Source organism: Ambystoma mexicanum, chromosome 2q (genome assembly GCF_040938575.1).
Source record: "Ambystoma mexicanum isolate Mex_15411 chromosome 2q, UKY_AmexF1_1, whole genome shotgun sequence".
NCBI lineage: Eukaryota > Metazoa > Chordata > Amphibia > Caudata > Ambystomatidae > Ambystoma > Ambystoma mexicanum.
Window position 1 is genome coordinate 1,308,283,560 of NC_090924.1, and position 72,089 is coordinate 1,308,355,648.

Consider the following 72,089-nt stretch of genomic DNA (forward strand, 5'->3'; position numbering starts at 1 on the left):
AATCGTTGATTTGTAGGAGTTAATATACAGGGAAAGACTGACATCAGGATGGGCGACTGTGCGAGATACAAAGAATGACATATTGAAACATAGCTCTCAGGTGACCCTCACTTCAGCATCTGTTTTTAGAGAAAAAAGTCCAGTGTTCCTTTGTGTCTCTGCAAAACCGTAATGCATTCAGTTTCATAAAATGTTCTAGTTTGTCTTACCTGTCAGTGTCAGGAGGCTCTCATGACAACCAGGAGAGAGAGTGGGACAGGAGGGTGGACACAATCTAAAGGGCAGTGGGAAGTGGGCAGAGTAGGGAGCTAGACACATAGGGTGCATCAAACACAGGATTATGTTGCCTTCTATTTGGCCACCTCTAATTAAGGTGATTCATCAGGTGGAGAACACATCTATTTATGGCTAGTAAGGGCGGGAGATCTTGTTCTGGCAAAACTCAAATACTACAAAATGTAGGTGGACCGAGTCCTAAACCTTTTCTGAAAATTCATCTGGAAATCTTTGAGGTCACCCAAGAGTAAACATTGAGGGCCCTGTGATGGACAAGCTACAACCATCCTCCACAGGACCCTATAGCATGCTACACTGCTCTTCTGGTGCCTGGCAGGTCTCTGCATGGCACTGCGTCATCCTACGCTGGTTATCTGTTTCTATGGCTTTAGCGCTGGAAATAGAAAAAAGGTGAAAATGAAAATCATTATTGGAGTACTGCGTTTTGGGGGAGTGTGCTCTTCATGATATGATATGGCATTAACATGCCATGGGGCAAAGTGTTGTAAGCCATGGCACAAAGAGGTAAGCCATGGGGCAAAGTGTGGGTCAACCTAAGGTGACCCACACGATTTTGTGTGACACCAACTTTTTTGACCAGTTGCATGGAATATCTTGACTTTCACTCTTGTCATTCCTAACAGCTGGGATGCCTGACATTATTGACATCTTGCAAGGTCCAATCTTATTTTTAGTGTTTTGCAGGCAATATGTCTTCACTCAGAGCGATGATCGCGAATAGTAGAATTAGGCTTGTCGCTTCCTTAACAATAATACTCCAAGGTCTGCCCTGAAGTTACAATTCTTCCAATGATTGCAAGGCCCTATTATTTGATGTATAAGTAATAGTTTTTTGGTGTTTGTATTAAAAAAAAATCTTTCTTTTAATTTATTTCATTGTTGATTTTATAATAAAATGAGATGCCTATTCGATAACAATTTAAATGCCTCTGCACCTGCTTCTCCAACATGTTTGTGGGGGATCTTCAGGAGGTCTTAAGTCTCTAGAAAGAAATATTATAAATGAAATTGTATTCATAAATAATATTAAAAAAACTATATATAACCAATCATGCTACAAATCTCATCATACTCTAGGACACCACAATCATGATTGCTGTTCTCAAAATTATTTGTTGACTTGTGAGAATTCAACCTGATAATACTAGTGAAAACCATGGATATTGCATTATACATTCTTGGAGTCAAATAGCCTGGGCTGAAACCAAATACTGTCATTGATGTCATTTAAATAAGATAATGTTGAGAGCGTAGGATTTCCTACATTGTTAGATATTATTTCCCCAAAAAGCAATTGACTGTTTCGCTTGACAATTCTAGATAGAAAACACAAGTAATCCTGTATTCCTCAGTTGAAGGACATGCAGTATTTTTATTGAAGGATAAATCGAAGGTTGATCTAGAGTAGTCCTGCACAGTATAATTGTTTATCTTACTTTAAAATTTGAGATTCTTTTGTGCTTAAAGAAACCTGGATATGCTAGTCCAGCGTTTGTTGCAGTCACGCGGTTTACCTGAAATCCAAAATGGCCACTGCTTTGTTTATATATACTGTGACGGCGTTGTGTTACTGTAATACACAATGACGTAATTTCGTTTTTGCTGTGCTTCTCAATTAGTCGTCGAGGCTGGAGTTTGTTTTTATTGTTATTAATGAAATCTGGCTGAATAAATTGCTAGAAATGTTTACAGCCAGATTCGAATTTCAATTATTAATCTCTTTGACAGAAATTATGTAGAGGGTTTCTCCGAGGCTACAAGGTATATTATGATGTAATTTGAAAATCTGTAAATCAAATAAGTCAAACAAGTGTAGAAAATATAAAGGTTAATAAAGTGCAATACAAACTTTGTTTAAATCATACTTAGACCTTTCTTCAGTCAGAAATTGTCCACTATTATGTATCGTGTACAATTGATTGCACTCTACATCTACACATTTCTAAAAATTCCTTAAGTCAGCAAAATGATCCACGGCCTCCCATGTGTTCTAGTAATTATTCGAATAGTTCTGAACTTAAGTAGTTCAATGGTTTCCCATTCTTCTATAAGTCTGGCTAGCCATATTATAAGAAGGACCAGCGTTCATTTTCTCGGTTTAAGCCTGAGGCACAGCTGTCCATATAAAGTATCCATTTAGCTTCTTCTTGTCAAAGTTTGAGTACTTTGTATCCTCCTCTGTTCAAAGGTTTCATTATTGCAATTCCCATAAATTTAAGATTTTGGATGGTGATTCCTAGATGTTTTTCTTGCCAATGTATAGCAATAGGATATTTTTGATCTCCATTCTGGATTTCCTTAAAGTGTTCCAGTATTATAATTTTTAGTTTCCTTATTGTACTGCCAATATAAACATGTTTGCAATGGCATTGTATCCCATAGACCAGGTATTTGGTGTCGTAATTGATGAAACAATTTATATACTGAGTGTTGCCGGTCAGAAGTGTGATTGTTTTTGTTGTATCCATCATGTGTGGACACACTTTGCATTTGCCACATTTGTAGTTGCCATTGAGTGGTGATAGTGGCCAAAGTGTCTGTAATGTTCCATGTTGTTCTTTTTCTGGTTCTTAAAAGCTTGGACGTAAACTAGTTCTGGTGTTTTTGCTTTTCTGTAGGTTATTGTGGGTTTGTCCCCAGATCTTTTGCTATTGTGTCCAATTTCAGGATACGCCAATGTTTTTGTAGAATCTTTCTTAATTTGTAATGATCCGAACTGTATGTCATTATGACTCTCATTTTAGATGATGTTTGTTTACTTTCTTTAGGGTTGTCCATCAAAGGTTCTGTCCTATCTTTGATTGCTGATTTTTGCATGGCTATTTTGACTGTCTTTGCTGAATATCCTCTTTGTTTGAAATTGTTAATGCTTTTTTGCATATTGTTGGCAACGTTCATTTCCAAACTACAACTGAGCCGATTCTTTTGATACATTGTGGTCTTATTTCATCTTCCTGAATGTAGATTTCTGAATCCAGAAACTGTATTTTGCTTGTGCGATGTTCCATTGTGAAGTCTACATTGTAGTAATTTTTGTTGAGATAATCCAAGTCGTTTTTTAATTTCTTGAGGTCTCCATTCCAAATAAGAAGTACATTATGTATTTATCATCCTCAAAAAATGATGTTGTCTTCTTCTGTGAAAGCTGTGCGTCTCCAGGCATGTTCTATTTTGAAATTGCCCATGAATACTTTTCAGTGTGTGGGGCATGCTTTGCATCCATTGCAGTCCCCTGTTTCTGGCAATAGATTTGATTGTTGAAGATGAAGATATTGTGAAGAGTGAATTTCAACATTTCAATAACATTTTATTGTGTTCATAATACAAAACTCATCTTGTTTTTAGAAAATATTTTGTTGTTATTAGACCCTTGTCATGGTGTATGGAACTATACAGTGAGGTGACATCCATTGTCTCTAACCTGTAGATTGGACACCACTGGATTGCTTCAATTTGCTGTATAACATGTTTGGTGTCCTTAAGATATGATGATAGGGTGTATGCCAAGGGATTAAGGTAGTTGTCGATGTATTCAGATGTCCGCTCTGTTATAGAACCTATGCCATTTATGATTGTTCTGCAAGAGAGACAGTTCCTTAAATGTTTGTGTATTTTTGGCAAGAAGTAAATAGTTGCCATTGTGGGATGTTGTATGTTCATATACCTGTACTCATTGTCAGTTTCTGCTTAGTGTGTTCCAATTTGCAAGAATTTCTGAGAGAGGATTGAAATCTAGCTTCTGGCAACGAGTGTTGTTCAATTGCTGGTTTGCTTCTGAGATGTTATCCAATATGTTCATGAGGACAATTTTGCCTCCCTTGTCTACACTCTTAATGATGATGTTTTTGCTGGCTTTCAAGTCTTTTAGAGCTTGTCATTCCACAAATGTTAGATTGTGATTTTTTATTTTAGATGGCGAGGATAAGTAAATCCGCCTAAGGTCTTGTACAACTGCTTTGTTAACCAGGTCTAAGGCATTGTCCTCTGCCAATTGTGATACAAATTTAGATTTTGATTTGTGAAAACTTTCCTTAGTGTAATACATGTTTATGTCTTGTTCCCATACAAAGTGTTCCATGTTATAATCTTCGTCTATTCCTTCCAAATTGAGTGCATTTATTGTTTTTTCTGATATGTCCACCATTAGTTCTGATTCTATCGGTTTAGTTAAATGTGACTTGGAAAGGTTTGGAGCAGTTTCAATGTATTTTTTAAGTTTCAGACATTTTGTTGAGAGTCATTATAAGACATGTTGGAGGATCTAGCTCCTATAAAATAATTACTAGCTTTTCTTTGTGTCATTCCTCGTGATCTTGTTTTTACCCCATATGTCGTCTTCTCCTCTTTGCTTTCCCTGCTCTTTTGCCTCTTTTGCATTTTTGTTTTCGTCAATATAAATGACCCTTTTGTTACATTGCCTGTATTGAAAGTAGGCCTTTTGAAACTGCGTTTGTGTCATTTCAGTTCTTCTAAAAAAGAACAATTGAGCCGTACATTGAGTCTGATTCTACATCGCTGCTTCTATGGAATCTACTTCGGTTCATGCAGATGATTGTAGTTCTGTCCGTTTTGGAAATTGTTTACATACAGCATGAGGACTAGATTTCAAATAATTTTGTTTCTGAAAGGTGTAGACCCGTTTGTTCAATTAGTCTTGTTCATCTCTACTAAATGTGTTCTGCTTTTTAAATTCCTTTGTATAGTCTTTCAAGAATACATCCATAATTTGATAATTTTGTCAAGGTATTTATTGTATGTTTAATGTTGTAATTTGTTCTTTAACTTGTATTTCTGTAAAAGTGTGTTCATGAATTTTCATTGATTGATTACCCTTTCCTCATTTTCCTTTTAAGTTTGTGTTAGCATTTTTTCCCATTTCTTGAAAGCTGCATTATCCTCATCTTCAAATGTTGGAAATATGCAGATCCTTAATCCCCTTCCTACGTGTAGATACATTTTCAATGTTTTTATTTCCCACCATTTATACAGTTCCTTCTTTGATAGATTCTCCAATTTTTCAAATAGTTTTATAATTGAAGGTCTGTTGGAATCCATGACCATGATCCATGGAAAGTCTGTTTGGATCCATGACCCACCACAGTGCAAGCCTAGAAACCAAAGACAGTCCATTTTTGGTGAGAAAAACTCTTCTTTACCAGTGGCTTTATATATGCCAGATCAAAATGTGTTTGACTTATGTGGGTATCAGGGGATCCTTTCACATGGCCAAATGTGAAGACATCAGATCCAGAATCACGCTTAGCATATTAGAGTGTGCAGGAAGTTGGTTAGGGTACATTGTATGATTAGCCAGTGCTTTCATTACACTTCTCTCCACTCCCCAAAAAGGATGTGAATTAGCAACTCGATATTAAATCAAATCCATGACCCTACCCCTCCGGTATTGAATTGAATACTGCAGTCATGCAATGCAAAAGTCTCACCATTTACCATCTTGCATTTGGCAGTGCAACACTGAGAGACTAAAAGGAAGTCCATCCTCCATTTTAGAAAAGACAATGACACGTTCAATGCACTTTTAGTCTCCCAAGGCACTTTGCTATAGCACTAGGCACACCACCTGTCATGTATTCCATTAGGACACTGGCAGGTTTATGATGCAAATGTTAACTACATTTGAGAGGGAGGAAATATCAATGTGATCGTCATTAAACTTTATTTCGACCACAGTCATCAAAGTACAGAGACAATTAAATCACATAATTACAGCCATACATGCACACCGTAAATACACACGATAATATATCTTAATTCATAATAGAGTATCCAATCCGTGCGTTGGGGCGATGCTCATTTAATATATTTGGTCCCTCTATGCCAGGAATAAGAAAGATAAGTTGCTACGTCATAAATAGAGTCTGCTGTAGCCACTAACATGCAATGATCAAGTCCTAAAGATAAGGTGCATATATGGGTTGTCCGCAATCCTGGGCATACATTCTTTCTGTGCATATCTTTATACAAAAAGAAAAAAAGAAAATGTCAGAGATATGTGGATTATGTTTGAAATTGGAGAGGATACCCAGTGGAGAGGGTACATTTGCGGTAGTTAAGGTTCTAATTATTCTTATTGAGTATATCCATGTACCTATCCATGGGTATAGTTTTTTTTTATTGGTATTGGTTTTATGTCAATAGACCAAATGGTGCCAACACATGTTTCGTATGTCAAGCAAGATTCGTCGAGGCTTGATTTATGGCTGCTTCCTTGGTCCAGGCGGTGAAGAGGCATAGGGCCTCATTATGAGTCCGGCGGTAACCGAGGCGGTAAAACCGCCTGGTTACCGCCGGACTCATATTACCAATTCGCCTCTGTGATTCCCGGAATTACTGGGGCATTACAACCCCAGTTTTCCGGGAATCACGGAGGCGGAATGGGGATCATGGAAACACCGGCAGCATCTCGTAATGCTGCCGGTGTTTCCTGGTCCGCCTGCAGGCGGGCGGTGTTAAACCCACCAGGTCAAACCTGGCGGGAACATCACCTCCCGCCTGCAGGAGTTGGGATCAGGCGGTCCGGAAACAACGGTAGCAGCGGGTTTACCGCCACCATTATTTCCAGACCGCCTGATTTGTAATGAGGCCCAAAGATTCCTGCAAGTATTGGGCTTCTGGTTAGCCCCAGATGACGTACCATGAGTAGTTGTGAAATAAATAGAAATACTTCAACTGAAGCATATGTACCCTACACTGGTTATCCACTCTACTTTCAAGCTCTGATACTGGGGGTACCGGCTGATTACCTCATCGCACCCAGAAGCTACCACTGCCTGGGAATCTACATTGATCCTAGAAGATAGCACAGCTGACGTGGTTCAGCAGTCCTTATTCTGCACGCTCTTCATGGCATTGGTAAGTACAGGACCCTGGATACTACTCTCAAGCATCATATGACATGATAGCAGTCTTCTTCAGGCTGTTGCATAATAGGAGGACAGTATCTCTGGAGCCAGCTTGCATCTTTCTTGTGCCCCTTGTGCCAAGGGAGGAGCTGGTTAGGCAGATTCGGTGACCTTCTAGCCAATGACTCCGTCTATGCCTCCCCCTAATTTAGGCGACAAACACCTGTCCGCAAGACTGGTTGCACCTTGTTGCACGAGTTAAAGGCCCAATGAGAGCAAGAGTATGTAAACGGCACCTGGCGGAGTCCTAATATGCCCAGGAGGGTACCTGTACGTAAAATGCTAGAAATCAGGGTGAGAGATCCGAAGACAGCTGTCAAGTTTTGAAGCTATTTTATTTTGCCTCCAAAACGATTTTGCCCAGATGAATATATTTATATACAAGACTTTCGGTAAGCACGAAAGGTTGGTGGACAGACATTTCTTTTTTATGGGAAATACAGGTGAGTATCGTCCTCTTCTATTGCCGAGGAACAGTTTCCACAGTGATGCACGAGTATACAGTACAGGTAAGTGATGGCATAGGATTTTAATAGGGTGTGACCCAGGACTGTGGTAGGTCCGGGGGTACTAAACAAAATAGTGTACACAACACTATCTATAAACACATATACACAGGGTTTGTGCCACATAACATCGACACAGAGGTGTTTCGGCCAAGCTGGGCTGGGTGTGAGCCCGGGGTAGTGGTGGCCTTCATCAGGATGGTCACTCGATAGAGGTTCTGTCTGTAAAGGTGATTTGTAGGGGAAGGGATAGCTGCCAGGATCTTAGGTAATTAAGGATTCATTTAGGTATTAATAAATAATGGCTAATTAGTGCCTAAAAATACACTCGAGATGTATTACAATGGCATTGCTTTCCGTCTGCTGTGGTGCAGCGGGACGCTGTGCTTGGAGTCCTGTTATGGTTGCCGGACTCTTAGGAGCATGTCTGCAAGTGACATGGGAGGACTCGTATGAATACTTAATACAGCCTATGGTCTATGGGAGCTGTGAAAACAAAGGTAAGTATACCGTTATCTCCACATGTGGGGGAGACCGTATCTTCAAGCAAAACACATGGGCCAAAGTACATCCAGCCTGGGATACGTTTGTGTGGTACGTGTTGGACCCGGAATGAGGGACATTGGTGGTGTGGGTCTCTTGAGAGAGCGGTGACGTCGGTATAGCCTAAAGGTGAGAGGGCTATCATTTCAGTATCCTGTCGGTTGCAGGAATCAAGTGTGGATGCCATGATGAACTTTAGGCTACAAGAAGCCGTTTACTGTGATCCAAGTTTAAACGAGCGTGCGAGAGAGGATTAAACACGATTTTGCAGTGAGCGTGGAGTACAAGGCAGTGTACCGTGGCAGTGTTATGCTCGTGACTAGACAGTGCTTAGGATGCACTTCTGCTGGGTGAGGATGGAAGCCAGAAGCTACCCATACCATTGTTTCAGAACTATAACGTTTTTATATCATTTAGCAGGAATGGTGCTGCTGTGCGTGTTTTTATTAATGGTGACAAATACGACTGCGAGCCTCTACAGTGCGTGAATGAACTATAAAAAGACAGGTAGAGAGCGCTGGAGGTACCTAGGCTGTCTGTTCTCAAATGAAAAGATGCAGAAATAAGCATAATATGCAGCGTAACTTACTGATGCCTGTTTAGAGACGTCTGCGCTCCTCGCGGTAATGGATGCGCCGAGGAGTGCAGATGCCATTGGTTAAAGACACTAAACATCCAGGCTGTCCAGCCAATGGGGGGCCGGATGGGCACTGGGGTAAGTATGTAAACATTGGGTTGAGTAACGGCCGGGATTATTGGTGTGAAGGATTCGGCCAATGGTAAGAGGGCAAACCAAGGGTCAGACATAACCCGTATGTGTGTAACCCCAAGGAGAGGCAGCAGGTTCCTATCATGGATGACACAAGATATTGGCAGGACTGTAGTGGACCCGGGCCATAGGGGGTGTGGCAGGTAGTAAAATCGCAGCTGATTGCTGGTCAAAACAAAGAACTAATGGCTAAAAACACCCTAACGTGAGAGACATGTTAGAACACAATATTGTGTCAATCACGGACCTGAATCGTCACAAAACATGTTACATGTTACTAGGAGGTAGACAGGATACTATGTTGTGATAGCTCATCACATGTAAAGCATCAACACTCAGAGGTTGTGCGGTTCTTATATGAATGTTGTAGTCACACAACCTGTGGAAAAAACAAAACACCACAAAACACAAACAGCATAAGAAGTACATTTTTTGTGTGATCACTGTAAAAACCAGAATCTTGAGACACATACGATGCAACATAAAACAGAGGCTAAATGGCATACATGTTTATGTCACAGTATTTCAAACAGTGTCAGAGGGCGGACTGCAAAAAGTTGAAGGCCACTGGAGTGCATGTTGCAATGGGTGTTATAGGTATTAAGCCAGATCACGGAATGCCCCGTAATGGACAAATTATGTCACAGTGGGCAGTGGAACACATGGGGGTAGCTCAGTCCCAGAAGTGTTTCCACTCTACAGTGATATTAAGTCCAGTTTTTACTGTGTCCAGTCTGTGGACCCATTTTTGTTCGAGCCTAGTGAGCGCTACATTAATATCACCTCCTCTTCTTTGTTGTTGTAGTTGTTGTAAAATGATCCAAGTGAGTTGCTCGTTGGTGTGGCCTTTTTTGCTGTAATGCTTCACTAGTGGTTTATCCTGTATGGAGTTTTTGATGCAAGACCGATGCTCACTTATCCTTTGTTTAATGGGTCTAGTGGTTTTCCCAATGTAGATGAACTTGCATGGACATTTTATCACATAGATAATGTTCTTGCTCTCGCAATGGTATGGTTTTGCATTGTTCAGATGAAATGTTTGTGCATGAAGGTCTTGCTGGTCTTGGTGTAGCGACATGCAACACACTTTCCACATGAATAGTGTCCTACTATGGGCGGTAGGCCCCATAGCGTGTCTTGTGTTTTTCCGGTTCTAGAAACGTATGTACCAGCATATCTCTGAGGTTCCTGTTTTTCTTAAAAGCGAACAGAGGTTTTTTGTCCAGGGTGCCTTTGTTTTTTATCAGGTGCCAATGCTTGTTTATTGTGGTTTTCAACAAGTTACTGATGGGGTTGAACGTGGTGACACAGACCGTCCGGTCTATGGGTTCCTTGGTGCTGGTAGTCAAGCAGATAGTGCGGTCAGTGTTGGCTGCCCTTTTGCGGGCCATTTTTATGGATTTTTTGGGGTAGTCTCTTTCGCTTAGGCGCTTCTGGAGTTGTTGAGCATGATGTTTGAATTTATGTTTTTCTGTACAGTTCCTACGTACACGAAGAAATTGGCCGTACGGTAGGTTGTATTTCAGTCCTTGTGGATGGAAACTGGAGAAGTGGAGCGGGCTGTTTCTATCAGTGGGTTTCCGGTACAGTTCTGTTTTTAATGAGTCCCCAGAGCGGTAGATGTGGAGGTCCAGGAAATTCACTGATAGATAATCCCATTTGATGGTGAGTTTTATGTGGGAGTTTCTGTGGTTCAGCCATTCGTGGAACTCGAGCAAAAGCTCTTTGCTACCTTCCCATATTAGGAGAACATCGTCGATGTATCGGCGCCATAGCAAGATGTGAGCTTTGTAGGGGTTGTCATCGTTGTATATATTGTCATCCTCATGTTGAGCCATGTACAAGTTGGCTATGTCAGCCAATGAGAGCAAGGGCATTTAGTGACAGCATTATACAAGTCTTGCTAGAGCCATTTTTGGGTGGTGCAATTCTACAGGCAAGTGCGTATCCGCATTAGCATATGTGTATCGCAACAGCTACCAGCGGCTGCAGATTCTTTAGAGTAAAATGTACCTTTTCGCTCCTGACTGCCTTCTTTCCACTTTTCTCCACTTCGCTCCTGGGCCGCGGTTGTCCTCTTTCCCTTTTCATTGCAGCCCGAGAGCGAGGAATAAAGAAGACACGTGTGGATAGGTAAGTTTTTCTTTTTTAGGTGTATTTCAGCAATAGGAGCGTGTGGCAGGTGCACCACCAACCACTCAGCAGGTTTCTCTGAACACGGACTGTTAGATACTACCTGCGTCCAGGTGCTAATTGGTGGACTTAGATCGCAGATGCCTTTTCAGAATGATAAAGCACTTTGAGTGTTTGTCCGAAGAAGGTGCCACCAAGGCAAAGATCTACACTATTGGTGCAATTGAGCTCCTGTCGTAGTAATAATAATAATTTAGCATTTCTATGGAGCTACGAACCCTCAGGTATCTGAGTGCTGCACGGTGTGTGGTGTTCATTTATCGACCTCGCAAGGATGAAAGGCTGAGTTTAGCCCTGCCGGGATTCGCACCTGTGTCAGCAGGATCTGCACTGATGTCAAAGCGAGCGCTCTACTCGCTGTGCTATAGGACAGGATGTGGTAGTCCTGGTTTTGGAGGGCGACAGAGAAGGCCCAGTCGTGTCTGAATGAAAGGACATTTCCTGATCTGCAAGGCCTTCTCTGATGCTTCTTCCAGTGTCTAGGGGAATGCAGATGTACAGGGAGCTGGCAATGAAGGGGTGATGAGCAGGTGCGGAATATAGCTCCTGCGCATCCATACAGCAAATGTTGTGAAATGCACTTAGTTATGTAGGCCAGACCATTTTTACATTGTTATTCTTTAGGCCACGCCCATCAAGTCTTAGACCACGCCCATCATGCACATCAGGTCCCCAAATGAGGGCCCACCTCAATTTCTTACCCCACTTAAAGCACTGGGAATAACCATAATCCTGGGTAGTAGAAAATGGGTCTAAAGCAACCCACAAACCAAACTGGAATTATACCGAACATTGGGCTCAAACGCCTGTCATAAATATTATGAGTACTTTTCCGGGATGTTCCTTCCATTGGCTTTATGAAAATTGGCCCGGCAAATCTCTGCACACTGTAACTACTGCACTGTGCAAACCTAAGTTAGGGCTGACCTCTAGTGGCAGGAAATAGAAGCACAAAGCACAAATGATGTTACTTGTACATTTCACCTGTTTTTACAGGATGTTTACTTAGAAAGGTTTATCTCATTTTTAAGTGCACTCGTCAGGAAAGAGGCACACGAAATTAAATTGATGTGGCCAGGATAAAACACATTTGCCAAGTGGGGAAGTTATAATTAGAAATCTGGCGTTGCATAAAGCGAGTTTGCACAAGCACACACCAAAATGCTATCTGGACCTGTATTACAGAAACATTGTACTGGTGCAAGTGTAGTTGTTCATGCTATAAACACTGAACACTAAGCAGAATGATTTAGTAATTAACATCGATAAAAACAAATATTCTGCATTTAAGCAGATGAGTAACACATGATCCCAGCTTTGTATGGAGACTCAATTCCACCCCGATTGAAGTCGCGAGTGACTATCTATACCTGGGTTTTCCTATCAGACTGTAGCAAAATAACAGGTTCCTCAATGACTTTTATATGCCAAAAATCATGAGCAATTGGTTGATGTTAAAGAAATGTATATGTACAAACGGGGATCTAATGTTGAAGGTATAATTACAGTATACAGCACATCTCTTGTTCCCGGGATACTATATGGAGCAGATGTTTTATCTGTACCTGGCTAGAAACGGTGAAAAGGAACATTCTGAGGTCCATTCTGTAAGTGCCCCAGTCAGTACCATTGGAGACCCTCAGACTGGAATAAGGGGTACAAACTCTATAAAATCGATATGCTTGATTGCCAGGTGTAAATGATGGTGCTCTATGTTGTCCTCTGAGCAGGGGTCTCTAATGTCACTTGCAGCTGAGTTAAAAAAAAGTCTAAGCCCAATGATTTAATTATTGACCTTCAGTATACTAAGAAGTCATCTATCTGCAATTGGTATGACACGTAGGGAGGGCATGGATAATCCTAAGGGTATGGACCTTCTAAAAAAGAAAACTGCTGTATGGGATAAAGATATGTGCCAGACATGGTTAGCAAGGAACAAATGTACTCTCTCTATTCAGGTCAGAGTTTCACTTTTAAAAAACCTTGCACTTATCTAATGACATTTTCTAATTCACAAGTAAAGTGTTTTATAACCTACTGGCTGTCCCCAGCCACGCGTTGCTGTGTCTCAGTCTGCTTAAATGGAAAAGAAAGAAAAGAGAAAGCGCACGTTTCTAATATGTTTAATTTCACAATGCTTGTGGGTAGTTTTTAATGGCTCTGGTGCTTCTCCAAGTTGAGGCAGTTTAATTTTCCCGGAGGCGCAACACATTCCTTTCGCTTCTCAATTACATTTCAGAGCCTTGCAATAAGGACACACTTCAGTCATGATGCCGATGAGAACATGCCGGCTAAAACTATAATCATCAGCTGGGTTGTACCGGAATGCAAGGCGATTGTAATCGCGTGATTGCTGAGCACGGAATCGTGTTTGATGCTGATCTGTTGTTTCTTGTTGATGTCTTTCAGCCACTCTCAACCTGTCACATTCATTCTGTTGAGAACGAAGCAGATCTGTAGCTGCAGAACGCGATAGCCGTGCTCGCAACCGTGCATCCTGAAAACTGGCTGTACGTCACTCTGCTGCTTCCTCGGCACGTATTTGAGCCATTCTAAATCGGAAACATTGAAATGGAATCGTAAATTATTTAGTATAGCGTGTTTTGCTTTCACGTCCAACAGATGGTGCTGTTTTTCAATATAATATTTGGTATAGCGTGTTTTGCTTTTACGTCCAACAGATGGCGCTATTTTTCAGAAAAGGCATGTTTTTACCTGTCACAGGTGTGACATCTATGTATAGTATGTATATAAAAACACACGCCTATTCGAATGCAACGTTGTGTCAAAATTTCAAATCAATCGGTGAAGAACTTTCAGAGATTTAAGATTTTGAACAAACAAACATTTACATTTTTATTTATATAGATATAAGGTTAATATCCTCTCTACTTATGAACATCTAGACAGGTGGTGGGGTATTTCTCGTGATGTAAGGCGGTGTAGGCTGTGTAAACAGAAACTAGAGACCTCTCATCACTTACTCACTAGCTGCTCGAGAATGACGGATTACTAAAAGTAGGGCTATTCTGTGGAGCAAAAGCATCAATGGTTTGTTTTAAGTGATCAGTTCTGGAATAATATTTATTGTGCTAGGTCAATTGTTATCACAGCAGCGGCCTTCTATGTTTGGATAAAGGCTCAAAAGTTGATAGAGAGTGCAACGTAAGTACTGTGGAAGGCAACTATTTTTAGAGTTGAAAGGAATATAATATATACTATGGGTCTCATTACATGTCCGGCGGTAACCGAGACGGTAAAACCGCCTGGTTACCGCCGGACTCGTATTACCATTCCGCCTCCGTGATTCCTGGAATTACCGGGGCATTATAACCCCGGTGACCTGGGAATTCCGGAGGCGGAATGGTGTAAATCCCCATTCCCATCGAGTCCGTTAGGACTCAATGGGAAGGGGGATCATAAAACCCCAGCACCATCTCGTGATGGTGCCGGTGTTTCCTCGTCTGCCTGCTGGCGGGATATGTTAAACCCACCAGGTCAGACCTGGTGGGATTGTCACCTCCGCCTGCAGGAGTTGTGATCACCCGGAATGGAAACAACGGCGGCGGCGGGTTTACCGCCACCGTTGTTTCCATACCGGGTGAGTTGTAATGAGGCCCTATGTATTTTAGGATTTCAGTGACGTTGTTTTATTGAATATAATACGATAACTAAATAAATGTATGTATTGTTTTATAATGTGGTGATATTTGTAATGAAAGTAATATAATTGTATAAATATACGTACTGTTTTTTTAATATGGAGGCATGTGCTTAAGGTTTTGTTTTTAACCATTGCACAATAAAATAAATAGATAAATAAATAAATAAATAACTACTAGGGCAACATTTACCACAGTGAGCACAGTTCTTCTTTCAATGCCCGTGATAATACCACTCTCTGTTAGCACTACAGTAAACTTTACCCCAATGCTAAAATGCTTTCAATATGTTTTTTGCAATGTTTCTGTAATTCCAATTAACCCTAGTGGTAAGACAGACAGATGTGATTTAATGAAAGGCATGGTGGTTAGTAGTATATACGTCTCTTTTCTTTTAATTATTTGCAAACAACAAGGTTTGTAGCAAAGAAACACACCCAAAATTTGGAAAATAATCCTTCACACATTGCACAGAGATTTTTTGATTTGCCAAAAAATGAAAGCACATAAAGTTTCCTGAAATAATAATATATTAATTGTCGTCTGATTTATTGATACATTGTACATTGTCGTGACAACAATCTGTACACTTACAACAAATAGAAGAAAAGAAACCATCTTTTTTAAATGTTTTAGAATACATACAAACACACAGTGATAAAGTACCAGCGCATACTCCCTGCATGAACAATAACCTGCGCATCCAATACCAATCTTAACACACGCATACCACAGTCACTCGTGCAAAAAAACTAAAAATACAAAAGGTGCAAGAAAAGTTCAAATAGAAACTCAATCCAAGACCAAAGTGGGACTAATGTATTGTCCCAACGCCGGTTACCCTAACATCCTGTGCGTAACATTTGCTTGAAGTGAAAGCCAGTTGTGTTTTATTTACATTTGTTCTCGGTAAATGTAACTTAACATTTCAACATGACAATTTCCTTGTCAACATTTCAAAATAATTGGCTCAACATGACAATTTCCTTGTCGACTCGAGTTTCGCCTCTTATCGAGCTGACCCAGCCTCTTCAGGACAATGCGTCTAACGTGACCAGGGAGAGAATCTTGTTGTCTTATTTTTCAAGTCGCATGCTCGAGCAGGCCAGCTACAGGTTGGTGTGGTACGAAATAAACACAGTCCTTTTTGCACAGCCCACCTGACATGTGAGCTAAATGCTACACAAGCCCACATTCAACATTTCCGGTGGGATAAAATGCCACTCCGGCATTACAAATCCAAGCCGCTCGCTCTAAGTGTACTGCGTTTCCCCTAACCAGTAATCTGGCAAAAATACGACTGCTACCAGCAGCCCACAGCTCATGCTCCTCACTCCCCCTCTGCTCTGCAATTCCTATTCAGTCTTTCCTATAGCATCTTCCTGTAGCCATCCCTTTGTCCCCTTTTCTGCTTAGACACATCACCAGCACTATACATCTACCTGAAATGACTGGACTGTAGAACACCGAGGCTCTGGATCTTCAGAAAAATGTCGGGCCATACTTCTCCCCAGAATCGGGAAATAAAGAAAAAAACAACCCCTGTAAGTTTGAGTATGGAAGGGAGGGATAATACTTGCTTGCATGCCATTGATAGAATCATGACTGTCCATTGTACCAATAGGACTACATGGAAATCTAAGGCATGGCACAGAGCCTTCTATTATTATGCACAGCTCAAAGCTGCAAAATCGCGGCAGCTGAAGCGTGTGCAATAGGGTTTCAATAAAAGGTGTGAATGGTGGAGGCATTGGCCCAATCAGAAGCCTCGGGAATGCCCTCTAAGAGGTCACCCAACCAAAAGGCTGTGAAAGCCATGGCATTCCTGACTGAATCGGCCCCAAATATTTACATCCCAGCCAATATCATAATATCTTTGACCCTCCTAGCTAAAATAGGGGAAGAGACCAGGAAAAAGGATCTTCAAAATGACAGGAAAAGGTCCCCAGATAATATTCTCAAGCCTATCATAGTGCTTCAAAATGTGGGTCACACATAATTGAGGGTTATTAGAGGCCACATGGAAGCCAATGGCCTTAGAGGTGGATTTGCTGTGAAGATACAAGACAATTAAACACCAGTAGTCCTCGAATACTCTGCCTTTAACATCCAAATCTTGGCTGAACGTAATTCCACACATCAGGGTGACAAATTTGTGCTTCAGAGACAAATGGCCTTTGGGCAGCCATCTCTTAAACAACATGGTATTGAAATTCATGACTCAACGATGGGAACACCGCTGAGTAAGCAGAGAGGCGATCCACACTCCTTTCAATCGACAACAAAATAAGGGATGCTCCCTCACTGGGCAACCAGGCCCTAGGTCGTGGTATTTTGCTATTGGAGAGGGGTATAGATTTGCTGTTTGATCAGAAGAAGACAATGTGGAATCTACTAAAAAGATTCACTGCTGCTACCACAGGCGCCTGATACGGGTCCAGACCCATTCGAGAAAACTAGCGTACTCAGAGTGCCCAGACCGACTTGTATGACTGAAGGGTACCGGGTTCCCTGGAGCATTCAATGACCTCTGATGCCCTGCTAGAAATGCCATATAGGGCTAAACCTTCCCAGACACCAGCCAAGTGACCAATGGCAGGGATCAATCCCGAATCGCTGGGTGTGCTTCTTCGCTGGTCCCGCAGGACCTCTGGAAAGGCAGTTAGCAAGTCCTAGATACTATGCCTGGGATGGCCAAGATGGGGATACCAGCACCACTGTAGCTTGCAGCTGGAGAAGGACCCTGGGGAAAGTGTAGACTATGGCTCTATTTCTACTCAGGGAAAACGCCACTGGATCTGTCCTCCAGCTGAGAAATCTCAGCAGCTCTGCGTTGAGGCAGGATGCAAAGTAATCTTCCTATAGGAGCCCCCACAAATCCTGAACGCGAAGAAAGACCCTGAGAAGATCGTGCCAATGATGGCCACACACTTAATGAAATTGGCAATGCCTTGTCTATAAATGATTGTGCATAATAACTCCAACCCTCCCATGGAAGGAATTGGTTGGCAGGTTCTCCGTGTTAGTTACACATTATACATGGTTTGAGGGAGGCACTTGTCTGCTGACATTTGTACCCTTTGTATGGGTTTTGTAGTTGGACCTTGTAATTTGTTGATGTATCGTAACGTTAACCGATTGTCCAAGTGGAGCCTGATGGAACAATGCCCTTTGTCTTTTGTGAAGCTCTGGCCCGCAAAGGAACCGGCAAGAATATCTAATTAATGTGCCTTCTTGACTCCAGCTATGATTATAGATCTCCACTGAGAACGCCACCGCAGCATGCCACCTAACAGCTGCGGCTGGCATTGGAGTACTGAAAATCGCCCTGCCATTCCAGGAATCTATGTCCAGAAGCCATCCGATTAATTTGTTGTGCCGTTCTGAAGAAAGCTGAGTCCCATTGGAATCCACTGCACCTTCATAGGTCTTTGCACGTTTGAACATTTGGAGGGCTTTGTAATGCAGGGGGCCTGGGACAATGGCTTGGATGAATGCTAAGAGCAGACGAATAATCCTGGACAATTGGCAGACTTTTTTATGCTGCAAATCTTTGTCGCTGGAAGCAGAAGGGTCAATGCAGTCGAATCTATCATGAAGCCCAAGAACTGGAGCCACTGGTCCGGCTGCCTCTCAGACTACTACTAGGTGATAAGAAAACCAAGACCCTTCAATAACCTGACTGTAGTCTGCAGATGTTTCCTAACCATGGTTAGAGAATGGGACATAATGAGTAGATCTTCTATGTAGACCACGAGTCTGATACCTTGCAAAAACATCAAGGGGCTTAGAATAAATCAAAGAGCAATGAAGAGAATTGAAATAGGTGAAGGTGTCCCTGGAAGCACAGCAATGCCTGTGTTCTGGTGCGATTCTGACTGTAAAGTCATCGTCCTTGTGGTCCCATCAAGCTAACCAATCATTGGCCTCAACACATCTTTGGAGGTTCAGCCAAGAACAATTTTGTTGTTGGAGAAGCAACTATTGTGGTTAACACCTTAAAACAATATACCTTTTGTTTAGGATAGTAGATAGAACTGCCGGGCGGCGAAACACCTGTTGGTATTCATGAAAAATCATTGTGTGTAAATATTATATTGTGGGTATATGAGAACAATAATTGTGTCTTAATACAATGCTTTGTTATATCTGAACAGAAAAGTATATACTTTATATATGGTGTAAATGATATTCCATGTGTGATGTAAAAGTAATTTGAAATGTGTATGAAACACTAAATCAGATTGCATCGAATTTCTGTTGTCTAGACTCTTCCTTCTTTCCGATATAATTGTGAAACTAAATTCCTTTGATGACTACACTTCTAATTATTTCTAATACACAGCACAGTTGCCATACACAGCGGCCCCATCACCTGTTTTTTCTCAAAGCATCTCTCAACAACAAAACTGAATCCATCATGAAATGCTGATAAAGCAACCATTCATTGACAGAGACTGAATACCAGTCGGATTGAACAATCCTTTTTCCGGACCAGAAAGACATTGATGATAAAATTGTTGGCACCTGGAGTACTAAACGCTAATGCCCTTTTCTTTAGTAATTTACCAATCTCTTGCTGTACTGCTCTTTCCAGGGCCCGAGCGAACATGAACAGGACGAAGGGAACACTATGGCAAGGTATCCGACAAAACTCTATGTGATACTCTTTAGAGGAGCAGGTTACCATCTTCTCACTAGTCTCCGCCCCTTGCCCCATCATATTGGGATGATAGACAAAGAGCCATGTTACGGAACCCATGCCTGAATCCTTGCAATATTTCTGTACCACGTCAAGTATATGAGAGGTGATATACACTCAGAAAACCCTTAAGAGTGTACACGCAAGTGGACATAGTGAAGGAAGATTACCAAGAAAGATGCACGTTGCTGAACTGTCTAGATGCAGCCATGAACAGAATGGATGTGCATTAAAAGAAAGTCCGACGACAGGAAAAGAAAGCCATGAAGAAAATATAAGAACCAACGCTGAAATTATACAAAAAATACTTAAGAATGACGACGTAACTGGAGCACTAAGAAACATGTACCCTACGATACAGTAACCACAAACACAAAGAAGAATAAATGACTCACTGGTCAACAACTGTAAATAAGCTCAAACGCAAGGAAGCTTGATTTTGAGAGGCTTGCTTATGAGAGGAATATATTCAACGTTTAGGACGACCATCAGAACATGGTGGACAACGGCTTATGTCAATCAACCCAGCGACCTCAAAATATGAGCCCAGATCAAAGAGTGAAAAGATGATGAAGTTGTTGTCCCTTGCAAAATAAAGGGGTACATTGGCTTGGAACCAAGGCTGCTTTTTCAAGAGATGGAAGAAAAGCACAAAGGGAGTCTAACGAGCTGACCATGTGTGTGGACATATTTCTTAAAGATTAGGAGGAACAAGAACATTTACAGATGCCAAGTATTGGATAATTAAAAGGGCATGCCATTTATATGGATAGAGTAAGCAAGACTCTAAAGTGCAAGAGGAGCAGCGGCACCCCGCATAATTGAATCAAATGGTGTTTAATGCACTGCCGACATGAACAAATTCATGGACTTGTAGCACGTGATGGCGAAGTCGCAAACAAGGGGTATTCATCAACTCTGAAGCTAAGATAATGGTGTGTCTCCCCCCCCCTTGAATGTCCCGAGACGGGGCAAATTCCCAACGTCAGCCTTCAAATAGAAGACACTGGCAGGAGGACTACCAATGAGAGAGGGTAGACAAATTGGGAAAACAAGGGGAGAGCTGATGTATCCCCAAGCACCTGGGTTTCATTTCTATGTACGTGCTGCTAGCGAGCCGAATATCCCAGGTTGGATTTGGGTTGCCAACCAATCAGAAAAGCCTGCCATGCACTTTTACATACTATGCTGTAAAGTATTATTCTGCTGCCATATTCTCTGATATGACGAGTATATTACACCACGTTTATAGAAGTAGCTCAGGGTGTGTCTCACAGATAAGAGACCACCAATGAGGGATTAACACACATACTATCTGTCATAGATGATGCATCTAGCATTATATAAACTGAGTATAATCGAAAAGATATTGTGATCCTGCATTAATCGATTTGATTAGTGTTTATTTGCCCTGCTTTACATCTTTGAGATTAAAACAGTATTTTACCATCTCCTTTGAGTCTGTCGGGTTATTTGGTCTGATACATTTTATTGGTAATTTCATCTAGCACACAGACGCTTTAAGGTGCTAGAGCACAGCGCTCTGCCCGCACCGCATCCAACACCCAGCGATCCTTGGAAATACTCGACATGTATTTGAAGAAATACTGAATTTGCCACCCCACCAAAATGTGGGACTAGGGAGCAGGGAACACACTTACATCCAAATTGCTTCCAGACTACCATCTGCCTCCTCAGCCTCACTGACCTCTTTGTAGAAAAAGGCAGATCTAGCCCTTGGTTGTTGGTGGAAGGACTGAGGATTACAAAAGCCTTGCTGAAAGGATCTAAACTCGCCACCTCAACTTGTGGCCTGGGAACGATTGGTGGTTTGACTCCTAGATTAGCTGGCCTGAGTGGAGAGACTAGCCTGAAACAGCTTCCTTAATGAAATCTATGCACTATCCACTGTAGAGAATTTGGAGACAAACATTCCAATCTCCTTGACTGAACCATCATCAAACATGAATTCCTGTGAGTCACCTTGGGTGTGGGCACCTGACAGACCCACCAGTTGTTGGTTCTTTTTCATCCTTCCAGTGATCTTGAACTATGGAGGTATTAGCATCTCCAAAAGTGCACAAAGCCTTCTGGGCCCAGACCAAACTTATTCCTAGATCCAATGGTTCTTCTGGCTTCTTCTGCCAGTTCTAGAATTTTGACAATTGGACCCACTAAATTCAGAACACAATCATCATGAGTGGCTCAAACCCTGTCTTCACCCTTGGAGATATCCGTTCCATAACTGGAAACAAATACAGACAGGTTTAGATCAATATTAGAAGCTATAGGTTGTTTGCCGTACATCAAGGGTCTAGGGCATTCTGCCTTTTTCTTCCTTCTTGAGTTCCTAACCAGCTTTTTCCAGAGAAAGTAATGGTCAAACCTCTCTAAATCGGCTAATACCTATATTAGAAAGAAGGGGATAAATATGGGTGCCCAAATCTTATTTACCACCCTCAAGGTTTAAGGGCCATCCCCTGTCAGGACTACCCAGTTTTCTTTGGCTGGGTGGGGTGGGGGGAGTTAGGATAATCCACCAAGAGTGGAAATCTGTTTCACTGAAGACTGAGTTCCACCAATCTCCTCCAGGCGATGCCGTTATAATGGAGGGTTAGCTCTCTTCTGCAGATAATGTGCCTCCACCAGGGGCCCCAAGTGGTGTACTGAAGTCACCGATCAATGGCGATTATGACAGCGTGACAGTCCTGGACATGCTGGTCTGAGAATTCATACTAAAGTCAGACCCCTGTCTTATGTACACAGGATGCTGCTTTTTAGCCACTATGGACCTCATCACGACTTGGGTGGTATTTGGCCGTAATTAGCATCGAGCAGTAATAGCGTTAATGCCTGGAGTAGTCGTGTGAATATCGCTGCATCACGAGTCGGCGGACATGTGTACACGGCCCTGGCGTTAACACTAGATACAAATAACGCCGGGAAGGGGACTACTGGTTATTGTGGTCTTATGTATTGTTGTGTTTGCAGTGATGTGTGTCCATCACAATGTTTGGGTCCAGATGTGGTGTCTATGTGCATGCGCCCTTGGGTGCCCCCCGTAAATGGTACAGGTTGGGCACTGATGCTGCCGGCGTCTGCTTTTGGCATTCAGTGCTTCCTGTGGCTATACCCATACCCCTTTTTGACTTTTGCTTAAACATGCATTTGTGGTAGGGTTTGTACTCACCCACTATCCAGGTCAGTTGTTCTCTGTGCCTCTCCATGTATTGTGGCAGTGTGCTGTTGCGTAGGACCATGGAGTTGTGGGTGGATCCAGGGTAGCGGCCACAGCAGTGGCCGATGATTAGATCAGGCCCACAGCTCATCTGCACATTCATAGAGTGGTAGTGTTTGCGGTTCATAAAGACTGCCTCATGGGCCTGGGCACAACCAATGCTGCATGGATGCAGTCAATGGCTGCAATGACGTTGCTCACTGGTGCAATGGCATAGAAGTGTGCCTTGAGGTCATTCATCTGGGCATGGGTGGTGGGCAGTGCAATGTGCAGGTTGACATGGCACAGCAGGGCATCCAGCACCTGGCACAGCACTGCACTGAATGTTGCATCATAGCCACAGAGTGCTGGAAAGTGCCAATCCCCAGGAACTGCAAGACTGGCACCAGCTTGACCAGTGGGGGCACGGCTATGCAGATGGCAATCCTGCTCCCGATAACGTTTTCTATAGTGGCCAGCAGCTCAGTGATGGTTGCCTTATCCAGCCGGTACTCTGTTACCAATTGGGTGTCACAGAGGGCCCAGGGTGATAGCCTGACCCTGGGGATGGGTGCACTCATTGCTTGTGCTGGTCTCCGCCTCTTCATCCTCATCACCCCCCCAAACCCCTCAACCCCTTGTGCTCCCTGTGCCCTGCCCTGGTTTTCCAGCATCTGCAGCTCCAGGAGCAGCATGTCAAACCGCATGTCAAACCTCCCAGCAGAGAATGGCAGCAAAGTGTTGGAAAGTGTGTTTGGGCCTGGGTGGGTCTTATGTAGCCATCTGGTGTGCATTGTATGCACCTGTGGCTTTAATCCTGGCACCTGGATTCATTTACCTTCAGCTGGAGGCTGGGGGTTATTCCAGCTGTATTATCACTGTTTTTCGGGCAGTAATACTGCTGGACATGGAGTTGTGCTAGGTCTGTAATAACGCTCTGTGTTGATGCATTACTGTCAGCTGCAATAACACCGTCTGTATTAACGCCGGTCCCTTTTGGGTTCGGCACTAGTTTTGCTGGGTCGTGATCAGGCGGAACAGTATTCGAGACGCTAACACCGTAAACACCATATTTAAGGGCTACCGCCCAACCCGTGAAGATGCCCTGTATGTGGTACTGAGGGAAACCCGACGTCACTGGACCTAACCTACATTCCCCAATCTGGATTGTCTGCCACACATTGCTTAGCAGCCGTGGCAACTGATTTCCCAAAGGTTAAAGCCATGGAAGCTATGGAGTCCTTAATGGCTGCCTCAGCGTTCACATTTACAGTGCTTTCACATGCCTGAGACACAGTAATGTGAATGCATGTAGCTAAATTAGCCTCCTATTCCCCCTTCTTATCCTTGCCCTCAGGCATTCTGCAGCCACTGCGAAGTCTAGTCAACAGGACCCGACCTTCTCCAATATTCAATTTGTTCAATGTCAATGCCAGGACTGCTGTAATGCTAGGGCCTGTATTATGAACCAACATAGAAGACAGACCAAACTCTACCGCACATGCGCCATCTCAATTGCGGCACTGTCCTTTAAGGAAGCAGTGCATTGTGCCTTGCCATACATGCCTATAACACAGACCCGGCAAGAGACCTGCGCCCTAATAATAACTCATATAAATGACAACAAGCCATTTGCTGGACAAAGAAAACGTAGGGTACGGCTGTGTGCCTACCTGTGGAGTAGCAACAAAAGTGGAGACGGGCTGGCTAGAGGACGATGTTATAGAACAGACTGAATAGGGATTGAAGGGAGCAGCATTGATTGCAGGTTTTTAGAATCAGTATTGGTTTGTTACAAACCTTGTGGTTTCTTGCTGTTATCATGGGCATCATTTTTGGGGGGTGAGGGGAGCATGTGTGTTTGTCCCCCACAACTTTTGTGGCACACCATTTTGGTCCACTCATTTGCCAGGGGCCCCTTTCATTTAGATGTCATGTCCACCCTGCCCCAGCATTTTCAGCAGTTACTCCACTGACTGCTATGCAATTACTGGAAAAGGGAAGTGACTCATACACTTTGCAGGCAGTGTTTACTAATGGATTCCTATGGAATCCACCTTGTCTTGACCAGGTGCAAAACTGAGGCTGATTCCATAGGAATCGATACATTGTATGCCTGTATAAAACTCTCATGCAGGCGTACAACAAAAAGGTAAATCAAGGCATTAGCTTTTATGCCCTGACTTTACTACGCTGCCGCATTTTAAATAAAGGTGATTTATATCTTTGATGAAATGGATAGTAAAAGTAAAAAGTAAAGGTCATTTTACTCTTCCATTTTCAACTCCATTTAGTCCAAGTTAAAAATTGCATGCCGGAGACCCAACAGCACGTAACGTCTATCGTTGGCAGCGCCCTGCATTTGATGTTAGGGCTGTAACACACAGCTTCACTGAATCACGTGTATCAATCCTGCCCCTTCTACTTTATGCACTGAGTTAATGTGACTGCCTGTTATCGGGCCTTAGATCAATGATCGAGTTGTCTGCTGCTAGGTTGCTAATACTCTGAGGTCTCTCCTTTTATCACTCTATGAAATGATGAAAGGTAGAGTCAACTCTGATGAGGTCACAACCTGTGACATGCACACTACACAGATCTATTCACATCGGGTTCCTAACTTACTGAACTATCTTATTACGAATTAATTATTGGTACAAGGGCTAAGAACATGAACGTCAATGTGGCTCAATGTTTAGACAACTCCTGCTGCGATTGGCTTGAGAAGATTATAATGTGGGTTATTTCTCTGCTCCCACACTGCCAGGTTTTCCCTACGAGACATATTGTACACATGCCGACAAGCATATGTCCACAGAGTCTGTAAAGAAGAGCTGGCTCTTGAGAAGAGAGTCATGTTGCGAAAGAGTTATTTGTGGTGTTGTTGAGTCCCCAGCACGAAATGTTCCAGATTTACAAAACAGAGTGGAAAATAAAAGAGTCAAAACAGTCAAAATTGCCTTTACTGTTCCCTTTTACCCTCCACTGGTTACGAAAAGTAAATGCCATCTGGAAAGTTACAAAACGTTTAAAAAAGCTCGACCCACTCATTGGCGCTCATGTCCCATTGTGGCGTAATGTGAATGGAAGGTGTAACAGCCTTGAGTAACGCTTTAGCACCTTCCATACATGACACGCCACATGTTTAATCATTTGTAAGGCGGAGAGAAGGAGCAGAATGCAACTTGCATTTCCGCTGCCTCCCTTCCTCAACAGCCAAACAAATGCTCCAGTATTTGCGCTGGTATGGATTTACATGGCAGTGCAAATTTTAGAGATCCCGATGTGGTCTGCCAGTTTTATGCACTAGCATAAACCTGGCGAACCCCGTACAGATCCATTGTACACGATGCCTGCCATTCTCACATGTACAATTACAATTAAACACTTCCCGACATGATCGCATGTCGGGCAAAGTTTACTTGTAACTGTGAATACGACTTACCATGCGTGCACGGTAAGCAGTGTTCACAATGAAAATTAAATGCTGCCCAACATGCAAGCTACCAGGCAGTGTTTAATTGTAATCATGGCATGCTTTGCTCACAATTAAAAGTAGATGCTGTCTGGCATCTGAGCATGCTAGCCAGCGTTTACTCACTTTGCAAGTGCAAAGGCGCAGGGCAAAAAGAGTTGTACACACATGCACGCTGCATTTTTCCCTGTACATTTGCACTCTGCCATGCAAATGACAAAGATTTGGGGGTGGGGGGCTGTTTACGTTGCAGTGCTAATGTAAGGACACCCTGCCGTAAAATTATGAGCTCCTAGAAAATTAGCCCCACTGTGTTTAAGCATTGTTCTTGGCTTCTACTTCAAATGTCACATTTCCAATAACGCTCAAACGCCTGGAACCAGTTCTCTTTTGGGAACAGGATGAGTCCCTTTACTCCAGGGCTGTTTTCCAAGCCTTCGCCTCTCCCATCTGGACAGTGGGTGAGCCTCCAGCTTCAACGGCCTTGCTGAAAGCCACCCGGCCTGCGAGAGTCTATCCTATCAAAGGAGCAAAGAACCACATCACGCCCTTCCACAAGGAGCTGCACTGGCTGCCACTGCAGCTCAGAATGACCTTATGATGGTCTGCATCACATATAAGGCAGTGGTGACCACGGCACAATCCTCTCGGGCTGGTAACCTTGCCATCTCTGGAGGACAACTCAACGCAAGAAGCCTTCAAATCACAAGGCTGGAAAAACAAGAAAGGTGCATAAGCGAAAAGAAGAAAGCAAGTATTCTCCACTGTGCATCCAGTACTCTGGAACTCATACTCATCCACACCAACACTGCTCCGCCCATCATGCACTGCAGGAAGGACGTTAAGGGGTCGATTCATGGAGCAAACGTGCGCCGAAAATCCCAGCGCAAGCAGGCGCAAGGTGGCGCAAGCATGAGAAACCCAGCGCACGCACACGTGTGCGATTCAAGGAATACGCTGCGTGTGTTTCCCGCTGTCCGTGCGCCAAATCCTGCCATGGCGCACGCGGGCACACCGCTACGCGCACAGCAAAAGCGTACATAGCGCGACGCACACAACCAAAGTGGGCGGAACAGTGGGCGTAACACGCAGAATGGGGATTAACGCATGAAAAAGAAGGCGTAACTGGGGAAGTACTGCAGGGAACTACACGGAATGCCCACAGGCACGCGAACAACCCGTATTCATGGATTCGAATACGGGAAACCCGCGCACGTCAAAAGACGCACACAGGCGTCAACGCGTCCGCCACAGGAAGGCAGGCGGAAGCGTCCCCGCGCACAGTATAAAAGTGCGCGCAAACAACAAACACGTATATACAGCTACGATGAATGCCCCATTTGTTGCAGCACTGATCGTGGGACACCGCAGGAGGAGGAGAATAGCCAGGGCATGCATTTTCGCACCACGGACAAGCCTTTTTGGGATGCCTGACGACCAGGTCTACGGCAGGTATAGGTTTCCACCCCATATCATCCTAGACCTGGTCAGGGAGTGGGAAGATGGCCTTACATCCCCCACCCTTTGCTCCCAAGCATTGAGCCCCTTGGAGAAGCTGCTCAATGTCCTGCATTTCTTGGCCACTGGGTCATTTCAGCTGACTGCTGCCATAGTGGGGGGGGGTCTCACAGGCCACGCAGTCACGCTGCCTACACCAGGTACTGGCAATCATGACAGCGCACCCCTCAGTCCGCAGGCACATATACATGCCCAGAACCCCCGCAGAAAGGCAGGCCGTTGTCCTGGATTTTTACAGGGTGGCACACTTCCCCAAAGTGCTCGGTGCCATACATTGCACCCATGTGGCCCTACGTCCACCTAGGGCCACTGAGCACATCTACCGAAACCGCAAGCACTGGCATTCCATCAATGTACAGGTGGTATGCGATGAAAAGGGAATCATCACCTCTGTCTATGCAAACTACCCTGGCTCCACCCATGACAGTTTCATATACAGAATGTCCGCCCTGAGCCGGGCCCTGGAAGCTGGCCAGCATGGCGACACCTGGCTCCTAGGTGAGTACAAATGCCCTTGCACATGCATGCATGTCACACACACACACACAAATACACAAACCCCAATAATCACAACCATTTACACCTCCCCAGGGGACAGTGCCTACCCTCTGAGCAACCACATGATGACGCCAATCCGGAACCCCACCACACCACCCCAGGTAAGATACAACGCTGCCCATATTGCAACCAGGGCCATAGGGGAGCGCACATTCGGAGTGCTCAAGTCACATTTCCGCTCCCTTGACCGCTCTGGCGGGCAGCTACTCTATGCAGCCCCAGTAGTGTGCAGGATCATTGTGGCAGCATGTGTCCTGCACAATGTTGCAACACGGCAGGGTGTACCGGTGGACATGGTGGTGCCCCCACATCCCCAACCACAGGCACAGGCGCTGCCCATGGGAGGGGACATGGCACATGGTGAGGAAGCCCGGATCCAGCTTGTGGCCACATTTTTCACCTAAACTCCCACCCCTGCGGAGTGCACACAGGCCTGGCACATACCAGGTGACAATCGATGATGACAAAGAGACAGTCAACTGTCACAACCTTACCACCCTGAGATTGGTGCCATGCAAGTGCCACATTGTCTGCATCCCTAGCTACTTAAACACAAGCTATCCTGTGTGATCAAAAGGCACACATATGACATATGACATGAGATGATATGGCATTTGTAACATGCCTATACACAAGTGTTTCAAGGTGCAACGAGGCAGGGAGAGGGAACAAGGGAAGACAGACAACGATACTACTAGGCCAGGTGCAGGGGTAGGAGGAAGGGAAAAGTTCAAGGGGAGGGGGGAGTGCAGTACAGGGTAAGTAGAATAAAAAACAAATAAATAGGCCAGCTGGTGGCAACTGCAAAGGTAAGTGCAGACAAGTGCTGGGAAGGGGGGGCTGTAGGGATAGAGAGACTGTCCCGCAGTGCAGGGGTTGCCAGGGAGGCAGTGCAAGTGGAGAGTGGCTGGGCCAGGGACCGAGGTCGGTGAGAGTGGCCCAGTTGCAGATCCAGTGCAGTTTCAGTGAAGAATTTAGCAAGGGAGAGGGAGAGAGAAAGCAGAAGCAAAGCGGAAGGTCTTGAGGTGCTTCCGGAACCGGAGATGGTTCTCCTCAAGTTCCAGGGAGGCAGGAAGGCTGTTCCAGAGGGAGGCCCCTGCTGCGGAGAGATCTTCCCCCAGCTCGTTGCTTCGAGAAGCGGCTGACCCTGACATGCAAGGTGTGAATCACACACACCTGCAAAACAGGCCATGACCATCACTGTTATGTCACTCAAACCCTCCCAAACCACAACATGACATGGCAAGCAATAGCCATACACCAACACAGTACCAATAAGGTACACATTGCCATGTCAAAAATGTACAGTGGCATCAGACAATGATGCCTGACATGAAATCAGATGAAATGACTGACCAACAACTTCCCACCCAAAATAAGTCATTCCCAAATGCATCACAAAAGTTGTAGACGTAACATAACAATGAATGCCTGTCTACATGCACATTGTGTATTGCAAAATCAACACTGCAGCTTCTGTGTGCTGTGTCCAACTCCTGCAACACACTGCTCAGTGCACATTACAGTGAACAGCTATTGTGTGTGATGCACACCCTGAGCATCACATCTAAGCGACAAACCACATCAAAAACCAAATTAGGCATGTACAGGATTCATAATTGGTCACAGAACATGTGCTGCAGGGACACAGTGGGCACCAGAAGGCAAACAGAGTGTACACGTGGATATCCAAGGGTGGTTGTACATGTAGTGCATCATAGTGCGAGTGTGTGGGTCAGTAAGGACATGCACTCAACATATGCATGTGCAATCAAGTGACCATCAGTGTCCTCTACACATCACATGTGAACATTCACCATGTGTACACCCCAGCATGTCAAACCACAACTATCCCCTCACACCTGAGAGGTAAAGACAACACATGAACAGGCATTGATCAGCAGAACACAACATGTACATAGGATACCACAATTACAATGTCAGGGTTCCCATCACACTGCAGGGAAAGGCAACTATCAACAACAAAACACCCCCTCCCTCACAAATGACCATGACCCACTGAACAACTGCACCTGGGTCATGGAGCCTTCAACCCTCAATTTCACCTGGCCACAGGAGCACCCTTCCCCTTCGTCACCATCCCCCACCTTGTGTGTAAAAAGGTGCCTGCACCCTCAGAGTCCACCTTCATTTGTAAAATCACAAAATCCAAGGCAGAAAAACGAACCAGAACAGCCTCCAGTAGATGACTTGACGTAGCAGTACCTCACAAAGGCCAAGTACTACCACAATGATGTAACAACTAAAGTAGCACAGTAACAGGATGTGAACCATGTGTGGTACATAACATAGAATGATGCACCACGAACGGATGTGTACTGTCACAGGACCCGTGTACAGGCGCAGGAGTGGCACGAACCAACCACCCCCACCGTGGCCCGGGTGCCTGCAAGGTCAAACTCACGCAGGCCCCTGAGACCCTGGTGGGGAAAGAGGGTCAGGGATATGCAGTCGGGACAGGTGTTGGCACACTGGATAACTGGAATGAGTGGCAGGATAGGGGAGGAGGAATGACACATGAAAGTAGGGAATGCACGAAAATGTACTACCTGCATGAACACATACACAATCTGAACAAACTTGTACATCATTGTCATGGCCTTCTGGAGTCCAGGCTTAGGAGTGGCACGAACCAACCACCCCCTCTAGGGTTTTGGCGCCTGCAAGTTTGGGGCTTACACAGACATCCGCAACCCCAGTGGGGAAAGAGAACGTTGGTTGGATAGGCACGGGAAGCAGGAACAACGGGTAGAGGGTACAGGGTTTAGAATTGGATAGGACTCCGGGTGATTAGGGGAAAAAAACATACCAAATTGAATTACACATTCATCCATGCATTAGTGCACCCCCCAGCAAGCCTATGCAGAGCAGTTTGAAATAAAAAGAAGACACTTAGCTCTGGTTTTGAGTAGTGGCCTCCTGCCTGCGCACTCTCAGGTCCGGTTACAGGAGCATTTCAATGCTGCAAAGAGAGCCACAGTCAACTACCTGTACGTGCCAATTACACAAAAACACAACACCAAATATGCCCCATAGCAACAAACTACTCTAAAAACAGACAATCTGGTGTGGATGCTTCATACCCATATGTAACCTTACCCCTGTGATGGGTCATACACAGTCAATGCAGTAGGTCAGCCGCCGGTGGGTGCGTGGCAAATGGAACACCATTTTGTCACAATTCACACAACATGCAATGTTGCCTGGGTAAGCAGACAGACCCATATAGCAAGGCATGACTTCAGAACAAGTCGTGTTCCACCATGACCAAAACAAAGTAGGCAATGCATGTTTCAAAATGTACATGGAATGAAATGCACTGCACCCGAGTATGTCCCTTGCTGTATGTCCCTGTGAGCTGCTCCTTTCCATGTCTTGGAAGGCTACATGGTTGATACAAGTGCCTCAATGGACCTTGGTTTACTGGAGGGTATGTGCCACTGCCCCTGCAGGTGCCCCAGACAACCTTACAATCAACATCCATCAGTCCACCAACACATCTGAGCTGTATTGTGTGCTTCGACACCAATATTCGTCCAAGCTCACCCTCAAAGCTGGTAATAATCCTGCATGTGCAACTGGCCTGGTGGAAGCTTTGCTGTGTTGTGGCCCCCCTGTGCTGCTCACCTTGCCTGGAGTTCCTTGGAACACGTCAGCAGTTCTAGGATGTAGGTCTGCAATCCCTGTGCCTCTGCTTGCGCACACATGTGCATGTGGGCACCAACAAACGCGTCCAATGGGCCATGTCTGCTGGCAAAGGTGGTCTGGAGGCTCATCCCCCTGCAGAAAGGGCATGAAACACATGATTAATGCTTTAAAGTTATCTGTGTGTGTCTCTTCAGGCATCTCATTACTGGACCATGTCAGAGACTTACATCAGACTTCACACCATCAGTCTGTCTTTCACATCCAAAGTGTGGAACACACTATCTACGGCATGAATTGCAACAAGCATGTGTACAGTAAAGATAAGAAACATACTACACTATGCATAGCAATGAATGTACACATTAATCATGAAACACCCCATCTAGCAAAAGCTGAACAGTGGTCAATAACACAGCAATCATCCCCACTAGGGGTGTCAACACAAGTTACACAGTACCAGACATGCCACAGATATGACAGTCCAAAGCCCTTGTGTAATAGGCTGTCAGACCGAACCATCCTTGCAAGCCCATGGATAAGGGAGGCAGGAGTGGCATATGTGAGTAAGGACCCCAAGCAGCAAACACATACACAAGACAAGCCTGAAGGGCCCAGCTGGAACAGACAGTGGATGCTTTCAAAAGCCACAAAGCACCGCACCGTCTCATGAAAGCACAATAGACAAGCATTTTTAAAATATATTAACTAATTACACTAACTATGAAAAACCTACATTGCCTAATTAAACTAACTATCAAACAGAAACTTAACTAACTAAAGAAAAATCAAAAATGGCCACATACGACCCGGGGGGAGGGGAGGTACCCAGGACGGGGGAGGTACAGGGTGCTGCTCAACACCCACATGCGATGATGCTGAGCCAAAAAAAAAACCTCCATGGGCTCAACGCCTGCACAGCCCGACCTATGTGGGAGATAGATGGTCGTCCGAGTCTGGCTCATCCTGGAAAGGAGGACGTGGCATAGTAGGCTGGCCATGCCTAGCCGCAGCTTGCCCCTCGTCGGCAGCAAGTCTGCCGGATGGGTGAGCCTGGTTCTGTGTGGCGATGTGACGTAGGTCTGCATGCAGAACCTCACGTGATACACGTGCTTCCTCTTGCAAGGTAGCACGTGTAACACGGATTTTCCTCCTGCAAGGCCTGGCTGGACAACCGCTGCACTTCCCGGCAAGCTGTAGCTCAGCCGAGGTGGTATGCTCAAGCTGTGCAAACCTCTGCTCTGCCCGCTGCCTCTGGGACATCATAAGGACACCCAGAGTGGAATTGAGGGAAGCATACTCCTCCCTCAGGGCATCCATTTGCGCCTCTGCGTGAGCAGCAATTGCTTCACGCAGAGACGACATTTCAGCCTGGCGTGCCCTGTCTGAGGCCGCCATGCCCAGCCTGAGCGAGCGGGCTGTGGACCGTGCCGCTTGCTGCTGGAGAAGCACCTGCCTAGCAGGGGAGAGCACTGATCAGGCTACACGCTCCATGCTCTCAGCGATGTTCTCCATTGCTGCCCCCTGCGTTGTGAATTGGCAGTCATTTCTTGCTCCCACTCAGTATACTGCGGTTACGCGCGGCGACCGCGTTACTGGGCTTGAACCCTGCGGGAACCAAGGACCGGGTGTCCTCCCTGTGTTGGCACCGCCCGCGGCTGCACGACTACATGCCCCCGTCGACGTGATGTCCCAGGCACATCAGTGACTGGTGTGGAGGGTGACCCTGCGTCCCGATCCACCACGGGCGGAGGAACCAAGACTGTCTGATCCCTCAGTGCAGGTGTCGCGGACAGAGGAGTGTCCACATCAGAATCACTCACCCCTGACACATGGACTTGATGCTCATCCAACTCGACATGGATGTCAGAGTCGTCATCAAGGCTGGACTCATAGGCAGCCAGAGACAAGATGGACTGTAGCACTTGGGGGTTTTCGTGGCCTACCACCCCACGACCCCTACTTGTGCCGGGTTGATGCAGTTGTTACCACTGGTGGTAACAACCCTGTGTCTGTCATGACAACAACATATTCCGCCTCCATTGCGTCATCACCTGAAAAATAGAGAGAAAAAAGGTCACTACACATGTCAGAAGCACACAACACACACACACACCGACAACAAACACATCAGGCAGACATGTGACACACAACATAGAACCTGGCATGCATGCTGGGTGTAACGCTCACCTGATTCTCGCAGAGGCGCCGGTCTTGACTGGGCGACTACCGTATCTTCAAAGGTGATGTGTAGCACCCGGTTGGCTCTTTGGGCTGGACCTCTGTGCACTGTATGCCTGACGTGTAGAGTAAGATGTCTGCAGATAGAAAATATGGGGTTAATGAACTGGGGTTATTGGGGTGTCCCTATCTCTTTCCTCTTCTCCTCTCCTGTAGACCCCAAAGGTTAACGCTCTCACCTTAGGTAAGTGAATGCCGAGCTCTCCATCTGCCTCGGGGCAGGGTGCTGTAGCCAGTTTCTTCACTGGATAGGTAGCGCAGGCCTCTTGACTTCAGAGGACTGCTGTCCGTCGTTTACTGCACGAACTGTAAGTTTCGAGTCATTCAAATGTCTTTTTAAAGTCTTTAGTAATGATGTCTCTTGTTTTGCAGGGTTCCGGCGATGGCGGATGACGGGCTGAAGTGAGTTGAAGATGGAGCCTGTGTGATGAATAGAAGCGCCTAGAAGCACGTGAGTAAGCGCTTGTTGCCTGCTTCACGATGCGCTCTAACTGTCTTTTTATTTTGCAGGTACGAGTTCGGAGCGGCTGCAGGGTGCCGGAATACCCACTGGATTAGATGTGGAAAGGAGTAATGGCACGTGAGTATTAAAGTTCCCCAATGTCTTTAAACGCACCTTGTTTTGTCTTTCAGATGCGGATGCAGTGCCGAAGGCCTCCGGAGCGTGCGAAGAGTTGGTAAGCTTTTGTCTTTCAGATGCCGGAATGCAGTATGAAGACCTCCGGGCTAGAGCGGAAGGGGTGGGTGAGTCCCCACAGGGGCTTGCAATGGCGGAAGGCGGGGTGGAGCCATCCAGGTTGGTGGTTTCCACAGAGGAGGTGGAGGCCGCTACTGAGTCGCACATGGGGTCTGGTGCGGGCATCCCGTCTGATGCAAGTGGTGCAGTCCAGGGGCAGGAGGCAGCACAGGTCGCCGTGGAGGTGCCTGTGCATGTCACTGTCCCTGACACTGTGACTGCACCACCATGCACCAGCAGGGATGCCCCATCCCAGGCCCGTCCGCAGGTAGGAGGGATCTCCATGTCATCTGACTCCCCTCCACCTGCGGACGAGAGGACCCCTGGCCGTATGGAGAAGGTCCTGATTGGTGTCGCGTTGCGCACGGGTGTCATTCGTGATGAGGTGTGTGCTTCCCGGGGGGAGTCATCACAAAGAGCACCGTGCAATGTGGTCGGGGGTTTCGTACATTCGTACATGTGTCGGGCACTCTGGCGACCCTCTCCTCCTCTGGGGAGGCTATGCGCCAGTCGTTCTCCATGCCGTCTTCCGGCCCAGATGCCACCAGTGCCCCCTGTGGACCTGGCCCGACCAATACAGCCTACTCGGTGGGGATCCCATCCCTGCCACAGTTGGGAGTCGGAGGTCCAGCAGGGGTGGATGCACCAGCAACTGGACCCCAGCAGATGGAGGATGTGACGGCATCATTGGGCAGGGCACATGCACAACGGCGTTGGTAGATTCCATCAGCCTGGATGCCGTCGTGCTGGCACAGGCAGTTGCGTCGGAGGCAGCGGCAGGCTGGACGTGGGAGGCATTATGGCTCGGGGCCATCAACATCAGGGGGGCAGGCATCGGCCGGAGGGCAGGAGAACCCTGGAATGGGAGTGTCTTCCGTGTGGGAGCGGTTGGGCCAGCAGATAGGTGCGGAGCGGCAGCGGGAAGAGGAGGAACGGCTCACCATGGTCAGGGCGGAGAACTCCATGCGGAGGGCGCTGAGGCGGGCTGAGTGCCTCGAGGGTATTCGCAGGGAGTTGGAGCTGGACACTGCTTTATCCCTGCGAGACCTCGGGGCCAGGGAACATGCCCGCCTCCAAGCCATTGAACAGGAGTTTGATGATGCCCTGGCCCATGACAACAACCAGTGAGCCGTTGGACTAGCCCGCTGCCCTTGTAAATAGTTATGTAGTTAGTGTTAGGTTTCCTTTGCTTTTTTATTGATTTTGGACCTTTTGGACAAGGACCACATTTTTGTATATAGTTTTTTTATTATGTAGTATTTTTAGATAGGTTTCATTTCTTCAGTTGGGATCATGGACCCTGGATTGTTTATCTGTATATAGTTGACTGTTGGATTATGTTTTTTTTTTAATTTACCCATGGAGCAATGGTTTTTGGTTTTGTTTTTCCCTTGGTTGTACCTTTTTGAACTGTGACTTTGGATACCTTTCCTTTGGATTATGATTTGTGGCTTTTCATTATTTTACGGACATGCTGCTTTTTGTTTTTAATTCCCATTGTCGTTTGTTGATTTTTAATTCCATTTATGTTGCTTTTAACACATTTTTTTCATCAAACTTCAATGTGTAGTATCATCTCATTGGTTTCATGCATATCATGATATGGGTTTTGACATTCACTTACACCCATTGTGTGTATGTGAGGGACATGTGTTAATTTACATACTTGACATTGGGGTTTTATCATGTAATTGGCATTTCTGAGTGGGTGGATGCAATACTTGGGTGGGTGTTTGTCATGTGGAGGCTACCCATAAGGGCCAGGGATCTAGATTGTGATGACTTGTTGGCTGGGGGACATGTGTCAGGGCCTGCTGGCAGGTGCCCCACAATGATGGGGGGTGGGGGTGCAGGGGGACATGAATGGGGGTCTGCTGGCAGGTGCCCCGCAATGCTGGGGGGTGTGGGTGCAGGGGACATGAGTGGGACATGAGTGGGGGCCTGCTGGCAGGTGCCCCGCAATACTGTGGGTTGGAGGTGCAGGGGGACATGAGTGGGACATGAATGGGGGCCTGCTGGCAGGTGCCTCGCAATGCTGGGGGGTGGGAGTGCAGGGGGACATGAGTGGGACATGAGTGGGGGCCTGCTGGCAAGTGCCCCGCAATGCTGGGGGGTGGGGGTGCAAGGGACATGAGTGGGACATGAGTGGGGGCCTGCTGGCAGGTGCCTCGCAATGCTGGGGGTTGGGGGTGCAAGGGGAAATGAGTTGGTGATCAGTAGTGCAAGGAGACCTGTGCCTTTGCTGGGGGGCATGCCCATGTTGGGTGGGCTGCCTACGGGACATGACCAGGGATGCAGGGTAGTCCCCTGTGGTGTGGGCTGCCTGCAGGGGCCGTGGAGAGTGTACAGGGAACACATGGGAGGACCCACACTGCCAAATCACGTGTGGGACTCCCCGGCACCCCCGAAATACATGTACCCTGCTGAAATCACGTGTGAAACGTCCTGCGCACCCCAGTAATACACATACCCTGCTGAAATCACGTGTAAAACTTCCCGCGCACCCCAGTGATACACGTACCCTGCTGAAATCGCATATGAAACTTCCCGCGCATCCCAGTAATACACGTACCCTGCTGAAATCGCGTGTAAAACTTCCCGCGCACCCCAGTGATACACGTACCCTGCTGAAATCGCATGTGAAACTTCCCGCACAGCCCAGTAATACACGTACCCCGCTCGCACAGGGCCAATCGCGTGTGAAACTTCCCGCGCACCCCAGTAATACACGTACCCAGCTGAAATCGCATGTGAAACTTCCCACGCACCCCAGTAATACACATACCCCACTCGCACAGAGCCAATCGCGTGTGAAACTTCCCGCGCACCCCAGTAATACACGTACCCGGCTGAAATTGCGCGTGAAACTTCCCGCGCACCCCAGTAATACACGTACCCCGCTCGCACAGGGCCAATCGCGTGTGAAACTTCCTGCGCACCCCAGTAATACACGTACCCTGCTGAAATCGCGTGTGAAACTTCCCGTGCACCCCAGTAATACACGTACCCCGCTCGCACAGGGCCAATCGCATGTGAAACTTCCCGCGCACCCAAGTAATACACGTACCCTGCTGAAATCGCATGTGAAACTTCCTGCGCACCCCAGTAATACACGTACCCAGCTGAAATTGCATGTGAAACTTCCCGCGCACCCCAGTAATACATGTACCCCGCTCGCACAGGGCCAATCGCATGTGAAACTTCCTGCACACCCCAGTAATACACGTACCCTGCTGAAATCGCATATGAAACTTCCCGCGCATCCCAGTAATACACGTACCCCACTCGGACTGGGCCAATCGTGTGTGAAACTTCCCGCGCACCCCAGTAATACACGCACCCAGCTGAAATCGCGTGTGAAACTTCCCGCGCACCCCAGTAATACACGTACCCCGCTCGCACAGGGCCAATCGCGTGTGAAACTTCCTGCGCACCCCAGTAATACACGTACCCTGCTGAAATCGCGTGTGAAACTTCCCGCGCACCCCAGTAATACACACACCCTGCTCGCACAGGGCCAATCACGTGTGAAACTTCCCGCGCACCCCAGTAATACATGTACACAGCTGAAATCGCGTGTGAAACTTCCCGCGCACCCCAGTAATACACGTACCCCGCTCGCACAGGGCCAATCGCATGTGAAACTACCCGCGCACCCCAGTAATACACGTACCCAGCTGAAATTGCGTGTGAAACTTCCTGCGCACCCCAGTAATACACGTACACCGCTCGCACAGGACCAATCGTGTGTGAAACTTCCCGCGCACCCCAGTAATACACGTACCCCGCTCACACAGGGCCAATCGCGTGTGAAACTTCCTGCGTACCCCAGTAATACACGTACCCCGCTTGCACAGGGCCAATCGCGTGTGTAACTTCCCGCGATCCCCAGTGATACACGTTCCCCGCTTGCTGTGCTGGTACAAGGTTAGCACAGCCCTTTGCGCTGGATTGGGGATTTTGATGGCTTTTCCATGCGCAAGGGGCGTTCTTGGGGGCGTAACTGGCGCTGCTGCAGTGTCGCTGCGCCACTGTGCGCCACGGCTGGTTTTGGTGGCTGGAATCCATGAATACGCTGTGTGCAGAAATGTATTTTAGGGCACGCGGCTGGCACAGGGATTCGCACGCGGACACTGTGCGCCAGCCGCATGCACCACTTGTGCGCTAAATTCTATGAATTACCCCCTAAGACTCTATTCTTCAAAGAACACAGGGGCAGGTGTTGATGTAGAACAACAGATTCACCGCCCCCCCACCTTCCCCGCCGACTCTTCATCCCCTCAGTTGCTCTCCAGCTGGGTGAAGGCTGAAGGCTAAAGAAAGCCACACACACACGCACGCACACATTCACACCACGCTCCCCCATAGGACTGTCACAGTAAGCACCAAATGGAAATTAAGTTGTTTAGTATTTGGAAGCCATAGGACTATGGTAATGAGTTCTACTGGCATTGCAAGTTATTTTTTGAACTGCTGCTGTTTCAAGTAGTGCATTTGATGATGGACTCAATGAGTGGACGAGGGAGTGTTTGGGATAGTAGAGAATTACTTGTTAGCTTCTTGGGAGTTTACATTTCAAACATGCTGGTTGAACAACACAGCAAAGGAATACTTAACAGCAATGCAAGCTTACGTCCCTTCCCATTCAATCATTGGACTCTCTGCGGAGCGTGCCAGCCGAGGGGCAGATCGTGATAAAGATGGAGCTTTGGGGCCCACTGTGACCTGGACTGAGACACTCAGCATGTTCCACGGAGGGCACTGAACAGGCTGCAGATGAGGATTGCCTTGAATACTCCCAGCCCGAATAGGATCAGCTCTGCACATGCGCAAGGGATTGAGCAACATTGCTCAAGTGTACAACCAACCAGGCCTCTAATAATATCACCCACACATTCTACTTCTGTATGGTCTCTCCTGCAAAGAACAAATATTCTACTTGTTAAATAAATACAGAACAACTTCAACTATTAGACACCAGCAATTAGCTCCAAAGTCGGACTGGAATCCTCAGGAATGTTCTCCATTGAAGTTCATTATATGTCCATAGACCTATCCACCAGCAGCATGATCCAGTAGAAACCACTTGTAACGTGTCAAAGTGAATACCCACACAGGCTAGAGGCCACGCTGCGGTGCTGTGCTAAAGTCGCCAAGCTGAATGAATGCTATGCCATGTGTTCATGTTAATACCCGGACTAATGTAGGGTTTGCATTGCTCCCCATTCTGGAGTTCTGCTTGGATAGTGGCCATATTACCATAACCAGTAATACTGCCACAGCCATCATGGCCCTTGTGGGTAGAGGTTGTGTATGGGTGTCCAAACCCATAAAAAGGTAATGTAGTAAAAGAGCTGGTATTTGCAAGTACTACCTGTTTTACCATTACTGCCACAGCTGTAATGAACGCCACTGTGTGATCCTGGGCAGATCATTTCATTTGACTAAGCACACGTACCGAGATCTGCAAAAGGGGTTTCCTGAATGGCACCGGTGAGCAGAATATGAAATATGCTAAAAGAGATGCAACTCCTCAGACCTGCACTCCGAATTCTGAGGTCAAGGAACGACTCCATGAAAAAGATATCATCCAGTAAAAACATTTGAACTAATTACATATACCTCCGTTATTCCCTTTCCTCTAATAACCCTGCAAGTAATTAAACCAGAATTGAGATGCATTAAGATATTGCCTGGCCTCCCGCTACTGTAGTCTCAAGCGTTGAAATGTTCTAATTAAAATTGCTGCCATCCTTTCTTATTCACCCTTCAATGATGTGCCTTCCGGGTGCCGGCTTTAAGCTCGTCAGCTGATTTTCCTTAATACCAAATGTTTCCTTCCATCTCACGGCAATTCCCCCGACTGCGCAGGCCCGGAACGTAAGCTTCTTAGCTCCTCAGCAGTTCACCGTTGAACTCGGTGGCGGCCATTTTCTAATAGCTCCTTCACCAGTTTCTGCTCCCACACAGCTATTTTGTCTAACTAGGGATTTCTTACTTTATGAATCTGTATCGCTGCCAAACATCTATTCCTATGAATGCCAAAGGGCTATGGGAAACTTTATATCTGCCTTTCAGCTGAATTTAACTTCCAAATCCATGTAGGGAAGTGGAGTTTTATTGAAGATGAAATTAAGTCCTTCCGTGACGCATTAATGACCTGAGATGAAGTTTAGAGAGGAACCCGGGCACAAATTAAGAAAATGTTGCCAAATAGACAAGACTACAGATTTCTGCGGGATCCATCCCCACTGGACAATAAAGTGCTGGAAATGGAAAGAAAATGTTGTGGCAGCCACAACCAATTGTAGGGGGATTGGCAAGAAAAATGAAAGTGGGGCTCGACAGGGCTGAGGCTATACGTAGAGTTGTGGCAGGCTACCCATAGGCTGAGCTGAGATGGATATGATATGATATAATAGGTTATTTATAACGCGCTTAATACCCAGAGGTTTCTAAGCACGGATCCCGGGATCAAAGCTGTGGCGGTCCGTGTTGTCTTGCTTCCAAGACGAGCACGTTGCCTCTGAGCTATCCTCCCCGATGACTTTATTTTTAATTACATTTTTAATGTCCCTCTGGAACAGCGTCCCTGCCACTCTAAAACTTGAGGAGAACCATCTCCGGTTCCGGAAGCACCTCAAGACCTTCCTCTTTTCTTCTGCCTTCGCTCCCCCCTCTCCCCTGCTGATCTGTTCTCTCTTGGCTCCGTGCACCTGGCCATCCTCTGTCTTTGGGCCCAGGTACCTGCTCATCCTGTCACCCTCTCGCACTGCCTCCGGGCCACCCCTTGCACTGGGGTCTGTATCTGTACCCATACAGCCCCCCCTTTTTCTTCCTGCACTTATCGTATCTACCCTGTCTGCTGCCTTAAACCTAGCACTTGCAAATTGCTTGCTGCATTACCACTGTTTGTTGCCTTTATTATTTATTTTTTGTTATTTATCTGTTTCTCCTCTGCTTCGCACTTTCCACCTCTCCCCCTTCCATGCACTTTTCCCCTCCCCCTCTCCCATGCACTTGCGCGTTCTCAATGTCACTGGGCCTAGTAAGATTGCTGTTTTGTTCTGCCCTGTTCCCCTCCCTTGCCTTGTCACGCTCTGAAACACTTGTGTACGAGCGCGATAGAAATAAAATATCAATCAATAAAGACCAACTCTCTCCCTGCAGTCCAGAGAAAACCTGCAAAGCTCTGCAAGTTTATCTCCACCCTATAATTAGCCATAACACTTTTAAAGAGACCTATAGGCAGAAGTGCAATTTCAATGGAGCTCTCCCAGCTCTAGTTTTCCAAAGCTACAGCCTAGCTCTTCACACTCGAGCCCTTCCACCCTCTCAGTTACAGCCCTCCTGCTTTCACCAATCCTCTCCTAGAGGCAGTCTGGCGAGTACCAGGGCTCATGCCTGGTGTTGGGCAGATGCTGCTCTTTGTTTAGGACCAGGCTCTGGACAGAGACCTCTCTGTGCCATTCAGCTCGCCTTCCCTCCCTATCTGCTAGCTTTAGCCATGCGTAATTTGACCGCATGCAGCCTTTCCAAGCAGATCCTTTCCACCCACCACCTCCAATCTCAGACCCCCTTTTCCTCCAATCCATGGATCAAATTCTATACTAAGGCAGAGTCTACACCCTCCACTCTCTCCCAGGTTCCAACCTAGCTCTTTCAGCTCCAACCCCCCCACACTCTCATTCACCAGTCCTATGCAGCCCATCTTTGCTCGAAATGATAGTGGTGGCAGTTTACAGCTCCAGGCATAGCCACTAGTCATTCGAGTGGTTGGTGCATGGAATGCCCGAGCTTCTCTATCCACCTTGGACCTGTGCTCAAAATGCTGTTGCAGAATTAATGTTCGGCACAACCTTGTAACTGTGTCACCTCTCCTACCTAATCACCATTGTTGAGCCCATCTCAAGACTTACAGAGGACTGGATGCTGCTGTCAAGAGACAGAGGAATGTGCAATCTTGGCGTTGGCCCCTGCCCTGCCTCATGCCACATGAACGAGAGAAGTAGGTTATACATGGCGTCAGCCCCTCCTCCGCATCTTTATCGCAAATGCGAGCGACGCTATTCACGAAGACAACCCTATCAACCTTATCCTGGAACCATCAAAGAAGAGATGCAAGCTCTAGATGAAATGCACATGCTGTAACTGAAGAAGACGAGAGCAAATGACCTCACTGCCAAACGGACACACGTAGATATAGTAGACATGAAGCAAATATGCATACACCATGAAGAAACACAGACATTAGGTAAAAAACCTGCATTTAGACATGAAGAATATTACCTGCACCAATATACAATAGACACATATCATAACCAATGTACACACTGAAATGCAAGGCAAACGATATACATGCAAAGCTTGCTTAATGTAGAAATGCAACAGTAACGAGTGGCCATATTGGATAAAATGGATGTCGGAGCCAAGTCAGAGTGAATGTGAAGTATCGAAGAAGCCTCAAAGCTGCAGGGAGATTCAATGTGCTGAAATTAGCTGAAATACATATCGTTGCAGACCAGACAGTGGCTACACAACCACCTCCAAAGTTATTGCAGAAAAGGGAGGTTTGGATAGCTCAGAAGAGAACACAGGGTAATAATTCCCAAGCGTAAGACACATTTGGGTTAAAATCCTAATAAAAGTCGAGCAGGATCATTCAAAACGTGGTCTTCTCACATGTGACTTATAATTGGAGAACTGTGTCTATTCATCGAGTCCAGACACAGATAGGCTCATGCCTTAACTCCCTTCAAGTTCTCGGAACAAAGATGCCAGACAAGGCCAAGTTCAAGCTAAAGGTCCTTGCTTGGGGCCTAGGAAATCAGGGATGGTGTCTTATTTATTTGGAAGAAGCAGCTCCTTGTTGTCTCCCCCTTACCACAGTTTTGTTCATGTGCTGATGACCTGCCAAAATAATCAAGGTTGGTAAAACCATTGCCAGCCAATCACAATTCCTAAAATGATGGCGGGCTGTAACTGTTGCAATAGCCAATGACCTGTTGTTATGATGATGTCTTTTTTACTTTTATCACTTTAGGGGTGTTCCAAGGTAGGGCCGTCAGATAATCATGACCAATGAAGAGACTAATAATTACGTATCTTTTATGCAGACAATTATCCTAACCAATCCCATGATGTTTTCCATTGAGGAGTTGGGACAGCTTTGGAGATTTGTGTGCTTATTGCTGTCCCTGCTTTACACGGATTGTTAATAAAGCAGATCTTTGTCATTTACCTTGATCATTTCCGTCAATGGGTGCAGGATTTCCCGGCCTGTCTGTTCCGTTAGCACTGGAATTTTCCAGTATACCTTTACACTGCATTCCTTGATTGGAAATGTAGAGGGGCAGTGCAGAGGAAAAAGGTGCAGTTGGCTTGTTTAAACTCTGTTGACCTATGCCTTCCCTTCTGCACCAGCTCAGCACTGCCACTGTCACTGTCCTCCTAGGCTGGTGTGCCTGTTCCCCTAGCCACATCTCTTTTATCTCTGTCTGCCTCCTCCTCAGTTCTGGCAATGAGGAGACGGGCAGAGGCCTGCAGCACACTTCCAGAATGTGAGGCTCCGGAACAGTTAGCCCTCTTGTCCTCATGGCATGAGGCTGCTGCTCTTCAGATATGGTCTGGGTATGGAGCAGTATTTAAGGAGGGTTATGTTCACCCCAAGGGGCATCTTGGTGCTGAGCAAGGGAGTGAGTTCTACAGACTCCATGAGAAGTAGTCCATAGTAGGAGGTGAGCAGAGACAAAAGAAAGATAGCAGAAGGGCAACCCTCCTCATCATACTTTCAGTCTCCCTCTGGTTGCTGAATTGTCTGAAGGTTTAGGCTTTCGAATTGTCACAAGGAAGGAGGTTTTTCTCATCTCATATCCATGTCCGGCCAGGAGATTTTTGCCAGGTTGCGGTTCCCAAGCAGTTGCAGTTATAAACCTGAGATAGACATTTCATACACGAAGTAGATAAGAAATCCATCACCAAGTCACAGGCAAGGATCTTCTACCTCTGGATGTGATGTGTTGGAAGAGCTAGTGTGAGAGAGACAGGAGACTTGTAGAGCACCACTCAACAAACCAAATCCCCTTAAGAGCCAGCAAAGCTCAACAAAATGGTCCAGTAAAGCACAGGCTGATAAAACCTTTCGCCAAAGATGTTGTTGGATTGTTAATTGTGGAAGGCAAGATCGGAATTCGGGTATCCTGCTTCCAAAGTCAACAACTTGCACTGAAAACCTTTGTTAGTTGCTCATGGAGCGTAACTTCAGCCAGTTGATTGACAATGCCATAATCTGCGCCTAGATGTGTTTTGGTCCATAAAGTGTTCCATATAAATACCTCAAAATCAAAAATCAAAACTTACTTGCCGGGTGACACCTCCTCTTCCTCCAGTGCTATATTAGCGCATGAGTCTGTGTGTTTTGGGAGTTGAATGATCAGGTCCCTTTTAATACTAGAACATAGCCAGCATAAGGGGAAATCCCTCTGTGCACAGGTGGGCACAGCTAATGATCATTGTAAGGAGTGGCCGCTTCCAATCTACATTGTGAATTATTAACAGGGATTGGAGGAAGTCATGCATTATAATTGGAAGTACTCTTGTAATGTCTTGTGATGGGAAGTCATCATTTATGGTGATTGGGAGCAGTCATGACTAGTGATAGCTGTGTGGAAATGTGCTAAGCAGTACTGTCTTGTGATAGGAAGTCATCATTTATGGTGATTGGGAGCAGTCATGTTTGGTGCCGGTAGTGCAATCATATCTAGTGCAGGAAGCAGTCATAAATACGGATGTTAAGCAGCTACTTGCAGCAACAGGAATAACTGATGAACGGTGTTGCGAAGCAGCCATGTATGGTGGTTAGAAGCAGGGGGAGTGCTAAGGGCAATCAGCCATGTTTGGTGATGGGACCTGAGGCAGTTAAGTATAGTTGTGGGAATCAGTTATATCTGGTGGTCGGTAATGGTCATGGATAGTGAGTTGAAACATTAATCTATGTAATGCACAGCAGTCACGAATGCTGATGGTAAAGATTGCTGCCTATTGGTTGGAAGCAGTCATGTATAGTACTGGATAGTGGTCATGTATGCCGATAGTAAGCATGATGTGAAGTGATGAGAAGCAGTCATGTCTGATGATTGAAGCAGCCATGCACAGTGAGGGAAAGCAGTGATGGGGCGGGGGTGTGATAATATGCCACTGTACCTGGAGCTGAACACATATAGGGGTCAATTCATGGAAATAATGTGCGCTGAAAATTCCTGCGCAGAGGTGCCAAAACGTGCGAATCGCAGGAAAAGTGCGAAAATCGCAGGAAAAGTGCAAAAATCGCAGGGAAACCAGCGCACAGCGATTCATGGAAGTCCGTGCGCGAGAAAAACATTTGATGTGCGCTAAAAATGTGAGCCGCGCACGCCGGTGCACAGGTCATCCAACAGCGGGCGCCACGGCCACTGCGAAATTGCACAGCGGCAGGCGGTAGCGCCCCTGCGACTGAAAAAAATGTGCGCCAAAATGTGCGCTAACAAAAAGCACTCATATCCAGCCATGATGAATGGGCCATACAGTGGCCCTCTAGGACAAATGAGGTGCAAAGGGGCACCGACAAACACGGACACCCGCTGTGTGAAAACTAGCGTGTGCGCGTGTTCCTGGGTGCGCGGGAAGTTCCACACGAGATTAGCCTGGGTACGTGTACTTGGGGGTGCGCGGGAAGTTCCACACGCGATTAGCTTGGGTACGTGTACTATGGGGTGCGCGGGAAGTTCCACATGCGATTAGCCTGGGTAGGTGGGGGTGCGCGGGAAGTTCCACACGCGATTGGCCTGGGTATGTGTACTTCGGGGTGCGCGGGAAGTTCCACACGCGATTGGCCTGGGTAGGTGGGGGTGCGCAGGAAGTTTCACACGCGATTGGTGGCTGGGGCATGTTGTGGGGATTAATTTCTTCCCTCTCACATTGCATGACATGCCATGGTGTGTTGTGTGGCCGTGCCGGGAAGGGGGTGGGTGACATGGCACTGTTTTCATGTAGTATTTTGCAAGTGGGTATTCATTTCTGCAGCATGGAAGTGTCTTTTGATGACACTGCATTGGTGGTGTTTGTGTAGGTAGGGATGCACACATTGTGACACTTCCACATGAACAATCTCAGGCTGCTATGGTTCTGACAGTTGACAGTCCCTTTGTTCGTCTTAATTGTCAGGTCGAGTCATCATTGCTTATCAGATGGTATGTGCCAGGCCTGTGTGAACTCCACTGGGGTGTGATTTCTATGTGAAGTAATTAGCCAACAGCTGCGTACGGGCTGCCTCACCCCGTGCCCTCTCCCCTCCCATGCGCAACGGCCGTGCATGTGGTTGGGGATGTGGGGGCACCACCATGTCCACAGCCAGGCCCCGGCGTGTTGCAACATTGTGCAGGACACATGCTGCCACTATGATCCTGCACACTACTGGGGGCGCATATAACAGCTGCCCACCAGAACGGTCAAGGGAGCGAAAGCGTGACTTGAGCACTCTGAATGTGCGCTCCACTATGCCCCGGGTTGCAATATGGGCTGTGTTGTATCTTACCTCTGGAGGCGTGATGGGGTTCCAAATTGGCGTCATCATGTGGGTGCTCAGAGGGTCGGCACTGTCCCCTGGTGAGGAGGTGATGGGTATCATTAGTGGGGTAGTGACATAACTCTGCATCTGACATGCATGCATGTGCAGTGGCATTCATACTCACCAAGCAGCCATGTATCGCCATGCAGCCCAGCTTCTAGGTCCCGGCTTAGGGTAGACATTCGGTAAATGAAGCTGTCGTGGGTGGACCCTGGATAGTTGGCATATACTGAGGTGATGATTCCCTTAGCATTACATACTACCTGCACGTTGATGGAATGCCAGTGCTTGCGGTTCCTATAGATGTGCTCAGATGCCCTGGGGGGACGTAGTGCCACATGGGTGCAGTCAATGGCACCTAGCACTTTTGGGAATTGTGCCACACCGTAGAAAATCGAGGGTGGCAGCCTGCCTTTCTGCAGGTGTCCTGGGCAGGTATATGTGCCTACGGACTGATGGGCGTGCAGTGATGATGTTCAAGACCTAGTGTAGGCAGCATGACTGCGTGGCCTGTGACACCCCACCCACTATGGCACTTGTCCGCTGAAATGATCCTGTGACCAAGAAGTGCAGTACATTGAGGACCTTCTCCATGGGGCTGAGTGCTTGGGAGCACAGGGTGGGTGATGTGAGGTCATCCTCCCACTCACTGACCAGGTCTAGTATTATGTGTGGGGGAAACCTGTACCTCCCATACACCTGGTCATCAGGCATCCCAAAAAGGCTGATTCTGGGAGTGAAAATTCGGGCCCTCACTATCCTCCTCCTCCTCCTTTGGTAACCCACGGCCACTGCTGCTAGGAATGGTATATTCATCCTGGCGTATGAGCTTGTTTGTTGTTTGCGCGCACTTTTATGCTGCGCGGGTCGACGTACGCCTGCTTCATGCTGGCGTACGTGTCTCAGGATTGGACCATTTACTTTTCGGCACGTCGCGTGTGGAAGTTCATGCGCACCCCGTAGTACACGTACCCAGGCCAAACGCGTGTGGAAGTTCACGCGCACCCCGTAGTACACGTACCCAGGCCAATCGCGTGTGGAAGTTCACGCGCACCCCGAAGTACACGTACCCAGGCCAATCACGTGTGGGACTTCCCGCGCACCCCAAAGTACACGTACTCAGGCTAATCGCGTGTGGGACTTCCCGCCCACCGCGGAGTACACGTACCCAGGCCAATCGCGTCTGGAACTTCCCGCGCACCCAGAAGTACATGTACCCAGGCCAATCGCGTGTGGAACTTCCCGCGCACCCCCACCTACCCATGCCAATCGCGTGTGGAACTTCCCGCGCACCCCGTAGTACACGTACCCAGGCCAATCGCGTGTGGAACTTCCCGCGCACCCCGAAGTACACGTACCCAGGCAAATCGCACGGCTGGGGGGTGGTTGTGCAGGGGGACATGAGTGGGGGCCTGGTGGAGGCTGCCCCTGCGCTGCTGGCGGGTGGGGGTGGTGGTAGACATGGCTTGGGGCCTGGTGGAGGCTGCCCCTGCACTGCTGGGGGGTGGGGGTGGTGGTAGACATGAGTGGGGGCCTGGTGGAGGCTGCCCCTGCACTGCTGGGGGTGGGGGTGATGGGAGACATGAGTTGGACATGAGTGGGGGCCTGGTGGAGGCTGCCCCTGCACTGCTGGGGGTGGGGGTGATGGGAGACATGAGTTGGACATGAGTGGGTGCCTGGTGGAGGCTGCCCCTGCACTGCTGGAGGGTGGGGTGGTGGTAGACATGGGTGGGGGCCTGGTGGGGGCTGCCCCTGCACTGCTGGGGGGTGGGGGTGATGGGAGACATGAGTGGGGGCCTGGTGGAGGCTGCCCACTTGCAAAATACTACATGAAAACAGTGCCATGTCACCCACCCCCTTCCCGGCACGGCCACACAACACACCATGGCATGTCATGCAATGTGAGAGGGAAGAAATTAATCCCCATAACATGCCCCAAGTGTCAGCAGCTACAGTGTCCCTAATGGAAACATGTCCACACATGAAATGCTCACAGTAATGCAGGACCTACAACCCACATTACCAAATACTTACCAAGAATACCAATCACCTACACACCTCCAACCTACCTTAAACATGACATTACAGATTTACAAATTAGCTAGCCTCACCACCTGATGATGACAGCCCTCTGAACACTTCCAAGTATACAGTGTTAGCGCCACGCAAGAGTGTAGGTGCACTGCTTACAACATGGACTCCAGTTCCAAGGTCGACCGCATTGTGAAGACATTAGGAATGTACCAGCAAATATGGAGGATGAGATGGATGCAGAGGCACATATCAATACACCATGCAGTGTACAATACAACAACAATATGCACCATGAATGTATACACATTATTGACTACAGACTACCCACACAGCTCATGGGAGTCCAATGTCACCATGTACGTCAATGTCACTTGGGCACACCCTTTGCAAGCCCATGGAAACGGGAAGCAGGAGGGGTGTGTGTGACAAAAACCCAAGCATCTGAACCAAATCCATGACAAGCCTGCATGTGCCCAGCCCCAATGCAGCGTATGCCCACGGGAGCCACACAAGGCAACACACTGTCCCACAAAAATAAATAAAAAAAACAAAAATGGCCATTAATGGGCCCTGGGGGGTGGGGGCGGCCACCCAGGAGGTCCGAGGACAGGGTGCACACCAAAACCCACCTGTGTGGATCTTGCGAAAAAAAACCACCTCCATGGGCTCATGGCCTACACGGCTACCCTATTGTGGGAGTATCACTGCTGTCGCTATCCTCACCCTCTGCAGCTGCATCAGGAGGTGGTGGCACTATGGGAGGCAGCCCACGCAAAGCCCTAGTCTGTTCCTCCATGGCTGCAAGCATGCGGGTGTGGTAGGTCTCGTTCTGGAGGATAAGTGTGCGGAGGTCCCCATGCAACAACTCACGGGATGCCCGGACCTCCGCCCTAGTTGCCTGCATCTCAGCTGAGAGCGTACGGGTGAGACGCTCCAGCTGCTGTTCTGTCCTTCGGTTTGTTGAAGCCTCAAGTTCAACAAGAGTCATCCTGAGGTGAAGGAGTTCCTGCCTCAGGGCTTCCCTGTGGCCCTGGGACTCTATGGAGATGGCTTCCTGCAGAGTCGCCAGTGTCGCCCGCCTGTCCCTGTCGGACGCCAACATGTCCTCCCTGTGTGACTGGCAGATGGAGTCGGTTGCCTGCTGTAGTCCCTCCATCAGCCTTTCGGGGGGGACAATGGAAGTGGCCACCCTATCCATGGCCTGAGCCATCATCTCTGATGATGCTGCCTGTTGGGTTGCCATACCGTAAATGGATTGCTCCCATGCGGTATTGCCAGGTGGCGTATGGCCACCATGTCGGCGGGCACCACACCTGTCTGGGGAAAGGCGAACTGCGCCTTGCTGTGCCGGCACTGCCTGAGGCTGCAGGACTGCATTCCCCCTCTGATCTGCTGGCCCAGGAACAGGATCAGATGTCGCGGAGTGTGACCCTGCATCCGTAACCACCATACCTGCCAACACTGACATCCCCATTGATGGTTCTAACCCTGGTGCAGGTGGGTCGGCCAGACCAGAATCCCTCCCAGGAACACTCACCTGCGACGGCACGTAGGTCTCATCATCCGAATCGACACCTGAATACAGCTCGGGGGAGGTTCAGCCAGAGACACCCCTTGAGAGCACGACTTGCAGCAGTTGTGGGTTCTCACCCACCACCACACCACGTCCCTCACTGGTGGTCGGTCGGCCCTCAGACCCCTCCTGGGTCTGCACCATCTCCACAACCCCAGCAGTATCAAGTGCGTCTTCCCCTGCAAAGACATAAAAGAAAACAAATGGAAACAGGGATTAGCACTATGGCACACAATTAGGGCTGAGAGGCTACAGAAACAGTACTTGATTGACACATGTCCCACATGACTAAAACACTCCCATGCATGCACCGTCACTACGTGTGATGGGGAGGCAGATGGCACACATTGATGAAACCAAGATGGAAGATGAACACATTTGCTGCATGCTGCCTAGCAGTGGCATCACACATTGGCCAGTGATTGGCAGGTCAAATACACATGCCATTACAAAGATGGCATGTACCCTAGCCATGAAGTGAAGAGGGAGAGAGGAGGTCACCAATTGTTCATTCAGTCCAGTTTGCTCATATAATTGATTATTTTCATTGTAATGGTTCAAATGTTTAACCTGCAGCTGCCAGTCAAAAATGGTCCACGAAACTGAGCCAGTCCACTGTACCATAGCCATAGTGACAATAGGACTGAGAAATCCCGAGTAAAAGTCGTGGTATGCAAACAATCTGCCTGAATAAACAGAGGTAAATAAGCAACAGTGTTGTGGCAAGATGACACTCCAAGGGCAACTGGCGTGGTGTTGGGCTGGATGTCTAATGTTGGCCGAAGGGATGCTGCTATACCCAAATGCTGGTGCCAAGAATGTATAGGAAGAGGCACATGGGTGAGCCGAACCACTCAGGCACACACACCCTCCCCTGGCACCCAAACAGAAGCCCTCCCATACACACCATGCACATGGATGACACACATATGCATGTGCACTCACCGGACAATGCCTCGTAATCTGCCATTTCTCCCACGCCTTGGATTTGTTCCTCTGTGACGTAGGTCCCAGCAACCTGCTCATGTGGAGTGAGTTCTATGTAGTCTGCTGGAGACCCACCTCCAGTCACTAGAGTTGCAGCATGACTTGAGGCCAGCTTATTCTTCGCCCTGCGCTTCAGGTCATTCCAGCGCTTGTAGCATTCATTAGCTGTGCGCCTCACGATTCCAAGGGCACTTATGATGTCCGCAATGGTCTGCCAGTGTGCCTGACGTTGTGCAGGTATGGTCTTGGATCCTGGGACAATCACCATTTTGCGGTCATGTGCGGACACATACTCTACAAGTGCATTCAGTTCGGCCTCATTGAAGCTGGGCTTCCTTAACGGGCCGGACTGGGGCATCAGCCTCTACTGGACGAGCACTCTTCCTCTTCCGCTTGGAAGGTGGTGGGGATCCTGAGTGTCCTACGCCGCTCTGGACACTAGGGGCAGGAGCGTGGGATTGCACACTCAGCATGGGAGTTGGTGCAGGCATTACCTCAAGTCTGATGGTGTCAGGGGGAATGTCAGCATGATGGACTTGGACCGACACTGTCCTGGATGGGTGTGTGAGAGGTGGGGTGGATGGAGCCGCAGCTGCCCCTGCAGCCTCCCCAGCCTGCCTACGCAGGGCAGCAGATGACATAGCTGCCACTGATCCACGTGGCCTGATGACACCAACGTTCACCGTCGCACGTGGCCTAGACCTGCTGACCTGGAAGTCAGCCATGGAGTCACCCTGTGCCAGGTCTGGTTCCACAGTGGGCTGGTCCAACAAGGGCTGAGCATGGATGGTGTCAGCCACGGTAACCTCAACCGGGGGGGCATGGGTGTCCCTGACTGCTCCTCCAAACATGGGGGGCTAGGGGCACCCTGCAAGTCATGGCCACGTCCCCTACTATTGTCCTGGGCAATTGGGGTTCAAAGGGGTTGGGTACCAGATGGTAATCGTACCCTAGTGCTCTAGCAAGGCTGTATGTCACCCCTGGGGAAAGATGACGGGTCACACAACGCACAGGCACCCCAAAAAAGCGAAGTAAGGTGCACGCAACCCCTCCTAGACCACGTGCGTGGAAAAATAAACCTGCACTATGCTGTGGCACCCAGAAACACAAGAATGAACCTATGCGTGTCACACGCAGCCTAGAATGACCTCTGAAGGGGTACGCGACACATGGGGCAAGAACAGATGTTAAATACGTGCGCGACTCACCGTCTGCCAGGAACAAAAGCATGAAAAATATGCGCGTGTGCGCGCTGGCAACACCCCCGCCAAAAGATGAATTGTATGCTGTCTGAGGAGACAGGACAACAGTAGAAGGGAACGCTGTTTGAGGAAACAGGCCCAGGAAAAAGAGGAAAAGAGAAAAAGCTGTCAGAGGTAACAGGGAGTACGAACTGGAAACGCCGTGAAGTAAATCGCGTGTGAACCGACAAGAAGTACAGATTTCACCCACTCGCTCTCCACGAAAAGCATGTACAAGGAAATGGCGTTCTACACGTACCTTTTATACACACGTCACAGACGCGCATACGCGATGAGGCCATTTCCACCAATTACGCGCTTTGACACTCGGACGTGTCTCTCTTCATTTTTACACGCGCCATTCTCTACGGCCATGCGCGTGATGTCACAGCTGCACATGGTGGCCTTTGGGCCAATGAAATCGCATATGCGAGCACACGTGGTAAAACTGCACGTCCGAGTGTCATCGCGTGTAATCGGAGGGAAGTGAGCGTACACGCGATTGGCCTGGGTACGTGTATTTCTGGGGTGCACAGGAAGTTCCACACGCGATTGGTGGAAATCCACGTGTGCTCTGTCATCACGTGTAATGAGGGAAACACCCGCGCATGTCACGTCACAGACGCGCTTACGCGCTAAGGGCCTTTGGTCCAATGAAATCGCATATGCGTGCTGACGTGCATACGCGCTAATGCCCTTTCCTCGATTCACACGCAGACGTGCAGGATTTTCACATGCCAAATCACTCCGTATCAAGCTGGCCACGTGTAAGCACACGGAAGACCACGCTCCTGCCCAGAAGGCCGAATTACTGCCCCCAAGAGCCCCGAGCACGCTCCCACCTGCCATCTGCTGCTGCCTGACTGCCTGCTGCCCACGTGCCCTGCCATTTGCTGCCTGCACATCAGCCAGGGGTGCTGTTGCTGTGACCACCCCTGCTGGAACCGAAGACTCCCGACTGGGATTCCATCGCTCCACAGCCCAGCCCCAGGACCCAGTTGCCCACCCACTCCTGCCTCTGGGGTTGTCATGTCGGGCACTGCAACATCTGGCACCACTGACAACCCCCGGCCAGAGAGGCAGAGTGGCACCAGCTTCAGTGCCAGGGAAGTTGGTGTCCTGGTGGAGCAAGTCCTGGGGCAGTATGATGCCCTCTACGGAAGTGTGCGCGCCGACAAGGAAGGACGGACTCGGATCTGGACGGACATCGTGACTGCCATCAACGCGGAGGGGGTGGCAGTCCGCGACTTCCAACATGTCAAGAAGCGCTGGGAGGACTTCAGGTCCAGGACCCTGAACAAGGCCTGGCGCCTCTTGAAGGCAGCGGATGCTAAGGGGCGCCGGGGCCACTTGTCGGAAGATCAGATGAGGGTCCTGGAACGCATATCCCCAGCGCTCCACGTCCAGGTCCTTGAGAGGCAGACCCGTCTGGAGTCGAGCGGTAAGTGTACATGCATCATGATTGTAAGCTGTGCGTATGGTGATGTGCCAGTAGTGTGCCGGTTGCACATCTGTTTGTATGGGGCTGAGTATGGGTGGGGGTGTACAGGGCTGTGAGGCTAACACATGCGAGGGCTGTCATGTGTGAGACCTGGATGGTGCTTGTGTGTGTAGGCTTGCATGCCAAATGCAGTTGTGTGGGCACACATGTTTGGATGAATGTGTATGTAAGTGGGCATGTTCGTGATGTCACACATGTATGTTGTTTTCAGCTGCATGTATCAGCACTGTGTACATGTGCATGTGTGTGTATTTGACAAGGGTGCAACAGTGATGCAACATGGATGCATGTGACAGCGGGATGTGGAAGCCTGATTGGCAGATGTGACATGGATGCCCATCGGAACACTGCGACAGTTGGCTGAGGTGTACACATGCATGCAAGTGTGGTGGTGTGCGTGCATGTGTAGTGCACTCCCTGTGTTGCATGTGATGTCAGGCTCACCTTTGCCTGCTCAAGCTGTTGTATGTGTATGGATGGTGCTGGCAGTTGGGATGTGGCTGTGGTATGGCTCATGTGTGCAAGTTGAAATGACATGTGTGTTGCCGATTGTGATGCCATGTCTGAGGTTTGACAATTCCACTCATGTGCAACTGTCATGTGTGTATGTATCCATTGTACAGTGCCCTGATGCCTGTGTTTAATTTCTCCCTGTCTGCAGCGTCAACTGAGGAAGAGGGCGGAGAAGGTGCTGTGGAGCACAGCGGCGGGGATCGCACCGCCAGCCGGAGACGCAAGGCCCGGCTCCCCTCCCATGTTGTGATCTCGTCGGGGAGTGAGGAGTCCGGTGCCGCGTCCCAGGCCGCAGCTTCCGGGGGGAGGTCCAAGAGGCGGAGGTCGGAGTTGGACTCCTCGGCAGCAGAAGGGGCAGCTGGGACCCCACAGGGCCCAATGGGGGAAGATAGCACAGAGTCATCCAGGTTGGTGGGGGATTTGGTGGAGGAGGAGGCCATGCAAGCAACAGAGACGGGGCCTGGAGGTGGGGATTCCACTGGTGCTAGTGGTGCAGTGCAGGACCATGGACAGGAGGCAGCACAGGTCGCCGCGGAGGTGCCTGTGTGCAATCCTGTCCCTAATCCTGTCACTACATCATCTTGCACCAGCAGGGATGCCTACGTCCAGACCCGTTTTCAGGCAGGGGATGAGCTCACGACAACTGGCCTTCCTCTGCCTGCGGACGTGGCTATCCGGGTCCGGGTTGAGCCTGTCCTGACTGGTGTGGCGTTGCGTCAACGGGCCATGCGAGGTGACCTGCAGTCTTTTCATGAGGAGACTGCACGTCATCTCGAATGGCTCGTTGACCGCGTTGGCCTACTGGGACAGGTCACCCAGGCCGGATTCCTCCGTTTGATGGGGCTTGCTCAGACCCCCTCCTCAACTGAACCCCCTATGCGCCAGTTATCCTCCGTGCCATCTTCCCACCCATCAGTCACCTGGGTGCCCTGTGGAGCTGCCTCTGACGGTGCGGCCAGGCTGGTGGAGGAGGCATCCCTGCCACAGTCGGACGTCCAGCAGGGGTGGCCACATCTACGACTGCACCCCAGCCAGCGGAGGATGTGCAGGCAGCAGGAGGCAGTGCACGGGCAGAGGCGCAGCAGCAACGTGGTGGGAGCCATGATGGCTCTGGGCCTTCCACATCGGAGGGGCAGGCATCGGCTGGAGGGCAGGATGACCCAGGACGGGAAGTGTCTTCCGTGTGGCAGCGGTTGGGCCACGCCATAGATGCGGAGCGGCAGCGGGCGGAAGAGGCACGGCTCACGATGGTCAGGGCGGAGAACTCCATGCAGAGGGCCCTGAGGCGTGCCGAGTGCCTCGAGGCAATCCGCAGGGTGTTTGGGGGGAACATGTGGACGGCTGATTTGTGGTTTAGCATTTTTTCACGGACCTGCTGGGTTTTTTTTGTGTTAAATTTCTATTATTGTTTGTTTATTTTTGATTAAATTTATGTTGCTTTTAATACATATTTTTTCTTCAAAGTTCAATGTGTAGTATCATCTCATTGGTTTCATGCAAATCATGATATGGGTTTTGACATTCACTGACACCCATTGGGTGTATGTGAGGGACATGTGTTCATTTCAAAACTTGCAATTGGGCTTCTGTCATGTTTTTGCAATTTCTAAGTGGGTGGATGCAATACTCGGGTGGGTGTTTGCCATTTGGAGGCTGACCATAAGGGCCAGGAATCTATATTGGGGTGACATGTTGGCTGGGAGACGTGAGTAGGGGCCTGGTGGAGGCTGTCCCTGGTGGCTGGGGGGTGGAGGTGCAGGGGGACATGTGTGGGAGCCTGGTGGAGGCTGCCCCTGCACTGCTGGGGGGTGGGGGTGATAGGGGACATGAGTGGGTGCCTGGTGGAGGCTGTCCCTGGTGGCTGGGGGGTGGGGGTTGTGGGAGAAATGGGTGGGGGCCTGGTGGAGGCTGCCCCTGGTGGCTGGGGGGTGGAGGTGCAGGGGGACATGTGTGGGAGCCTGGTGGAGGCTGCCCCTGCACTGCTGGAGGGTGGGGGTGGTGGTAGACATGAGTGGGGGCCTGGTGGAGGCTGCCCCTGGTGGCTGGGGGGTGGGGGTGCAGGGGGACATGTGTGGGAGCCTGGTGGAGGCTGCCCCTGCACTGCTGGGGTGTGGGGGTGATAGGGGACATGAGTGGGGGCCTGGTGGAGGCTGCCCCTGGTGGCTGGGTGGTGGGGGTGATGGGAGACATGAGTGGGGGCCTGGTGGTGGCTGCACCTGCACTGCTGGGGGTTGGGGGTGGTGGGAGACATGGCTGCGGGCCTGGTGGAGGCTGCCCCTGGTGGCTGGGGGGTGGGGGTGGTGGGAGACATGGGTGGGGGCCTGGTGGAGGCTGCCCCTGGTGGCTGGGGGGTGGAGGTGCAGGGGGACATGTGTGGGAGCCTGGTGGAGGCTGCCCCTGCACTGCTGGGGGGTGGGGGTGGTGGTAGACATGAGTGGGGGCCTGGTGGAGGCTGCCCCTGGTGGCTGGTGGGTGGGGGTGCAGGGAGACATGTGTGGGAGCCTGGTGGAGGCTGCCCCTGGTGGCTGGGGGGTGGGGGTGATGGGAGACATGAGTGGGGGCCTGGTGGAGGCTGCCCCTGCACTGCTGGGGGGTGGGGGTGATGGGAGACATGAGTGGGGGCCTGGTGGAGGCTGCCCCTGCACTGCTGGGGGGTGGGGGTGATGGGAGACATGAGTGGGGGCCTGGTGGAGCCTGCCCCTGGTGGCTGGGGGGTGGGGGTGCAGGGGGACATGTGGGGGGGCCTGGTGGAGGCTGCCCCTGCACTGCTGGGGGGTGAGGTTGCAGGGGGACATGGGTGGGGGCCTGGTGGAGGCTGCCCCTGCACTGCTGGGGGGTGGGGTTGGGGGTGGTGGTAGACATGAGTGGGGGCCTGGTGGAGGCTGCCCCTGCACTGCTGGGGGGTGGGGGTGGTGGTAGACATGAGTGGGGGCCTGGTGGAGGCTGCCCCTGCACTGCTGGGGGGTGGGGGTGATAGGGGACATGAGTGGGTGCCTGGTGGAGGCTGCCCCTGGTGGCTGGGGGGTGTGGGTGCAGGGGGACATGTGTGGGGGCCTGGTGGAGGCTGCCCCTGCACTGCTGGGGGGTGGGGGTGCAGGGGGACATGGGTGGGGACCTGGTGGGGGCTGCCCCTGCACTGCTGGGGGGTGGGGGTGGTGGTAGACATGAGTGGGGGCCTGGTGGAGGCTGCCCCTGGTGGCTGAGGGGTGGGGGTGCAGGGGGACATGTGTGGGAGCCTGGTGGAGGCTGCCCCTGCACTGCTGGGGGGTGGGGTGATAGGGGACATGAGTGGGGGCCTGGTGGAGGCTGCCCCTGGTGGCTGGGGGGTGGGGGTGATGGGAGACATCAGTGGGGGCCTGGTTGAGGCTGCCCCTGCACTGCTGGGGGGTGGCGGTGGTGGTAGACATGGGTGGGGGACTGGTGGAGGCTGCCCCTGGTGGCTGGGGGGTGAGGGTGGTGGGAGACATGGTTGGGGGCCTGGTGGAGGCTGCCCCTGATGGCTGTGGGGTGGAGGTGCAGGGGGACATGTGTGGGAGCATGGTGGAGGCTGCCCCTGCACTGCTGGGGGGGTGGGGGTGGTGTTAGACATGAGTGGGGGCCTGGTGGAGGCTGCCACTGGTGGCTGGGGGGTGGGGGTGCAGGGGGACATGTGTGGGAGCCTGGTGGAGGCTGCCCCTGGTGGCTGGGGGGTGGGGGTGATGGGAGACATGAGTGGGGGCCTGGTGGAGGCTGCCCTTGCACTGCTGGGGGGTGGGGGTGATGGGAGACATGAGTGGGGCCTGGTGGAGGCTGCCCCTGCACTGCTGGGGGGTGGGGGTGATAAGGGACATGTGTGGGAGCCTGGTGGAGGCTGCCCCTGGTGGCTGGGGGGTGGGGGTGATGGGAGACATGAGTGGGGGCCTGTTGGAGTCTGCCCCTGCACTGCTGGGGGGTGGGGGTGGTGGTAGACATGAGTGGGGGCCTGGTGGAGGCTGCCCCTGGGGGGTGGGGGTGCAGGGGGACATGTGTGGGAGCCTGGTGGAGGCTGCACCTGTTGGCTGGGGGGTGGAGGTGCAGGGGGACATGTGTGGGAGCCTGGTGGAGGCTGCCCCTGCACTGCTGGGGGGTGGGGGTGGTGGTAGACATGAGTGGGGGCCTGGTGGAGGCTGCCCCTGGTGGCTGGGGGGTGGGGTTCAGGGGGACATGTGTGGGAGCCTGGTGGAGGCTGCCCCTGGTGGCTGGGGGGTGAGGGTGGTGGTAGACATGGGTGGAGGCCTGGTGGAGGCTGCCCCTGACTGCTGGGTGGTGGGGGTGGTGGTAGACATGAGTGGGGGCCTGGTGAAGGATGCCCCTGCACTGCTGGGGGGTGGGGGTGATGGGAGACATGAGTGGGGGCCTGGTGGAGGCTGCCCCTGCACTGCTGGGGGGTGGGGTGATGGGAGACATGAGTGGGGTCCTGGTGGAGGCTGCCTCTGGTGGCTGGGGGTGCAGGGGGACATGCGTTGGTGGGCAGTAGTGCAAGGTGACATGTGGGTTGGCTGGGGGGCATGGCCATGGTGGATGGGATGCCTGCAGGACATGTGCAGGGTAGGCCCCTGTGGTGTGGGCCACCTGCAGGGGCCGTGGAGGATGTAGAGGGAACACCTGGGAGGACCCACACGTGCAATTCACGTGTGGTGCTACCCGCGCACCCCCGTAATACACGTACCCTGATGGAATCGCGTGTGATACTTCCCATGCACCCCTGGAATACACGTACCCTGCTCTTTCTGCATGTGATACTTCCCACGCACCCCTGGAATACACGTACCCTGATGGGATCGTGTGTGATACTTCCCGTGCACCCCTGGAATACACGTACCCTGCTGTTTTTGCGTGTGATACTTCCCGCACACCCCTGGAATACACGTACCCTGATGGAATTGCGTGTGATACTTCCTGCGCACCCCTGAGATACACGTACCCTGCTGCTTTTGCGTGTGATACTTCCTACGCACCCCTGAAATACACGTACCCTGCTGCTTTTGCGTGTGATACTTCCCACGTACCCCTGAAATACACGTACCCTGCTGCTTTTGCGTGTGATACTTCCCGCGCACCCCTGGAATACACGTACCCTGCTGCTTTTGCGTGTGTTACTTCCCACGCACCCCTGATGCACACGTACACAGGACAATCGTGTGTGGAACTTCCCGCGCACCACTGAAATACACGTTCCCCGCTTGGCGTTTGCCAGCCCTGTGAATTGGTCCAGGGTTGGAGCAGCCCTTTTCGATTATTTGGGGATTTTGAAGGCTTTTCCTTGCGCAAGGGCGTTCTTGGGGGCGTAACTGGCGCTGCTGCAGGGTCGCTGCGCCACGCTGCGCCACGGCTGGTTTTGGATGCGAAAATCCATGAATACGCTGTGCGCGGAAATCGATTTTAGCGCACGCGGCTGGCGCAGACATTCGCACGGGCACGCTCTGCGCCAGCCGCGTGCGCCACTTTTGTGCGAATTTCTATGAGTTACCCTGATAATTACACATTGAGAACAGTTCCAGAGTCTGACACAACAGGGATATGGACCTGTGATTTTTGCCATCATCACAATTCCCTGTATTTTAAACATAGGGCAGAACATGCATAGGCATATATTTTAACTGCACATGCCCTTATCTCTAAGATTATGTATTTACTCAAACCTATATTATGACTGGCTTTACAGATTTCTGCTTTCTTCCAGGGACATTTTCTGGAGTGTTGAGGACTGTGGATCCCTGTGTCCAAGGCTAGGTCCTAAACTGCACCATTGCTTCAAAAGTGACATGTTAACAGATGGGTTGTATAAACAATAAACACATAAAGATATTGATGGCGTCTTTGATAATACCTTGAACTGTGTTAATAACATTTCTACAGAATGGCATCCTTTTAACGTCTATGTATGTGGGGTGTGTATATAGTATATTGAAGTCATTGAGGTTAAGGCTCTCCAATATTGAAGACTAAAATGCAGAAAGCATCAAGAAAGACCTCTTTGGACCAACTAAAAAGGGATAAACTAATTTAGAGTAGTTGGTGCAATGAGGTTCAGTTCCTGGGGAGGGAAATGATGCACCAGTGATGGGAAAGAGAGTCACCTGGGCAGTTTCTGTCCCGGGTGCCCTGTAAGGAAATGTAAGAACTAACATTGACTAACACTGTAGATGGAGACTGAACTGCTTACAATGACCTTATTAATAAAGTATTCACCAAATGGTATACAAGCTTGCATAACACAAGGTGGGAGTGCTAAGAGGCAGATATCAAGTTGTTCCTAGGTAAGGTAGAATTGTTTGACTGTAATACATACAAAGGAAGGCTACAATTCAACCATGGTTAATTATCCTCGTATTACCTTGTAAGAAGGAAAAACACACAACCCCCCACCCAACACTCGAGCCCTCATGCACCCAACCAACCAACCAACCAACCAACCAACCAACCAACCAAACAGGGAAACAGCACTCCCTGAAGAGCAATACTCAGAAATCACACAGGCATTCATACAACACATCCACATGCCTTAGACAAGCAGGTAAATGGGGAAGGCCTTCTGGTATCCAAAACCCCTGTGATTTCTGAATAGCTTACCTATTACACAAACCAGGATTGAGGAGTTCCAGATGGTATAGGCATGGCAGAAGAAGCAGTGCTTGTGAGTCTTCTTACAGGCCAGCTTAGATTCCAACTGTATGATGGTTGTGCAATGTGAGGTATGAGAGCGTCCAAAAGTGTGGAATTTAGATGGCAAGTATGATGGTGTTGCATTGGAGACTATTTTGTAGGTGATACATGCCGTTTTGAATATGATCCTAGGGGTGAAGGAGAGACAGTGCAGCTTGCACAGTGTACGTGAGATACAGTGAAATGTGTATCCACTGTATCGCGGTGGGCTGCAGTGTATTGGACTGCCTTTATGGGGGATATGTGTGTGTCTGGAAGCCGAGTAAGGAGTGTGTTTTGCTTGATCCAGGTACATGTAAGCCACCCTTTTCTGGACGATTTTTTTTATAAGGGAGATCGATGAGGAGTAATCCGGTCTTGGTGGGGTTCAGTTTGCAGAAGGTGTTTGGCATCCATGTTTGGATGCTGTATAGGCATTCATGGAGGTGAGCAATGGCCTGGGGGCCACTGACCAAAAGGTACAGCTGCGTGTCATAGGCATACTGATGGAGACATTAAGGAGAGTTTCCAATGGCTCCATTTATTGATTGAAGATTATTGGGGAGAGAATGGAACCTTTGGGACCCCACATGTGACTGGGAGTCAGATGGATCTCCATAAGCCTGATGTCTGAAGGATTGGAAGAACATGTTCCATTTTAGGACAGTTCTGTAGAAGCCCATCCTGTCAGCAAGTAGGGTGAAGATTGTTAAGTGATCCACCATGCGAAAGGCAGCCTGGAGGTCTAAGAGGACTAGGAGGCATACGTCCACTGTGAGGGTCATTTGCAGCACATTGTCCACCATTTGGATGGTTGCAGTTTTAGTGCTGCATTTGGGGTAACATTTCAACTGGTAATCGTGGAGGGGGCAAGGTGGTCAATTTTGGCAATTAGTTGGGTTGCTACTACTTTCTTGATAAGCTTCCTGATGAACTGGAAGTTGGTGATGAGTCTGTAGTTGGTGTGGATGGTCAGAAGAAGGATGCAGACACTCTGAGGACATGTTCCAATTTTTGTTTTTAAAGAACAAGAATAAGGCCTAACTATTCCCATCACTATGGTATTTTCCATACTTACATATCTAATTAGGGTGCTTGTCAGTCGTCCGTGAATGTCCAATTGTATAAGTCTGCTGTCCAAACAAATATAACTGGCCCTACCACTAGTTTAAATAAACTAAAGCCTGGAGAATGGCTGTCTTCTCCTGAGGAGATGGTTCAAATCCTACCTTGCGGACCGCCAATAGTTTGTACAAATGGATTCTTCCAGATCACCAACTCTACCCATCACCTGTGGGGACCCGCAAGAATCCATGCCGTCTCCCGTGATCTTCAATCATTACATGGATATGCTCAGAACCCTCCTCTCTCCACACAATATCCACATGCAGATGACACGCAGATCTACCTCAAGATATCCTCCATCGAAGATATCCACAGACTTAAGGCCTGACTCACATTGACCCAGTCCTGATTATCCAGTAGTTACCTAAAGCTCTACCCCTCCAAGACTGAATTCCTACTACTGGCCAACAACACTGAACACCCTGATATCCAGACCTGACTCTCTGCAATGAACCTCGAGGGATTCACACCCCTGCTGCCCCCCTGTGCCAATTCCTTTGGGTTCAACATCGACAGACACCTCACGTTCAAACATTACATAGCCAGGAAGACACAAATGGCCTGGAACCAACTTTCTCTCCTGCAGAAAGTAAAGCCTTTCATCCCAGAAAACAATTCAGATCTGCAGTCCATGCCATGGACCTCTCACACCTGGAGAGTAGCAATGCACATTTGGAAGGCCTTCCATGACTATCCTGGCACCCCAGAAATGAGTCCTGCATGCTGAAAGGATGACTCATTAAATTTGACCACATCACCCGACTTTCATGGAGCTGCACTGGCTCCCACTGCCGGCCTGTATCATCTTCAAATCCTGTTGCACCATGTACAAGGCTGTCATGCTGAAGTCCTCAAGCTACGCCAAGTGAAACCCAGCATCTCAGGAGGCCTGGGATCCACCAGAAGTAAGGAAATGTGATGACTTGAATTACAACAGTGCTGGAAGGACAGAACCAGAAAACAGGCCTTCTGTGTCTACGCTCCAAGACTCTGGAACCGCCTCCCCGTCAACATCAGACTTGCCCCATTACTTCTACAGTTAAGGAGGAGTGATTCCTTGAAGAGGAGGGTCTTGCTCTCTTTCTGAACACCTAGGCCCACTCACCCTGCACTCCCCCATCCTACCTGAGACTTGGTCATCTGATCCCTACTTTCTTCCCCTGATGCTGCCAATTGGCCACCCCCCACTGTTACTCCCTGTTTATTTTTTATTTGCTTCCCTCACTGTCTTCTTCCCTCATTATTGGAAAGAGCTCTGTTGCTTCCCGAAGGTCCACACTCAATTAATACCCTAATAATAATAATAATAAAGAGGATACTCCTTGTATCAGTCTTTGGGTTTCCTAATCATAGGTCATCTTTAGATAATCGCTAGTTACTTGCTGTGTGAGTTCATGCAGTTCTTTTATGAGATTGTGAGTTTTTATCTCTCTTGAAGAATATCTCTACTTAACTTTATATACTTTCTTTGATCATTTTTAGAGGAGTCAGAAAAACTTAGAAACATACACTTTCTTCTGTAGTTCTGGCTTCCAATACACTTGTGGTTCTTCTCATTCTGACATTCTCTGTCTTGTATATTGTTTACTTTGGTAGTCTCTCTGAGCTTCAATTCATTAGACTCCTCTCTTGAATAGCTTGTCTGCTTTTCCTCTTCACAGGGTATTGATATGCAATTTCTTTTGTTCTCCCTCTCAGGGATTTCTATGAGCTTTTTTCTCACATTAATATAATTCGTAAAGATTTCTTTGTACTTCCATTCCTAATGCTCCCTGTCTCTTATGTTCCCTTGATTCTGTATTGAAGGGCAGGAGGGTGACGTGAGTACAAGAAGGCAGTGCCTGGTTGAGAATGGTGACCAGCCTGCCTCCGTCTGATTTTGAAGTGTTGATGCAACCTCTGCTCTTATCAGTGTTCTTAATGAAGAATGGATTGATTTCAACACATCCCTCTTGTGATGCCTGAACCCTGGTGACAGTCGTGGGCTCGGAACATTGATTGACTACTTCAAAATAAGGTTTGTCTCCTGTTAAAGGCTGCCCCAGTAGTGGAGGTGAAGCAAACTGAATTGGGCTTAGAGATCATGGGGGTCATTATGAGTTTGGAGGTAGCCATGCTGCTATTTGCGGTATGGCTGCCTCCAAACTCGGGTTCCAGGTCCGGGTTCCTTCAATGAGGAAGTACTGGGCCAGTCCAACCTTGGAGGACCCGGTAATTCCTCATTCAATTTACCCATCCCCTTTTCCATTTGAGCCCCCATAGGGCTCAATGGGAATGGGGAGGGAGCTAACAACGGGCCCGCTAATAATGGGCCTGTTGTTAGCTCCCTGGTCCTTTAGCGGCTCCCATTAAGGGCGTCTGGTAAAACCAGCCGCCCTTAGCGGGACACGCTAAAGGACCTCGTAATGCGGCAGTAAGGAGTTAACAGCACCGGCACCATTTACTGGCACTGTTAACCCCTTACCGCCAGCCTCGGAATGAGGCCCCATGTGTCTGTATTGGGCATTCAGGGATTTGAGGGATGAGAGTCTTCTGAGATGGAGCCCTTGTGCTACTGCTTTTCAAGGGATCTGATTAAGTGTCTGTTGATATTAGGGTTCAGGCGGTTTGACTTTGTCACAACTAGACTTGAGTCACTGGGCCTGCCACTAGTTCTTTTGCAAACTGCTTGAACGTGTTCAAAAAGGCTTGGTTATGCCCTCTAGTTTGGAATGTTACATGGGTCACTTTTAGTGTGTCTAGCAGGATATTCTTGAAGGTGTGGCGCTCAATCACAGGGCATTTAGCCTGACCTTTGCAAAACAGCTCTTTGTTTGATATGAGAAGGGTGTATTGCAGCATAGTCGGTCTAGCCAAGTGGGAGGGGGTAAAGTGTGTAGACGTTGACATGTATTTGGGTGAGTACAATCTATTTAAGGTACATTGTATCGGTCAAGGATTATAGAGTCATATATGTGTTAGGACTCAGGGATGTCGAAGTCACAGAGGATGATGTTATTAGAGTAGAGAGAGAGAGAGACTGTTGCTGAAGGGATCATAGATGATCGTGGATATCTTAGATGAAGTTACCCCTGATATGACATGATAGGTTATTTATAACACGCTTAATACCCAGAGGTTTCTAAGTGCGGATCCGGGGATCAAACGGAGTGTTGCCCTGTGTCGTCTTGCTTCCAAGGTGACCACGATTCCCCTGAGCTATCCTCCCGAGACCCCTCACCGTGGGTGGCCTGTAAATAAGGTGGAATGTAATTGAGACATTATTTGAGATGGGGAATCGGCATGAAAGAGATTGATACCATTGTTGGTTATGAGGTCAGTGATCTCTGTGGCATGGCGACCTCTGAGCGGGCATGAACCATCATAACAGGGCAGATGCCAAGAGTAGGTGTGTGTTTCAGGATTGTACGGGATATTGATGAGGTTCGCCAGAGTACGTGTCCGGGGCTGCTTTGCCCATTTGATTGTGCAATCCCTGGTGCGGATGGGAATGGGTTGTGGTGAGAGGAGACTCATGGTTATGTCTACCTGGTGTGTGATGGGTGGAGTAACTGGCCAGATTAGGTTTGGCAAAGATCAATTGACCTAGATCCACTTGCAGCAGCTGACCAACTGCAAATTAAAATAGGTTGGAAGGCTACTTAAATATGTTACAAAGGAGTGGGAAAAAGAAAAAGAGCAGAAAAACAAGAAGGCACCAACAGATTAGCAGTGAGTGACAGGTAGGTGGGACAGAGGTAACGTGACCTAAATCGATATGCATCAGCTGACCACCTACAATGCAGGAGGTTAAGCTAGTAAAGTGGGCATCATAGAATAGATACTATTCTGAATGTTTAGTCGGTAAGGTGGTATCTGTGAACATCTACAATACAAGAGGTTAAGTTGGTAAAGCAAAGTCTTGCAGCAGCTATCACACAGGATGCTTATTAATTAAAAATATTTAATTGGCCATCTGTCATACAACGGGCTTAGTTAGTAAAGAGACGTTTTTCAACTGATACTAACCAGGAGGTTAAGTTAAATAGTAGGGGAGTGCAAAGCTTATTTCCCTTCGGTGGAATAGTTAAACATTCCTACCTATGCAGCTACTGTGATGGGCAGCCCTCCCCAGACTTTGGTAATAATTCCAAGGCTGTTTGTTTGGGACTTTACTAACAGCTTAAGGGTGCTCGGGTAATTCTGAGGCCTGATCGGGATCTTGGTGAATTGGCGCTATAGCCACCCCTCTCTCTCTCTCTCACCTACCCTGGTCATTAACCTCCTCTCTAATCCAGGTACTATTGTTCGGTGATACCTGTGGTGTTAGCTCTTTCTGGGGCTAAGTATCACTTCCCTAAGACATAGGCTAACTATCTACCTTGGGCTCTTCTCGCTTTCCCTGGCCTATCCCGCTTAGTAGTCTGAGGGAGTTAGGGATGATGCATTAATTCGCCCGGTGTCACTCTTACTTCTCTCACGCCCACTTGCACCTGACCCTTCACTTATATTGGGCTCTACAGATGTTCTCCTACCACCCTATTACTGTCCCTCGGATCTCTCAATGCGCCTTTCCACCTCCACCCTTTGATCTGACTTCTCTCACTTCTCAAATCTATCACCCCTTACTGTTGCTACCTCCTGCTACCTCTGCAGTTCCTTTCCTCTCACTCTACCTCCTTGCCTCTTGCTATTATTCTGCTATTTTCTCTCTCTCTACTCTTACTTCTAGCTACTCCTATTCTCCCACTCCCTGTCACTCCTGCTACTTTTCCTCTTCTACTGTTCTTTGTGCGTTACTAACACTATCCCTTTTCTTCCTTTAGCTCCTACTGCTGTCAATCTATTTATCTTTCTACTCGCTACTGTGCACCATCCCCCAACTACTACAAACTATCACTCTACTGCCTGTTTCTCTCACTGGCTGCATTACTACTCCTGCTACCTACTGTCTCTACTCTCTACTACTACCATACCTCGACTCCTCACACTCTCCACTCTCATATACAAACACTCCACAGACCCTCTCCTTACTATAGCATGGCACTCCTTTCGCTCTGACCTCCTCTGGGCTATCGGACGTCTTCCACTACCTCCTGGCTTCACCCAACTAACCCACACTCAAGCATTCACACACACTTACTTATATACTCCACCCTCACCCAGGATTTACCTTACCAATGACTTACCTTCCTTAAGACTGTGTGTCATGTGGAGGGATTAAGACGGCTTGTAAGCCCTGCCCCCTTCTTCATGCAGTTTAACTGCACTTTTAACTTGGAGTCTGCAAGGGCAGAGGTAGGATTGCAACATTTTTAGCAGACAGACCAGACGACCGGCCCCACTGCACTTTACTTTGGCCTCAGAGTGGCACTGATATTGATTGCCAGTCTGCCTAGGGATGACCATTGTCCCATGATAGCATGCCAATATACTAATGAATCGCCATCTACAGCTGCACATTAGTTCTGTGACGCTGCTTGACCACTTCTCCTGCTGTCCTTCTCAATATTGCCCTTTGTCCAGTTACCTTTGAAGGTTTCTTGACTCAGAATTTAGATAAGGCTTTCCCAATAAGGTGTTGTGTTTATGATTGCACTTTGGCAGGCGTTGTTTTAGAAAACAGGTAGGAACTTGAGCTGATGATGCGCTCACCGGTGAGCGATGGGCAGACTGATCATTTCTGTAGCACTGAGAGTGTGGTGGCAGGAGTGGCAGTGGTCTTGCTGCTGCTGGCATTTCTCCGTGCAGATTTGGAATAAGAAAGCATTTCTCGAGTTCCTTTGCAAGTAAGTGCCAAGTGAAACTTCTACATCTCCTGCACCAGAATTTGGTCCAGGATTCATGTCTTGTATTTTCCTGCAAGATCCTCTAAAATTGACAAATAAGCAGCCAAAAGTACAGGGCAGAAGTTCAAGTGGCAACATTTGGGGCAGATTCCCATTATAATGACACATGTAAGGATGGTTTCTAGTGTACTTTGTACTTTTCAGAAAATAACAATAAGACATGCTTCTTTATTGCCTGGTGGTACAAAAGAAGACCATAACATTTTTGAAACTGCAAAAAGAATAAATAAATAAATAAATGGAAAAGCCATGGTTGTTGGGTATCTCATCACTATTAACCGGTGAACACGTGCCACCTGGAGTGGCAGACATGTTAGGGCTTGGGGTCCTGCCCACATCTAAAGAGGGGTGAGCTCCTTCGCCATCCTCTTCTGCACTGACCATAAACAATGTTGACTCAGAAGAGGTTCCAGCATGCAACCCTTTCTGAGTGCACGAGTTCCCTGTAGAAATGCTCCTCGTGGCATACTGTGTGGCCCTCTTCCAAGGGTGATTTTTTCAAAGAAGCCACAGATTACAATATGCTGGTTGGTGTTGGCCACGGTGTAAGATTCCAGACCAGCGATGTGGGCTTTCTGACAGCGGCAAAGTCTAGAATGGAGCTTCCTATTTTGTGGTGTTGGTGGCAGATTCCATGGACATGGAAACCCAGATTCCAGGGGTGGCTGATACTACGCTTGTTTTACTACATGCCCTGCTGTGGCTTTGTTTCTTTATCTACGGCGCAAAAATGTGACTTATTGCTACAACAGATGTCTGCTGCTCTGGATCAGTCACACTTGTTCCAATCAGGTCTGTGGCCAGTGGCGTTTCTAGGAGAGGTGGGCGGCGCTGAAAGAAACATAGCCTCGGGTCTTTTGGTTGAAGACCCGGATAGAATCTCAGGGGCTACAACCAAAAAGCTAGGCATTAGCGCAGCCCCGGATCTTTTCCAGAACTAGAAACACCCCTATCTGTGTCTGTGGCTAAGGCTAAGGGCAGCATTGTTTTCATCATAACTAGGGGAAGCTGTGCATTATTGTAACTTTCTTTTCCCAACTTTAACAGGGCCTGCGGTGACCATACAGGGTCACTGTCGTGATCACCTGAATGAGGAAATTTGAAAAACAAAAATTGTATAGGTCAATTATTATGCGCCTAAACACGTGTGTGTGCAACAAGGCAAGGAGGTAGGGTGATGGTGGAACAATCCTACTAGGCTGTGGACATTCAGATCGTGCCAGTGCAGGTTATTTATAACGCGCGCAGATCCGGGATTGGAACCTGTGTTGCTCAGCTGGTCTTGCTTCCAAGAACCGTGCGTTGTCACAAAGTTATCCTCCTTGAGATGAATGGCTGCCGGTTTCTTCAGTATCACTACATATTATCCATGCCTTAATATCGCTGCAGAAATATGGCGATATTTTTTCGGGGATATTAACACATGGAACCGGTTTCTTCACCGTCACCACTATTCCTTCCTTCCCCAAAAGCCGGTGCACTGTCAGCTACCAGAGCGGGACCTTTTTAGGTCTTTCCTGGTCTGCCCACCATGACTGTAAAGTATCAACTAAGATTGCGAGCAACACAACAGTGGCATCAAGAAGAGAAACTTCCTTCTCCCTATGATTGAAAGCAGAGGAGGCCTTGGGTTCAGCATATTGTTTTTACTACTAGGTCCAATATTAGTGGCTGTAAGGGGTACACCAGACTGCAACAGACTTCTGAAGAATTGGGAGGTCTGATCCTATGCGGGAACTTTCACGCCAGCTCCAGCTTTATTGATGTGGCAATTTCAGGTATGGTTAGATCTTGCCTCGCTCACTGACAGAGGTCATTAAGATACATAATGGAGAAGGGCATTGGTGCCAGTGCCCTGATCTTGATCCTGAAAGCACTGTTACAGTGGTGGCCATTTTGAAGAAGCAAGTAGAACTGTCTTGGTTGGCGAGACATTTGCAGATAGTTACTATAAAGAGCTTGTTTTGTTTGCATGATTCTTTTGTGTTCCACTGTGATGTGGTTAACTACAAAAATAGCTAGTACCCAATCAATAGCATTACATTAAAGCAGTAATGTTCAAGGGTGCCACAGGATTACAGTAGGAAGGTTGTAGTTCACCAAACAGCCAGCAGATGCCCTCATAATGCAAAACATTGAACTCACATGGATGAGCATAGCCTTAGATTCCCTCCTCACCAGTGGTACCAAATAAATTCACATTATGGAGCGTCGCCTCTTGCTTGTTCCATAATGCAAATACATTCTTTGCATTTGTCAAGAATCTCTCATTTTTTAGATTATTTTCAAATACAAAGGGACTCATTACGAATTGGGTGGTGGGGGTTAAATGTGGCGGTATTACCATATATGCTATAAACTGGAGTGAAATCCACCAACTTTCTGCCCAATTTTGGCAGAATTACTGCCAGCAGCATTCTGCCGAAATGCCCCATGGAGTCCTGGAACTCCAAATAAATGGGGACTAACATTACCACTTGTAATCTGGTTGTAATACAGCCAGGTTAAGTGGTTGTAAGAGTAATTTCGTTTGGTGGTATCTCAGCTGATTTACTGGCCAGATACCACCAAACTTATAATGTGGCCCTATATAGACTTTGGTGTTCCTAATGCCTTTCATAGGGCTGTGCATTAGCCAGACCTGAAGGCTATCAGTGCTCTGGTACTGACTCAGGTACGGCCCTATGAAAGGCATTAAAAGGACATGCATGATATCACAGCCCTCATGTCATAGTACATGCTCCAAAACACTTGGAGCTGGCGGGCCTTTCCCAGTCACTGACACCCATAAGGGCTTATAAAGCCCCAAAGGGTAGTCCAAGGCTCATCATTTTCCATCTGGTAATGCACTGCATAGGACTACATACAGCCCAGTCAAAGGGGGCTGAACCATCTGGCTTATCCTGGGTGTGGCTGTGGGACTACTTTACCTCTGATTGGAGAATGAGGCTGGAGGGACTATTTTATTGGAACTAATTACAAGGCTATTTAAACCACACCCTACCGACAGAACA